This window comes from Danio aesculapii, chromosome 14, assembly GCF_903798145.1.
Source record: "Danio aesculapii chromosome 14, fDanAes4.1, whole genome shotgun sequence".
Lineage (NCBI taxonomy): Eukaryota > Metazoa > Chordata > Actinopteri > Cypriniformes > Danionidae > Danio > Danio aesculapii.
In genome coordinates, this window is record NC_079448.1 from 46,881,186 (window position 1) to 46,953,274 (window position 72,089).

Here is a 72,089-nt window from a genome sequence, read left to right on the forward strand (position 1 = left end):
TATATATATATATATAGTAAATGTGTACATAGTTTTTTTGAATTTACTTTGGTTATTGTTTAGTACAAGTTCAAACTAAAGAAAAATAAATATGTTTTGTTGACAAATTATCTTCTTCATTATCTTTTCTTTACAATTATTTTTCAGTTGACTTTTATTTAATTTAAGTACCAGAAATAGTTTTATATTTAGTTCTTATTATCTATAAAAACCCACACAAATCTCTTACAGTTTTTATTCATTTTTTTAAATAATAAAAAGTAGGTTTATTTATTTTCATGCAAATCTTTATTTATTTTTATTGCAATAACAACAGCCAATTACAATGTAAATACAACAGATAAAAGTATAGTACAAACAATACAGATTTAACTTTTTGCACCAAGAGGCAATTTTAAAGTATACGTAGGTTTCTCTGCGTGTGTGTGATTTATTTATTTAGCAATTATTAATGTATTATTGGTGACGCAGTGGCGCAGTAGGTAGTGCTGTCGCCTCACAGTAAGGTGGTCACTGGTTCGAGCCTCGGCTGGGTCAGTTGGCATTTCTGTTCGTGTGGGTTTCCTCCGGGTGCTCCAGTTTCTCCCACAGTCCAAAGATATGTGGTACAGGTGAATTGGGTTGGCTAAATTATCCATACTGCATGAGTGTGAGTAAGTGAGTATGGATGTTTCCCAGGTTGCAGCTGGAAGGGCATCCGCTGCGTAGAACAAATGCTGGATAAGTTGACGGTTCTTTCCGCTGTGGCGACCCCATATTAATAAAGGGACTAAGCCGAAAAGAAAATGAATGAATAAATTGTGTTTTTTTTTTCAGAAAAATTAGGAACGTTAACTATTTTTAAATCATGAGCATCTCTAGTGAGGGGCTCCTCCACTATCAGGCTGTTTAGCGTGTCTGCAGACGGTGACGCGCTCTCGTTCGTTGACTCGCAATCTCGCGAGCTGTTCATCTAAACTACTTTTTGTTGGTGCTACTCGATATCGACTGTTGAGTTAGCTGTCCACCACTCATAAACAATGGACTGAGCTTCATGAAGGTAAAGAATTACTAAGCTTCATTTATTTCATTCTTTGTATATACCGTTTATGTAAATACTCCTTCAACTGTAGCATCTTGCTAAGCTGTAGCTTGTCAGGCTAGGCTAAGTTAACTGAAAGACACCGGCTGCAGTCAGATTCAGTTAGCTGTGTGTGTTGTTTACGGAGAGGCAGTTTTCGCTTAATCTGATTTTAAATTAAAAATAAAACAGTCCCTCGTTTAGACATATCCTGCCTGACACATGGACGAAATGTAGAGATTTGTAGCCTGATAATGATCATTGAATGCTAATTCTAAGCTCATCATGGTCTAAAAAACAAACAAGTGTTTATATTGTCATAACCGGGTTTGCCTGTTGTCGTAAAAATACGTTAATTGAGATTAAATGTGTGTTGTTATAAAGATGATTGTTTTACAGTACAGATATGTTTCATTAGTTTGCTTATTAGCTGACCATCATGATGTTATTGGTGCATTAGATAGATAGATAGATAGATAGATAGACAGATAGATAGATAGATAGATAGATAGATAGATAGATAGATAGATAGATAGATAGATAGATAGATAGATAGATAGATAGATAGACAATAAATTGTTACATCGATTCATAGATAGATAGATAGGATAAATTAATTGTTACATAGATAGATAGATAGATAGTTACATTGATTCACAGATAGATAGATGTAAAGACAATAAATTGTTACATCGATGGATGGATGGATGGATGGATGGATGGATGGATGGATAGATAGATGTAAAGACAATAAATTGTTACATCGATTCATAGATGGATAGATAGATAAGATAAATTAATTTATAGATAGATAGATAGATAGATAGATAGATACTGTAGATGAATTAATAGAATGATGGATTGATAGAACAATGTAACGATTGATTGAAGTTTAATTGTGGCTTATTTCAGCAGAGTAGAAGATGTATTTTTGTACTTGGACAAAACGTGATTAGTCACCCGACAGCGTGGACAGTCACATGATCAGTTAACGTTTCTCCTGTAATAAGCTTCAGTGCTGTTTGATTTTCCTAACACAGTGTATTGTAAATGTTCAGCAGGATTCAGTGTGTCTCTCCTGGACTTGACACAGAGAGGATGTTCCCCTGTCTGGCCCACAGACCATGGCAAGTCCTCTGCCGGGTCTACCTGCAACAACGAGCCCCTCTGTCTCAGAGATCCTCCAAAATTGCAAAGCCCTGTTTTGGTAAGCACTTCACGCATTATGATTTCCATCTGTCCTGTGAAAAGAGTTTTAATGCTTCATATCTTGTAGTTCAATACTTCTAAACCAGATCCACAAATGATTCTCTGATTCTTAACAGGTTGGCAAAGTAGAGGAGGTGTGCACAAACTCTGGTTTAGCGTTCCGGATTTCAGGGTCACTTCCTTAACATGGACACAGGTCCAGAATTGCTCGACATCAGGAAGTGGTAAAGATGGATCTCCAGCCAGACCCGAAGAACCAAAAACTACTGAGAAAGCACAAGCTACACAGCCTGCTGCAAAAGGAGCTGGTGATAATGCCTTTATTCACATTGACTTTGCATTAGTGTTGTCACTATAGTGGAATTTTCAACTGCGATACAATACGATATTGAAAAATATCGATATTCAATACCTTTTTCGGTACTGTGGGGAACAAATTCAACATTCAACGTATGCAAATTAAGTAAAGAATTACATTAAAAAAAAACTAAATTAGTGCAATCTTATCTTATTTTCTTATAAAAACAAGTGTGTTAATCTTAATATTATTATTAGTTATTTATCTTCCTTCTAATGAGAAGAGTGTGTCTGTCTGTGTGTCTGTCTGTGTGTCTGTCTGTGTGTCTGTCTGTCTGTCTGTCTGTCTGTCTGTCTGTCTGTCTGTCTGTCTGTCTGTCTGTCTGTCTGTGTGTCTGTCTGTCTGTGTACTGGTTTTGTTGGTTTACATGGACAGAAAATTTTGTATAATCGCATGGGAATGACCAAGTTGTGCTCTATTTAGTTGGTTTACAAGGACATTTCTAGTGTCCTTGTGATTCAAAATGCTTATAAATCACACTTAACAGGGTTTTTTCACATTCAGATTTTGCCACCGGTTTCCTGAAGGTCGGGTTTAGGAGTAGGGCCTTAGAATAAGTGTTTTTTTACTGTATAAAATACATTGTACCTGTGCAGAATCCTTGTAAACCACCAATACCAATGTCTGTGTGTGTACTGGATTAGCTATACTTGTGAGGGCTCAGTTGTTCTTGTATAGTGAAATGTGAAACTGACCCAAGTTGTACTATGTTAAGGTGGTTTACAAGGACATGCCTTGTGTCATACTTTTTTTTTTTTTTAACTCAAATTTGCCACAGGTTTCCTGAAGGTAGGGTTCAGGAGTAGGGCCTTATAATAAATATTTTTTACTGTATAAAATACAGTACACCTATGCAGAGTTCTTGCAAACCACCAATACCAATGTGTGTGTGTTTGTGTGTGTACTGCTGTAACTATATTATTTGAGGGCTTAGTTGTGCTTGTATAGAGAAATATGAAAACAACCCAAGTTGTACTCTGTTAGAGTGGTTTACAAGGACATGCCTTGTGTCCCTGTGATTCAAAATGCATTAAAAATAATTAAAACTCATACTTAATGAGGTCGTTTTACATTTAAATTTTGTCATATGTTTCCTGAAGGTCGGTTTAGGGATAGGGGTATTAGCCTTAATATTAAGTGCTTTTTACAGTATACAAAACATTACAGCTACAGAGAGTACTCATAAATCACCAATACCAACGTGTGTATGTGTGTACTGGTTTAGCTATACTTGTGAGGGCTTAATTGTGCTCCTCTATATAGTGAAATGTGAAAACAATCCACTTATTAGGACATTTTTTTCTAATCCTTACTAATTAAAAATTATCATAAATTGTCTGGAACATATTTTTATTAGTATCTAATGACAGCCACTTGTTCTCTGAGGGTTGGTTTTAGGGCTAGTTAGATAAAAGTACCATTAACCTGATATAAATACAATGTAAGTCTATAAGATAAGAAAACAAACTTTCTCTGCTACATTAATGATGTGTATATGTGGTAATTTCTTACTTACTTTCCTAAAAAAAAAAAAATGTAAATGTTGTTTTTTCGCATTTGAGGTTCCAAACTTCAAGGTCTGACGAAAGCAGAGAGCATTCAAGTGAAAGGTAGTGCATTCTTGATTATCACACATACAGTTACAATGTATATTGTGATTCTGTTTAACTAGTACTTCATGTTTTGTTTTCAGTACGGGCCGTCCTGAAAAAAAGAGAATATGGCCTCAAATATACCCAGAATAATTTCATCACCGCGGTTAGAGCTATGAATGAGTTCTGCCTCAAACCCAGGTATAAGAAAGCTGAGACTTGTAGTTCACTGTAGCTTAGTTTGTAGGTCTTCCAACATGATGCAAATCTGTGTATTCTTGTGTTTTTAAAGTGACCTAGAGCATCTTAGGAAAATCCGTCGGCGTAGTCCCCATGATGACACTGAAGCGTTCACCGTGTTTCTGCGATCGGATGTGGAAGCGAAGTATATACAACTATCTTTACACACTGAAATGATCAAAAGTGACATTCAGTACAGAATTGTACTGCAAAAAATGCTGTTCTTCTGACCTTTATCTTAAAAACAAGCTCGTAAAAAACATTAAATCGCTAATAAAAAGTGGTTTTGATTACCAAACCTGAATAATTTCTAACTGATCATGTGATCATAATATTTCAGCTTGCCACAGGAATAGTTATATTTTAAATTCTAATAAAATGTCATAAAATTACTGTAATAGTAACTATAATATTAACTGTATTTTTCTATATAACTGTATTTATAATCATAAACGACTAAACAAATTAACACCAACTTTTTGATCATTTATGGCATCACAAAAAAGCACTTAAAATGAATTATTAAGCATGGTTTCTGTATGTTTATTGTTTAGAGCACTGGAGGTATGGGGAAGTCAGGAGGCACTTGCTCGAGAGAGAGATCAGAGGAAAGAAGTGGAAAGGGAGTACCAAGAAAGTATGAAATTCCCTCCTCATTTACTGCATTGTCTGTTTATTCTGCAGTCTTCATGTCGACTCAATAAGTAACATTTTGTCTTTACACTCAAAAGACATATTCAGAAATCAGAAGCTGTTGAAGGAGTACAAAGACTTTTGGGGAAACACAAAGGTAAGGGCAAGTGTAAGCTTGTCAACATGATTACTTTGTTCTGTTACCGGCTGATGGGTGTAACCGGTCCTCATAGTTCTTTCTCTCTTTTTTAATATTCTTAAAATTTGTCTTGCATGATTGTCTTGCTTTTATTTTACCTCAAAGCTGAAAATGTGTACACTAAGTGTGTTTCTAATATTGTGTGTCCCCTGTAGCCTCGGTCTAGAAAGAGGGCGACATTTCTACAAGGACCAGGAAAGGTGGTGATGGTAGCTATATGCATGTAAGGTTCAAGTTTGCTACATTTGCATCAATTAAAGACTTTAAATAGGAACTGTATGACTTCTATGCAGAAAAGAAAACTCAACCCCATGTTATCCCTCTATTAAATTAAAGATATTGAGTTATAAGGCATGTGGTCTCACATGACTTCTAGCCTTTGACTGACTGTTAGACTTTAAACAATCAGATCTGTGTCTAGTACATTAGACCAGTGCTTCCCAACCCTGTTCCTGAAGGCACACCAACAGTACACATTTTCAACCTCTCCCTAATCAAACACATAACATAACATTAGAGAGACTCCAACACCTGAAGTTAATGGGTCAGAAAAGGGAGACATCCAAAATATGTACTGTTGGTGTGCCTCCAGGAACAGGGTTGGGAAACACTGCATTAGACAATATAATGTGTGCACTACCAAAATTTGAGGTTGGAAAGTTTTTTAGATGTTTCTGTTACTCTTCAAAGCTGTTTATTGGATCAAAAGTATAGTGATATTGTGAAAATATTATTACAACGTAGATTTGCTTTTGTTTAAATATTAAAAAAACATAAATACAATTTTCAGAATCGTTCAGGAATCATTCTGATATGATGATTAGGAGCTCAAAACTTTTTTTGATTATTTATCGTGAATATTTTTTAGCAGTCTATGCATAACAAAAAGATTATAACAAAAGGATTATCTGAATAGAACAGTAAAACATCTAAATTATTGCATCCTTTTTGGATAAATGCATTCATTTTTTTAAGTAAATGTAACTAACTGACCACAATTTCTGAACAATAATTTGTGTATATATCAATTTAAAATGTAATTATATAATTCAAACTTTGTCATCTCCAGAAATGGACTTAATTTTTTCTTCAAGCTGTTGGCGTGGGTTTATACAGGATCTGCCAGTATGTTTTCAGAAGCCATCCACTCGCTGGCTGATACCTGCAATCAGGTGAGGTGACATTTTTAAAGTCTGCATGAAACCAGAATTTACAATCTTTATTTTGCTAACTCACGTTGTTGTTCTTAAGATTAATAATGAATCTATACAAGTTAATCCACTAAAAAATTTTGTTTTGATAATCTTTAATCAAACTTGCCTCCGCGTTTGGAGTGGCGGTCACTCTGACGGCTTCCATAGCAGCTGCATATTAATACCCCATCTTACTGTTATTTTGCTATGAGGGAATGATGTGCATAAAGAAGGCCCCGCCCTTATTCAGTATTTTGGTTTCAGTCGGAATGCATTAGCATAATGAAATAAAAGTCTTAGCAACTTCCGGTTCACTCTGACTTTAAAATTATTTCATCTCTTACAATGACTACATTTACATGGCCATCAGTAATCTAATTATTTGCCTTAATCTGAATAAGACAATAATATGATTGAGGTGTTTACATGCGACGACAGATGAAGATACAAATGGCAAAAGAGGCTATCTACTTGAAAGTGACAGAATGTTTAATTCCTCCTGAGGACTTGAAACCTACAATTAATTTGTACATAAACAAAACATAGAAAAGAAAATGGAACATCTGCATAAATAAAAAAATTGCATGAAATTAACCCAAAAATAAATGAAAGACACGTAGGAAATTATAATTTTGAGACCAGGCATGATCAAACTGTCTAAACTAGATGTCAATTTTACATTCTAGGTTGACACATTTGTATTTACTGAATAACGAAGCACCACCTAAATGTAATTACTGCCAGGCTGCTCTTACCATAAAACATATTTTGTTGGAATGTGGAAGCTTGATTACCATTAGACAAAATGTTTTTAAGGAGAGTACTTTGATGGACATTTTTACAAAGGTACCACCATAAAAGAATCTTAAATTATTAATCAAAAATTGAACTGAAAAAGCATATTTACTTTGAATATATTTTTGTGTGAATTTTATCTATTTCTATCCAATATAGTTGTCTAAGTAACTTTTTATTGTTATACAAATTAGTTTTTATCATGTAATATTTTATGTATATTCATTTTGCTACGAAATTGCCATAAGTTGCTGATATGGCAATAAATAAATAATAAATAAATAAAGATACAAATTCTCAAGCAGCAGGCTAGGCTACCTCTGTCATTTCATTCACCTAACTTTTCATTCATGCCCCCACGACAAACTCGATGATACAGGATGAGAGAATAGTCATCCTTTCCCACTCTTGCGTGAAGCCATTCTCAATTGTTTGTTGTCAAACTCCTGACACCTGCCGTGAAAACATGTCTGTACATATCTGTACTGCACTTCAATACTGCGGCTAAAATAGAAGTAGTCCCCATGTCTTAATTCGGTTTCTGTTTAGTTCCATTATGACTTTAGTCAGATTAAGGCCATCAAAAGTCAATGTTTACATGGTAGACTATTAATCAGAGTATTGTTTTAATTGTATTAAAATCAGAGTATCGCTGTCTGTGTAAACATAACACACGTCTCTCTCCTCTACAGGCTCTTCTTGCACTTGGCATCAGTCAGTCTGTCCGCAACCCTGACGCCATCCATCCGTACGTGCAGCTCATATAGATTAATCCTTTTTACAGACTGAACCCTCCATCCCTGCCTAAACCTACCATCCTCTCTTATGATAGGTATGGCTTCTCCAACATGCGCTACATTGCCTCTCTCATCAGTGGAGTCGGCATCTTCATGATGGGTGCTGGCTTGTCCTGGTATCATGGTATTATGGGACTCCTGCATCCTCAGCCAATCGAATCACTGCTCTGGGTTAGTAGTTTTCAGTTAGAACTTGCAAAATCCTGTGAAATGTGATGGTACACTGCTCAAATATTTGGTGATTGATAAGTTATTTTTAATAATAATAATATTAATAATAATAAGTTTTATTTGTAACGCGCTTTTCTTAGGCCCCGTTTACACTGCCAGTTAAATGTGATGCAATTCTGGTCTTTGCTCATATGTGACACAGATCAGATCTGTTCTATGACCATGTAAACAAAAAAACTAATGTGTTTGGATATTCAGAGATCGGTTTCAGGCCTCCTTCATATGTGGAAATAAATCAGATATAAATCGGATATGTAACAATGCGACCATCATGTAAACGGGCAGATCGGTGATATTGAGGCTTTCCATTTTGTACGTCATTAAACGACAATGTGGTACTTCTCCGTGATTTAATGATGTAGAAGGAATAGCATGTGTGGAGACGCCATTGTGGTAAACAACAATAACAGAGGAAACATGGAGAAGGAAAGTGGTCAGTCCACAATTTGCTCTGAATGGTGGAGGACACCATATATAAACTATAGGCACAAGCTGCAATGACGGCCCTTTCCCTCCTCCTCCTCCTCCTCCTCAAAATAATTTTAAAGTTGGGCGAACTTCGCATATTTCACAGAGCTAAAAGCAAGGCAATTTCTTCCATCATGCCTAGTGTGGCACATATGCTAGAACCCGTCTTTACGCATGTGCGACATCGTAAATTGTATGGCAAGTGTACCCATGAATCGGATATAGGTCACAATTAAAAGAACTTGTAAATGGACAGGCAAAAAAAAATAGATATAGGCAACAAATCAAGACCTGACAGTGTAAACGGGGCATTAGACTCAAAGCACTACAGGGCAAACTACTAACAATAGCAGAAACAGCACAACAATAAAAATATGAACCACAAGATAGAATAATAAGATTAACAAAAATTATCATCCAGAGTTAAAAGCAATGCTAAAATGGTGAGCCTCAAGGAGTTTCTTAAAACAGTCCAGCAAAACAGGATTCCTAATGCTGATAGGTAGTGCATTCCACAGCTTAGGCACACTGTATGAAAAAGCCCTACCACCCATGGTCTTGAGTTTACTGCGCGGCTGATACAGGGTAAGTCCCGATGCCGGACGAAGACCGCGTGCTGAAGTGGTGAGAGTCACCAGGTCACAAATGTAACCAGGTGCTAGCCCATGCACTGCTTTGAAGGTTAACAGTCTTAAAATCAACCCGTGACTTAATAGGAAGCCAGTGTGGTTGTTAAAGTACAGGAGTAATATGGTGGCGTGATGATGTGTGTGTCAGAACCCATACAGCGAAATGTTAAATATACTGTAATCTTCTGAGAGAACTTGTAGGTAAACTCCCAAAAAGTGAATTACAGTAATCAAGATGTGATGTGATAAAGGCATGACTAAGCGTCTCCGCATTAATTAATTCTGCTGCTTTTATTTGATTTGAAAATAAAAACTGCAATATTCTGAAATATTTATATTTTTAATATAATTTAATATAATTTTATTTTTATATATAATATTATTACTCTTGCAGAATGTCTCTTTTAAATAGTTTTTTTTTCCTGTCATTGCTTTAGTCTTCAGTGTCTCGGGATTCTCCATAAAATATTCTAATATACTGATTTAGTGCTCAAGAAATATTTGTTTTTATAATCACTGTGTTGTTGCTGTGAATGTATATTTTTATAACTTATTGTACTTTTTTTTAGGTTTCTTTGTTCGTTAGAAATTTCAAAAGACAGCAACGTTTCATACTATAGCTCTTTTATAATTATAAATAAATTTACTGTCACTTTTGACCAATTTAATACATTACTTCTGAATTAAAGTTACAACCTCTTAAAAAAAACAATCCTTGTGTATTTATTAAATGTGTTTATATTTTTCAGGCATACTGTATTTTAGCAGGATCTCTGGTATCTGAAGGAGGTGAGATGTGTTTTTTTCTTCCGAATTGTCATTAGCATTCACAAATGTGTCTGACACTGTCACTAACATCATCTGTCTGCTGATTTCCATAAAGCTACACTGTTAGTGGCCATAAATGAGATCAAGAAGAGTGCACATAAACAGGGCTTGTCCTTTTACGAGTACGGTATGTACCTTCTATTAGCCTTGAGTATTGTTTGATTGTTTTTATAGCTCGGAGATGACCAGTTTGATCACTCTTGTTTGTACACGGCAGTAATGCAAAGTCGAGACCCCAGCACTAATGTGGTCCTGTTGGAGGATGCTGCTGCTGTGATTGGGGTGGTGTTGGCAGCTGGATGTATGGGACTTACATCTCTTACAGGTATTATATTTTTATTATACCATGTTCGCTTTTAAAGGAACGCACCACTTTTGTTTTGGAAATAGACTCGTTTTATAACTCTCCAGGGCTTGACATTAACTTTGATCACCAGCCACTGTGGCTAGTAGTTTTCCAATGTCACTAGCCAATTTTGTTGTCGGGAAAATATATTTTATATGCATAAATTTGACTTTGACATGCTAAAATTACTTTTTTGTGTTATTTTGTGTTATTTTCACATGCCGCCTCATTCATTTCACTGTTTTGTGTGTTGTGACCTTGCTCATGAGCATGAGAAAATGTGGTTTCATAGTGTCGCATTGCAATTAGTTTTATTTGACTGTTCAGGGCTCAACACTAAGGATTTACCTTTTTTTCTGTGGCCACACCATACTAATTATTTCCTTGCCACAAATTTTAAATAATGGTTAAAACAAGTAACTGCTTTCTTTTGCTCGTGCGAACACTTATTAGTCGTGATGCTTCTCGATTTTAAGAGCACATTTGCACATTGACAAATGGTCTTAAACTAAAATTCTAGTTTTAATTCTAAAATTCAGCATTGGTAATTTAAAAATTATTTTCAACCAGCCAAAGTGGCTAGTGAGGATGCCTGTTTAGCAAGCCACAGGTGAAATTTGGCGAGTTGGCGGGTGCAGGGGCATAGCGGACAAATTAAAAGTGGGGGGGACAGCTGTATGAGATCGTATGTTCATTAAATTATTAATCACCTGTTTCTAAATGGTCTGTCTCTAAAGCTACAGTCACACTGGGCTTTGTGTGTGCGAAATTCTGTCGTACGGCGCTGCGAAAAGGGGCGGGATTAAACAAGATGTTTAGACATTAAAAAGCCAGCGATTTGCTCCATGTTTTAAATTTCTGTCCAGAGAGGTGCTGTTTTCTCGATTGGTCTCACGCAGTCAAATGATGCGATTTCGCAGGTCAGAGTTCAAGCTTGAACTTTGCACCGCAGCGTCATGCGAAACTTGACGCATGACCTTACGTTTCCGGTCTGACGCATTCGCGTGCGTATGAATGGAAGTCTATGGGAAGAAAAGTCAAGTGTGACCGCAGCTTAAAAGTGAGGGGGACGGATCCCCCCGTCCCCCCCCGGTTGCTACGCCCCTGGGCGGGTGTTAATGTCTAGCCCTTCACCTCCCTTAGATTTAGACATTTAAGTTTTACCATTTTTAAATTCATTAAGCCGATCTCTAGGCCTTGCAAGTAGCACTTTTAGCTTAGCTTAGCATAAATCATTGAAATGGATTTGACCATTAGCAATTAAAAAAAGAGCTTTGATAATATTCCTGTTTAAAACATGACTCTTCTGTAGTTACATTGTGACCTTTTCTAGGTCAATAAGGCCAGGAACTATACTCTCATTTTGGCGTAATAATCAATGAACTACTTCCGTACCATTGCTGCAGCAGGCCCAATGATATTACACAGCACCTGAAAATAGTCCCCAGCTATAACAGCACTGTGTAATATCATTGCACCTGCTATAGCCATTTATCAAAACTGATTTTTTTGAGCAAGATGCTACCGGTCTAACCCCATTCAATGGTTTGTGCTATGCTAAAAGTACTCCCACCAGATTTGGAGATTCAAAAATGCTAAAAATCTTCGTTTATATTTTAAAAACATACTGCTTTTGTTTGTGTCTTTAACATGCAAATTAGCTGCTTTTCTCTTTCCAGAAGAGGGCAAAGCCTTTAGAGCTTCTGCCTCAGTTACTTTGACAACAAGCAAAACATCTGCATGGGTTTTAAAGTCTTGTCAGTTTAAACTCCTGATCAGGGATCCAATGATTAACTGTGCTTTAATTCGTCATGGGTAATTAATCGTGAAGGTTTCTCAACAAAGCATTTCTGCACGGAACAAAACTGCTGCAACTAAACAAAGTTATGCCAATTGTGCGCTAGTTTAAAGGTCCAAGCTTGTACACCGTGGCTAATACGCACTCACACTGGATTAACTATGGCTGTGGCTATTAACTAAGGGCCATTCACATGTCATGTCTTTTCCTTTCTTGCGTGCATATTGGACCACTCACGCTTTCCAGGCGCACATAGTTGAAAGAATAGCGCGAATACTATTTTTATTAATTTATATATTTTTTTTATTTATTCATTGTTCTGTCATTTTTTTTGTGTAAAACTATTACTTATGTTTAAATGCCAAAAACTTTTTTTCCACTTATTTTTTAAGTCCAGAGAGAAATGGACTATTGTTACTGAGCAGCAATAAATAACCCTTTAAAATGTTAGGAGTTTTCATGTTTGTTTGTTTGTTTTTTAAGTAGTACTGTTTTGAAATTAATGATATTTTGAAATTAATGCATAATAATCATGATAACCATGATCATTCCTCAGACTATAATCGTACAACTAAAATCTATAATCATTGCATCCCTAATTTTGATTTATGGTTTTCTGAGACAAAGCTTTAACTGGGCTTCTATCTTTCTGTGTGAATAAAATAAATCTTAAAAAAGATTATTACATCATACTAATGATGTCAGTAAATTAAGTGTCATCATACCTGCACACCCCGTTTAATGTCATTCCTCATTTTCTTTTTATTTAATCAGGGTGTAGGACTGAGATTTATCAGTTGATGTTCTTTTCACATATTGTAAATGGATACACAGAAAGTCAAAACCTTCGCCGGTCCAGAAGATACTTTTTTATTGTGTGTGTTTTTCATGGCTCCAGGGAAATCTGTGTAAAGATCTGGATTACGCTCTATTCAGTGAACCTCCTTTCATGCTTGAGAACAACCCTGATGGCCGTTTCAGCTCAGTTTATTATCTGGCACTTGCTACAGTTGTGTGCTATTGAAGTGTAGTCAGCCATGAAACAAACTGCAGTGTTATTTTACATAGGAGGACTAGAATATACAAAAGTGGAACTTTCTGTCTGTACCACTAGAGGTCTGTGTTGTGCTTTTAAAGATTACTTCATTTCAGTTTGGGGTCAGCTATATGCATTTGCTTCTCAATCAAGTGTCTTCTCATCAGGGTTTTATTTATTTGATAGGAAAATGGTGAATAAAGTGCAATATAATTGTATCGTAAAAAACTAATCTTCTGTTTTAATTCACTTTAACTGCCCCACCTAGAAAAACATTTCCTAACTCTTAATGTCGCTAGTTAACACACTCAAATGCATTTCTTTCAACACATCTCATAATTCCTAAAATATCAACTTCTACCAAATGGTTGATATGTCGGTTTATGGTAAAAGTACCGTAATTAATACATATTCTATGAAAATTATAAAATATGAAGTGTAAGACCAATTTGTTTAAAAACATAATCAAAAATATAATAATTTTAAATACTAAATCCTCTTTGTTTTTTGAAATATTTCAGATTCTCATTTAACATGCTGTTTGTTTGTTGTTTTTTGTTTGTTTGTTTTTTGTTAACCAACAATGCTGTGTGTGTAAACAATCATTTAAAACCGTCATTCTTTAAATAACTTCAACAGTCATTATTTAAAACGGTCAAAATATGTTAAATATCTGATAAAAGGAGTAAACTGTAATTTCAGCAACTGTTACTCTTCAATGTCACATAAAAATTCAAAAAATATTTGAATGTGCTTATTTTCTGTTAATGAATCCCTTTTTTATTGTTTTGCTGCGTAATTTTTTTGTGAAAACTGATACATTTTTCAGGACTTATCTGGAGAAATATTACATTATAAATGTTTGACTTTTGAACAATTGAAAGTTTTGAAATTTATTTAAAATGTCCTAAGTTAAATTGTCCTATAATGTTTCCTATAATATTTTATAGGAATCTAATCTTTATAAAATCTTTTTTCTTTTTTTTTTTTCTTTTTTATTTATTTTTTTATACAGGGACAATGTATAACATGACATATTGTGCCAGAGCTATAAAACTAATTTACATCTGTAGTCCCTGGGCAGGAAGTCGTAAAAAATTTAACAGTAAAAAATAATACATTATACACGTACAATACAATACATACAATACATCATTATTAATAATATGAAATCAAATCAGTGGCTGCATCTTTGATTTTGTTTAAGGCAAATTTTAAGAACTGTTTTAAAATGATTAAAAGTGGTACTCTCTCTCTCTGATCTGCTCTGGTATTTTATTCCATCTTTCTGCTGCTCTGACTGAAACAACTGATTGTCCAAAAGCAGTTCTCTTAAGTTTAACTGAACAATCACCTCTAACCGATAACCTAGCCTGTCTTATATTGTCCTTGCTGACAATCACACATTGTTTAAGGGGTGGTGGTGCAAGATTATTAAATATTTTATACATTAAGCATACAGCATAAAATAAGAAACTGGAATGTTAGTAATTTATGTTATGCAATACAGTTACAATAATGATAGCTCCTTGGCTTTTTAGCTAAAATTAGTTTGTTTATATATAATATACAATGGCTTTAATGTTGTAATGTTCGTGTGGGACCAGCATGTAGCACAATAAGATAAGTGAAGGAGAATCATTGTATTTATAAAAAGTTTATCAGCAGCCATAGGTAACTGATGCCTAATGTTTCTATAAATCCTCAGGCTTGCTCCAGCACTTTTGGAAACCTTCTTAATGTGTTTTTTTTAAATTTAAATTAGAGTCAATAATTATTCCTAAATATTTAAAATGAATAACAATATTTTTTACTTCTCCATTAACTAAAATATCTGAGCAATGCTTCTCATTTTTCTTAATTGAAAAACATTCCTACAGTTTTACTTACATTGATGGTAAGACATAAACAATATAACCAGTCTGAAATTTTGAGTGCAACAGTAAGTTTGTTAGCAGCTTGTTCTTTGGTTTTTGCGTGACTATATACTAGTGTCATCTGCATACATTTGAACCTGAACTTCTGGACACACTGTAGGCAAATCATTAATGTATAAACTTAACAGAATTGGTCCAAGAATGGATGCTTGTGGAACTCCAAAATTACAATTGATGAATGGTGAACATGCGCCATTAATTCTTGTACAATGCTTTCTCGATATTTAAATATCACTGCATCCATGATAATGCATTAACAGAAAAATTAAACCTTGGTAATTTAGATTAAAGGACATTGTGGTTAACATTGTCAAAGGCCTTTTTAAAATCAAGAAAGACCGCACCAGCAACTCCACCCCTATCTTGACTGGATATAATTTGTTCAATAAAGTAACAGTTTGCGGTCTCTGTAGAATGATGTGCTCTAAATCCAAACTGCATAGAATGTAATGAAAATTTAAAAGTTAAATGAAAAGTTAAATGCTCTACCAGTTGATTACAGACAACCTTTTCAATTACTTTATAGGCAATTGGTAAAATACTGATAGGCCTATGGTTAACGAGATTAGCAGGATCACCAGTCTTAAATATGGGTTTTATTACTGCTGACTTCCAGGCACTTGGAACATAAGATTGTCTTATTGATAAATTAACAAGGTGAGTTAAAGGTGTACTAAGAACATTTGCATACTTAAGTCATGTAGTGACTTAACTATTTCTGTTATGCCTAGTTCAGACTGCACAATTTTTAAAAAGTAGTCGTGTCAGATGTTTTCACACTACATAACTATCTGGGTTAGCGTTTTGTCGCTGCTGTGTTTAAATTACAAGATGTATCTGCGACAGGGGGCTTCACACTACATGACTTTACAAAAGGAAGAATCAAAGATAACTTTGTCTCAGTCCGTAAATATGTTTCACAACCAAACACACGCAAGTAGTGACATGGAAACAACACGAGGTCACGTATCTTTTGTTATTAACTACATAATAAAAAAGAAGTTTTTAGTGGGGTAGAAAATGTAATTACTTTGCTCACCTGGCTTTTGAAGGGAATCAAAAATTTTTGATTTTGTGCTCTACAACGTTTTTTTTTTTTTTTTTGAGCTGGTTGTGGGATTGCTCCGACGACACGTCAAACAGACACTGGTGCTCCTGCCAAATTTACACTAGAATTTCCTTAATTTCGTGGGTCCAAATAGACCAAATAGAAGCCCTTTTAACTTCTCCCCCAACCTCCTGCTGGCCTGCAGAAACCCACACTATTGGATGCTGCTCTCTCATTGGCTGTAGGTCAGAGTTTCTCAACCACATTCCTGGAGGACCACCAGCTCTGCACATTTTGCATGTCTCCTTAACCAAACACACCTGATTCAGATCATCAGCTTATTAGCAGAGACTGAAAGACCTGTAATGGATGTGACAGACAAAGGAGACATCCAAAACATGCAGTATGCTGGTGGTCCTCCAGGAACATGGTTAAGAAACACTGCTGTATGTAATCACTGATGTTATTTTCAATCAGAACACATTATGCCAAATATCTCACTGCTGTCGGCGACTCGTCTGCAATTCTCTCAGATTGCGTCTTTGATGGTTCACACTGTGTGATTGTTACTCACATGAACGAGCACCGATTTGCCTGGGATTTCAGGCATGTGTCAGCGATTTATCAACCTGTTGTCTAGTCAAAATCGGGGCTAAAATCATGCATTCTCAACTCTGCATAAGTTTGGTAAGAATAATAGCAATTTATTTTATAGTTAAGGCTTTAAAATGAACTTTTAGCTGAATACTAGTATCTTGAAAAATAACTAATAATATGTTAATTACTGTGATTATAGAAAAGATTTCCCAGTGATAGGTTGTGAAGAAGATTTTTATTTACTAAACCTATATGAAGACACATTTAATTGGGTGAGTGGAGGGCCCTACGTATCTGCCATTATGTATCTTTGAAAACAGGTGATAGGTTAAGGCAAAGGGGTCATAAAAGAGCATGAGAGAGGACTTGGGGATGCATTGAGAACCATCTGTGTCAGAAAGGCATGAAATGTATAAAACACGTGTTGAAACTGTCATGTATATTTGAAAAGACACATACTGTGTGGGAGAGACGAGTCCAGTTTAGATGTTTGAAACATGGATACTAGTCATGATTACCAAATGTGAACTGTATGTGGAAAAACGGTGATTATATTAGATCTGTACATTATAAGGGCCAACAAAAAGAGGGGTCTGTAAATAGGGGTCGTAAAGGAGTAGGAGCTGGGAGAGGCCTGTTGAACCAGTAAACAGCTGTGAAAACACAAAGGTGGGAGGAAGCAAGGATAAAGGGGATAGCAAATTTGAGGGACACTGGATTTGTCCTGGGGAGAGACTGAGATGGATCTGCTCCAGGCTGTCTTTGCTTTTTTGGGAAATATTCCAATAAAGTATATTCTTCTGATATTCATAACCCCAGTCTGAGCTTAATTCATTAAGAGGAAAGCCAGAAACCACATCAGTTGCAGCTGGAAGGGCATCCGCTGCGTAAAACTTGCTGGATAAGTTGGTGGTTCATTCCGCTGTGGCATCCCTTGATTAATAAAGGAACTAAGCCGAAAAAGAAAGTGAATGAATGAATTATAGAAAAGACAAAAGAAATTAGCTATTAGAAATTAGTCAAGTCTATAGAGGGACTTTTAAATTAGATATTTAAACTATTATGTTATAAATATGTTGAAAATATGTTCTCTCTGTTAAACAGCACCTGGGAAATAATTTTAAGAGAAATACAATTTTACAGAAGGGGTAATAATTTTGCGTTTATCAGGTATATTTTCTAAACTGAAGCATAAAATTTACAGTAGTCCACATTCAAAGTAAATCAAATGTTTTTCAAAATAGTCCTAGGACAAGAAGGGGTGTTCAATAGTTTTAGGACCACTTTGATGAAAGGTGATGATCCACTTCAAAGGTTGACTACTGTATATGGTCTATGATAAAGAAATTCTAGTAACAATGAGAGAGCTGATATTATTGCGCACCCCCTCCCCTACTATGTCCATGTTAGTTTTATCATTACCTAAATCTCATCTGCACTGATCCACTCTCTCTTTCTCTTTCTAGGTAACCCCTATTATGACAGTCTGGGCTCTCTCGGTGTAGGTACACTGTTAGGAACGGTTTCTGCGTTTCTCATCTACACCAACACTGAGGCTCTGCTGGGACGCTCCATCCAGGCCGAGCACATGCAGAAGCTCACAGAGTTTCTGGAAAACGACCCTGCTGTCAGGTCAGTCCTGCACGTGTCCTCCACTGTCCGCATAATAAAAGCTTAATCAGCAAACAAGCTGCCTTCCTGATCATAACAGGAAAGCAGAAGCACCCTGTACAAATGCTTGTCAAATTCAGGCAAGCGACACATTCTCGAAATAAAACCTGGCTTGGACGTTACATCACTGAATGTTTTCCTTTTCTTGATGAAATCAGATCTGTTGTCCTCACCGCAGGTCATTTTGTCTCCAGGGCGATTCATGATGTAAAAGCCACTGATATGGGGCTGAGCAAAGTGCGCTTCAAGGCTGAGGTGGACTTTGATGGACGGGTGGTGACGCGCTCATACCTGGAGAAGCAGGACATTGAACAGATCCTCAATGTACGTGCTCAGAGACGAGGCTTCAGATCTGATGTAGATCATCTGATATTAATCTAATGTTGGTTTCATAAAACGTCTGAGCTGACATCACTCACTTTATGAAAAACATTTCCTAAAGTTGAAGTCCGAATTATTAGCCCCCCTTTTCTTTTGATTTATTTATTTATTTTAAATATTTCCCAAATGATGTTTAACAGAGCAAGGACATTTTCACAGTATTTCCTATAATATTTTTTCTTCTAGAGAATATCTTATTTGTTTTATTTCAGCTAGAATAAAAAAAAGTTTTTAATTTTTTTTTAAAACATTTTAGGGGCAAAATTATTAGCCCCTTTTAGCTATTTTTTTCGATAGTCTACAGAACAAACCATCATTATACAATAACTTGCCTAATTACCTTATCCTGCCTAGTTTACCTAATTAACCTAGTTAAGCCTTTAAATGTCAATTTAAGCTGTATAAAAGTGTTCTGAGAAATATCTAGTAAAATATTATTTAATATTAATAATTCTGACTTCATCATCATCATCATCTAGTTCAGTTGAAGTATTGTAATGTCACAAAACTGCAAAGCACATATGAAGTGTGCAATTCGGAACAATGCCACAGTCACTTGTTTTTTTCTGAATGAGTCAGCTATTTTGAACAAATAGATTGAATGAATGATTCAGTCAGACATTCAATGTATTAGTCATTTTAGGCTTGATTTTAAAGCAAGAAGGTGGTTTTCACTGGCACAAACTTCTAATTATTTGCCCCTAAAATAATAAAGAACAAAATCGTCTTCTTGTGCTTACAATAGGTGCTAAATAGTTTTAGTTTCTCCAATGTACACTTGCAATCCAGTTGTAAAAAAAAAAAAATCATGTGTTTGAATTGCTTTGTATGCTTATATCTGAATGTTTGGCCTGTAGGACATTCAGCAGGTGAAGACACCAGAGGAGCTGGAGAACTTTATGCTGAAGCATGGAGAGAACATCATTGACACCTTAGGAGCTGAAGTGGACCGACTTGAGAAAGAACTCAAGGTATCAGATAAGACTGTGATTCTAAATCTCCTTTGATACAACTGATTACTATGACTCTCTTCAGAGTCAGACATGTGTGATGTTCGGTTAGCTCTCAGAATAACTTCAACATTATGTTCAGCAAACACCACACTCATTGTGCACCACAAGTTCAAACCACAACATTGTTTTTATTATAAACACTAAAAATAGTTTCATATTTGTATATAAACTGTTTCATTTTTGAGATTTTTTGATAAATAGACATTTCAGAACAGTATAGAAGCCATTGTTTTTTTGGGGGGGTTTGTATGTAAACACGCTTGATGGATGTGTGTGACCATTGTGCTTACATCTTTTGCAGCACCTCACTCTTTTAAAGAAACACTCCACCTTTTAGCAATAGGCTTTTTTTTTTAAAAGTCCCCTAATTTAAAGAGATGAGTTTTACCACTTACCATAAACATTTTTTGATCCATTCAGCCAATCCAGGTCTGGAGGACCATTTTTAGATTATCTGGATCATTGAATCACATTACCGTTCATTTATTCATTTTCTTTTTGGCTTAGTCCCTTGATTAATCTGTGGTCGCCACAGCGGAATGAACTGCCAACTTATCCAACATATGTTTTTACGCAGTGGATGCCCTTTCAGCTACAACACATCACTGGGAAACATCCATACACACTCATTCACACACATACACTACGGACAATTTAGCTTACCCAATTCACCTGTGCCACGTGTCTTTGGACTGGGGGGGAAACCGAAGCACCTGGAGGAAACACACGCAAACACAGGGAGAACATGCAAACTCCACACAGAAATGCCAACTGACCCAGCCGAGGCTCGAACCAGCATCCTTCTTGCTGTGAGGCGACAGCACTACCTACTGCGCCAACACATCGCCAATCATATTACCATCTAGCTTAAAAAAAATTTTTTGATCATTTTCCTATTTAAAGGCTAACCCTGCTGTTGTTACTTCATGCACAAAGACCAATGGAAAATGAAAAGCTGCAATTTTCTAAGCCAATATGGCTAGGAACTGTACTTCCATTCTGGCGTAACAATCAAAGAACTTTGCTGCTGTACCAAAGTTATGCCTTAGCAAAGTTCAGCTTTTTATTTTCTTCTTTGTTTTTAAAGCTATTTCCAAAAAAAATGTTTAACTCTGTCAAACTTTTACACACAGTCAATTTCAGTTTCAAAGCAGTGGACCAATCAGAAGAGCTGTATTATTTAACAACAAGATGGCAGAGGATACACTTTAAGAGGAAAAAACATTTCTGAGCACTGCATCTAGCATTCCTAGACCTGTTTTGTCTGAATGCGCCCTTTGAGTCTTTAATGTCACTTTTGCCCAGAAAATGCCATATGTTCAGAATACATTTTTTTTTTCCATTTGTTGTGATTGAAAATCAGATGTTTGGGGAAGTAAGCCTATTTCTCTTCTCTTCTAAATTTACAACAATGAATTTGTGCTCTTTAAAAATGCATAAAATGCATAAAATGTAGTTTAGTATGTATTAGTAGTGGGCAGCACAGTGGCTCAGTGGTTAGCACTGTTGTCTCACAGCAAGAAGGTCACTGGTTCGAGTCCTGGCTGGGCCAGTTGGTATTTCTTTGTGGAGTTTGCATGTTCTTCGGGTGCTCCGGTTTCCCCCACAGTCTAAAGACATGCGCTATAATTGAATTTAATAAACTAAATTGAGTTTAGTGTATGATTGTGTGAGTGAATAAGTGTGTATGGGTGTTTTCCCAGTACTGGGTTACGACTGGAAGGGCATCTGCTGCATAAAACATATGCAAGAATAGTTGGCGCTTTATTCCATTGTGGTGACTTCTGAAATAGAGGCTAAGCCGAAGGAAAATGAATGAATGAATGTATTAGCAGTTTTGGCTTAAATTTCTCTTTGCTTACTCTTGCTCTTAATCTTTCCAACAGCAACGTAATCCTGAGGTGCGGCATGTGGACCTGGAGATTTTATAATGTCATTGAAGAGTGAGAATCAGAATGGAGCTGAAGGAGAAGTAATCAAACCTTCCTGTCCCATTCTCTCTATACGGCCAATCAGCTGAGGTCTTACATCACACCTACCCCACGCTCCAGCACTGTCCTGTACATGGTTTCAGCACATATGACAACAAAACCTTAAAAGCCAGTACAGATAAAACTCCATATACATGGAGGACAGTTGTATTTTACAGTCATTGGATATTTGGTTCAGTGGTAGTCTGTAACATCAGCGCTTTAAAATCAGGTCCATGCTCTGTAAAAGGACCGGTCTTATTTCATTTGGCTCTTTGCAAGCAGAGCAGCATAAACACTCACATTTCACAAGAGTTCTTGCATAACACCAGACTATTTCTGAAGAGGATGTCTGGAAATAGTTCACTTGAAGGGTAAAGGTTTCATTCTGCTACGTGAAAGCACAGGTTTAGATGATATTAGAACTTTTCCCATATTACTAGGATGTCTTTCAGATGCTAAGACATGATGGCATGTTTAAATGATGCCGTTATCACTGAATGATATAAGCTGATTTGATAATTATTTATTGAAATTATGAAAACATTGAACAGTAATTGTAATCTACTGCAAATAATTAAGTTTTTGTAATAATATTTGAGCTTTTTCTGATCGATTTATAATTTACACTTCGATAAAGTAGTGCTACTATCATATATTCTAAACTCTGTTGATAAATTATATCCAATTGTATAGATAAAAAGAGAAATTTAGCCCTAAAGATTCACATGGTGTGGAGTGCAAGTCTCAAAAACCCTTCCTCCTGCTGCTTCTCATCTGGTTGTGTTGTATTTTTGTGTGACTGAATGAATGTTGAAGGCATTTGTAGATCTCCAAAAACCCTTTTGTGTTTGTATAAAGTCACTAAAAACACATTCTGGGCTGGCATTGTTGAGTTACAGGTCAGTTTGTGAACACTAGCCCTTATTTTTCCATTGTAAATAATTCCTGACTGTGAAGATACAACACTCAGATTTTGATATCTGAAAAAAAGCAGCGTTCATCCTTTTGAAAAGCTCTGTGTAAACATGCGGACAGTTCATTGTGTAGTTTTGTGCTCGCCTGTGCTGGGATCTAGTCTGTTTAAGGTTTTTAAACTAACATTGTAATGTGATCAGAGCTTTGAAACTCACTCAGTTCCTCTCAGACGTTTCTTATGCAGGTTGGATGAAACACATTCAAGGTCAAAAATGAAGTTGATAAGAGTTTTGGAAAAGGCTTATATATTTTAAATATGTTTATTGCCAGATTGCTATTTGGAGAGATCTCTGGAGATACCGAAGAAGATGGATGAATAAATTGATATTAATTTATTACACCATTGAATATTTGTCTTTTTTATTGTTTTATTATTTATTTTTTGCTTATGTTATAAAGAAATGTACAGTGCATCCGAAATATATTCACAGCGCTTCACTTTTTACACTGTTTCCAAATGTTACAGCTTTATTGCAAAACGAATTAAATTCATTTATTTCCTCAAAATTCTACACACAATACCCTATAATAACAATGTGAAAAAAGATTTTATTAAAAATAAAAAAAACTGAAAAATCACATGTACATAAGTATCCACAGGTTTGCTGTGAAGCACTAAATTGAGCTCAGGTACATTCTGTTTCCACTGATCATTCTTGAGATGTTTCAGCAGCTTAACTGGAGTTTGGACTGACATCATGATTGGACATGATTTGAAAAGGCGTACACCTGTCTATATAAGGTCTCAGGGTTGACAGTGCATGTCAAACCACAAACCAAGCATGAAGACAAAGGAATTGTCTGTAGACCTCAGAGACAGGATTGTCTCGAGGCACAAGGCTGGGGAAGCTTACAGAAAATTTCTGCTGCTCTGAAAGTTCCACTGAGCACAGTGGCCTCCATAATCCATAAGTGGAAGATGTTTGTAACCACCAGGACTCTTCCTAGAGCTGGCCGGTCATCTAAGCTGAGTGATCGGGGAAGAAGGGCCTTAGTCAGGGAGGTGATCAATAACCCGATTGTCACTGTCTGAGCACCAGAGTTCTTCTGTGGAGAGAGGAGAACCTTACAGAAGGACAACCATCTGTGCAGCAATCCACCAATCAGGCCTGTATGGTAGAGTGGCCGGACGGAAGCCACTCCCCGCCTGGAATTTGCCAAAAGGCATCTGAAGGACTCTCAGACCATAAGAATCAAAATTCTCTGGTCTGATGAGACTCAAATTGAACTCTTTGGAGTGAATGCCCGGCGTTATGTTTGGAGAAAGCCAGGCACCGCTCATCACCAGGCTAATGCCAATCCTTACAGTGAAGCATGGTGGTGGCAGCATCATGCTGTGGTGATGTTTTTCAACAGCAGGAACTGGAAGACTAGTCAGGATAGAGGGAAAGATGAATGCAGCAATGTACAGAGACATCCTGAATGAAAATCGGCTTTACTGTGCTTTTGACCCCAGACTGGGGTCATGGTTCATCTTCCAGCAGGACAATGACCCAAAGCACGCTGCCAAAATATCAATGGAGTGGCTTCACAACAACTCGTGAATGTCCTTGAGTGGCTCAGCCAGAGCTCAGACCTAAATCCTATTGAACATCTCTGGAGAGATCTGAAAATGGCTATACTGTACACTGTCGCTTCCTATCCAACCTGATAGAGCTTGAGAGGCACTGCAAAGAGGAATGGGCAACAATTCCTAAAGACAGATGTGCCAAGCTTGTGGCATCATATTCAAAAAGACTTGAGGCTGTCATTGCTGCCAAAGGTGCATCAACAAAGTATTGAGCAAAGGCTGTGAATGCTGTACTTACATGAACTAAATCTTACATGTACTTAAAAATATCTATCAAATTAAATGTGATCATGCTACATAATTTCATATTTTATACCTAAATATAGTCTTTTACTGTATCCTCAAATGATTTGTATTGTATATGCAATATTTTTGGTGTGTTATACATTCAAGTGGACAAACGTATTCCAATTATGTAATGTGCATCTCTTCAAATAAAAAATAATTGCCATATTCTTAAAAACTATCATTAAATCTGTCTTTTTAATGTTGATTGGCTCATGAACTTCAACCTAAAACGGTAAAAGGCTTTTTCAAATACTAACACAACCGTATTTATTGCGTCTCTAAAATATAGCATCATATAGGATTCTATACGGTCAATGGCAGCCGTGATTTCAGTGTACAGGATGAATCTAAAGCAGCGGGGACATTGTACATAAGTCGCGTCTCAAAATCTAGTGACCGTCCTGTCTAGACAACATCTGTACGCATTTGACTCCGTTTCCGCTCATGCTGTCTATGTAGGGTGCACACTGCGGATTGAGTCACCGCCGCTGAGGGACATGAGGAACGTGTGGCGCATCTGTGATGGTGATCATGAAGAAAAGGTAGAGACACCGCGGATCCACAGCGCTTTTCTCTCTCACGTTTCATCCGAAGAGGTACAGTGTTTTTACTTTTATTCATGTAGATTATATTTACTCGATAAATTGAGGAGAAAACGGACATTGTCGATGAGATTCTTCCTAAATATAGCCGTTGAATAAACCACCGAGTCCACTGAGGTGTTGTGATATCTGACTTTGTATATTTCGCGCGGTTTTTAATTAGCTTGTTTTTGGTTTGTTAAACCACAAACACGACAAATTGACGTTTTTATTTCGGTATTTCAGATATTTGCTATATATATTGTTTAATATATATCAATATATTAATCTAAATATTGTTTTATTCGAGTTTTATCTTGATAAATCATGATATATATCTCGTATCAGCATGTTTGAATTGTTTATCGACTGTCGATAGCTATTTGATATTCGTGTGAATTTTTTTTCTATTGTTATCGACGTTTTGTCACAACAAACACGCCAATAGGTGGCGCTATCAGCATTTTCTTAATGACCACATCATCTTCTTTATTAATTCAGTAAGGTTACTTCAATTTTACGTATATGTTAATTTACCTGTCAGTATTGTCATTTGGCTAACCTTAATGTGACATTGGCTGTGTCTGGAAAACCTAGACATCATCATCATGAGGCTGCGCCTGATGTTCACTAGATTTTGAGACGCAGCCAATGGGTTTTGTGCCCTCAGTAGTCATCATGCACAGATGATTTACTCTTGGCTTTGAGCCTCTTTACAATGCTGCCTTGTAGACCCAGAATCAAGCAGCATTGTACAGGGCTATGAAAGCACAGAGACACACTTCCATATCAGACCGGCTCTCATGAAGGATTTCTGACCACCTCAAGCACATTATTTTTCTCTCATTGAGACGCTCTATATTTACATGCTTTCAATTATTAATAGATGTGAAGCTTTGTTAATCAGGCCTGTAATTGAACTGGAAAACGATATTGTATACAGACATTAGGTCATGTTTTGATGTCAGGCTATCTGATTCCTGCATATGTTTGAATAATTAAATACTATAACGAGAAATCCCTGATTGGTTGGAATGGAATGAATCGAACGTAAGTGTTTGAAATATTTATCTATCTATCTATCTATCTATCTATCTATCTATCTATCTATCTATCTATCTATCTATCTATCTATCTATCTATCTATCTATTTATCTATCTATCTTATCGTCTGTCAGTTTATCTGTCTGTCTGTTTGTCTATCTATCGTCTGTCTGTCTGTTTATCCGTCTGTCTATCTATCTATCTGTCTATCATTTGTTTTTTGTTATAATATTTTTTTAATAAAACATATTTTATAAATATACATGTATATACATATATTATTTGAACACACAAACATATTTACTTTGATTTATTATACATTATTTAATTTAATATATATTGCGGTAGTTTATGTATGTATATATATTAACAACAACATAAGCAACATTACTATAAAACTTATGACATATTTTGAATAAAACTAATATTTATATTCTTATTGTTCTTAAAATTACTACATATTTGGAATATAATTATATCCACATCTGATTATTTACAAATAAATTGTGTAGATATAGATAAATGTTTATTTTAATATTTTATTTCAACATATTTGTTTTGTAAAATTATTTTTGTAAAAAATGTTGACATTTGGAATGAGTCGAATATTTATTTTTAAATGATATTTGTTTAAATTAGGAAGTAATTTACGCATTTTAAAACAATTATAGTATTCTTAATATTGAAGTTTTGACATTTAGAGAGAATTTTTATTTAAAAAGGTAGAAATTATTCATTAATTTTTGATTGAATTGAGTTTGTATGATTGATATTTGTATGATATTATGTATTAATTTAATACTGTACATAACGAGAAATACCTGATTAGTTGGAAATGAATGAATCTATTTTTCATTTGTTGTTTGTTATTATAATAATATTTTAATTGTTATACCTCATTTAATTAAATATAAATATATTGTGGTTTTGTATGTATACACATTAACAACAACATTACTATAAAAAGTATTGGATATTTTGCATAAAACTAATATTTATATTCTTATCGTTCTTGAAGTTATTACATATTTGGAATGTAATTATATATTTGCAGAAATAATTTTGTAGATTTAAATGTTTATTTAAATAATTTATTTGAGCATATTTGTTTTGTGAAATTATTTTTGTTAAAAATTGTCACACTTGGAATTAATTTAATATTTCTTTTTTTAATGATGTTTGTTTAAATTAGGGCATAATTCTTTACATATTTTAAAACAATTATAGATAAATAAATATTTTTAGTATTTGAAGTTTTGGTAAATAAATAAGTTTTGACATTTAGAGTGAGAATTCTTATTTGAAATTATGAATAAATTTTTTATTGAATTAAGTTTTTTATAATATTTGTATGATATTGTGTATTAATTAAATACTATACAGGCAACGCAGTGGCGCAGTAGGTAGCGCTGTTGCCTCACAGATTCACTGGGTCACTGATTTGAGCCTCGGCTGGGTCAGTTGGCGTTTCTGTGTGGAGTTTGCATGTTCTCCTGTTCGCGTGAGTTTCCTCCGGGTGCTCCGGTTACCCCCACAGTTCATAGACATGCACTATAGGTGAATTGGGTAGTCTAAATTGTCTAAAGTGTATGAGTGTGAATGAGGGTGTGTGGATGTTTCCCAGAGATGGGTTGCAGCTGGAAGGGCATCCGCTGCGTAAAAACATGCTGGATAAGTTGGCGGTTCATTCCGCTGTGGCGACCCCGGATTAATAAAGGCACTTAGCTGAAAAGAAAATGAATGAATAAATACTATACATATTGAGAAATCCCTGATTGGTTGGAAATGAATGGATAAATCTATCTATCTTTCATTTGTTTTTTTTTTTGTTATTATATAATTATATTTAGTTTAATTATTATACATTAAATTAAATATAAATGTATTGTGGTTGTATATGTATGTATATACATTAACAACATTACTATAACATTTATTGCATATTTTGTGTAAAACTAATATTTATATTATTTTCGTTCTTATTATAAGTTCTTTGTTTAAAAAGGTTAGTTTTTCCCCCAATATTTGTATGATATTATGTATTTTTTTTTTTAAATGCACATATTTGTCCTTTATTTATTTATTTATTTATTTTCCAGGCACTCCTGAGCTTTTCTCCATCGGGAACAGCTCTGCTCGCTCTGATGTTCACCAGATAACAATTTGAATTTTGGCTCATGCTGAGATCGTAGGGCTCAGAAAGATGATATGTCTCTCTGAACCACTAGTTCATTTAATTAATTGCTGTATTTATTTACAGTGACAGACAGTGTCCATGCTGTCGGACTGAGCAATGTTGCCAGACATCTGTTGGCATGTGACAAAAACCCTGCGCTGTAATAATTAATCATAACAAATACGATACAAACTACATCTGTAGACACGCAATTGAGTTTTCTAAATTAAAAAAAAAGGTTTATTCACAAATCGCAGTTCTTTGTTTTCTACATGGCTTATGGGGTGCTGACAAGGAGTTTGCAGGCACTTGAAGAGGACCTTAGTGAGAACAGCTGGAGCAGGGCTGGAGTCCGTTCTCGTTGCATGCTGTGCACTTCAGCGCTTTGAAGGAGTCGGTGAAGCAGTTGCGAAACACAGACATTTTGCTGCCATGGCACATTGGACACGGGACGAAGGCGAAGCCTCCACACGTCTGGCATGTGTCGAGGTGCTGAACCCTCTGCCAACACACACACAGATACAGAGAATAAAACACTGACCTGAACATTCTGCTTCTGCATATTTATAATGTAGTTGGTCAAAATGGTTAGCCCTCGTGTGAATTTTTCATATATTTCCCAAATGATGTTTAACAGAGCAAGGAATTTTTTCACAGTATTTCCTATAATATTTTTTCTTCTGGAGAAGGTCTTACTTGTTTTGTTTCGGCTAGAATAAAAGCAGTTTTTATTTTTCTTAAAATTATTTAAGGTCAACATTATCAGCCCCCTTAAGCAATATTTTTTTCGATTATCTATAGAACAAACCACTGTTATACAATGATTTGCCTAATTACCTTAACTTGGCTAGTTAACCTAGTTAAGTCTTTAAACGTCACTTTAATCTGAATACTAGCATCTTGAAAAATATCTAGTAATATATTATTTACTGTCATCATGGCAAAGATAAAATAAATCAGTTATTACAAATAAGTTATTAAAACTATTATGTTTAGAAACGTGCTGAAAAAAATCTTTCCGTTAAACAGAAATTGGGGGGAAAATATGCAGGGGGGCTAATAATTCTGACTTCAACTGCATAATGCAATCTTATTTGTGCTGTTCTGCATGCTGTTTATGTAAATACACAATGACAAATTGGGCTTTAATCATTAATATTATTTGAATTTAATTCTGTTTACTATGTTAATATTTATTAATTACTACTATTTACTATTACAATTACTGGTTTTCTGATATTTTCAAAGCATTTGTAATTATTTAATTACTGGGATCTTATTAGGCATATAGGACGATAACCAGTTTCAAGGTTTACCGTGGTTTAAAATAGTCAAGGTTTTAAAAGCGCCAAAGTTTTCTGTAATACCATTCCTAAGGTATATGTGAGGGGTTTTTTGTTGTTGTTGTTTGTTTTTTATGTTTTTCATAACTATTTTATTAAGGTTTTTACTGCAACAGTATCTTCAGCAGAAAAGGAACCTCTACATCAAAAGCTGCTGGTCCAAAATATTTGAAATGTTTCCTAACATAAGATATATTGTGTTCAAAGGGGAAAAAATGATTTTAACCCACATATTTAAAAAGAACTGATTTTGGAGCAGTAATCACAATACCGTGAATCTGTGATATTTTTGTTCAAGGTTATCATACCGTCAAAATCTTATACTGACCCATGCCTAGACCTTATATGTAAAATGTGTGTATGCAACTTGTATTGTAAAATGTATTTTATGTAAACACCATTTAAATATATGTAAATATGCACTAATCATTTTTATTATTTGTTGATTTTATTTCTTAGACTTTTATGTTTCTTTTATTCTTGTTTATGCAAAGCCATTTTGTATTACCAATGTATATGAAATGTGCTGTATAAATAAAATTGCCTTGCATAAATTATCAACCCAGTGTTGTACTAAAATCATTTTTATTATATTATTATTATTATTAAAATTATTCTTTTAAAAAATATATTTTTTATATTTTTGGACTTTCTATTATTTTTTTTATTTGTTATTAAGCATTTGTAATTATTCATAGGACCATATGTGTAAATTATCAACCAAGTTTCTGGAAACTATCCACACAGTGGTGATTTATACAGTGTGAATGGTAAGAAAATGGTGAAAAGTAGTTTAAATAAATATGCATGGAGGTTTACCTTCGACTTTAATTTCTAGTTTAATTAAATTTGTATGTATATTTTTATGGGAATCTATGTGTAAACTATCAACCCAATGCTACAGGAAAATGTAAGTGGGTGATTTACTATGGATTTATACAGTTTAGAAAAATAATAAGAAAATGTTTGACAAAATATTATAATAATAAGTTAGCATGAAGCTTCACCTCCAACTTGATTGAGATTTTACCAATTCATATGAATTAGCAACTTATTATAGATATTAGATATTACTATAGGTTATTACTAACTTTACTACATGTTTGAGAAACCAGGAAATTGTGTCTATCAAATTCAGAAATGTAATGTAAATAATAATAATAGCTGACATGTTTATGTGTGTGGTGTAGTGTGGTGTTAAGGTGCTGTAATGATAGACCTTTATAATCACTGGTTCTGTTTTCCTTTACAGAAAAAAAACTGACAATATACCAGTCCAGATTTGATCTTTTTTTTTTTTTTTTTATCTTTTCATGAGACAACCTTTTCATGAGTCTTTCTAAGGTAAAAAAAACAAAAAAACATTTATGTTGGCTATTGGTTTACACTGATGTAAAATGTTCAATATTTACCTCAATTTTGGTGAGGAGATCCTGAAGCTCCCCTAATTCATTCATAGCGAGTATTTTCTCTGCACCCTGAATGTGCAAAACATGCAAATCAGATTATTCAGATTTGACTATTAGGTGAATCTTGAAATGGTTATGCAGCAATCCTTTATTAAATCTGATGTCACACGTTTCTGAGTCCAAACGCTTTATCAGATGCAGCAAAGGGTACTTATGGGTAATTGTAGTATTGCTGGTACATTTTGAGTCTCCCAAGATAAACCGATTATTTTTCAAAAACAAGAACTTTAATGAAACTATTTTGAATAATAAAACAAAAGAAATTAAAAAAAATGTTTTGTCATGAAAAAGACTCCCATTATACAGTACCTATATTTGACTGTCTCAGCCTACTAAATCATGCATTCAGCTTCAATCGTCATAAAATATCTGCACCTTATTTTCATCTTTTTGGTGTCTTTAGTCAAACATTTCCATGAAACATCTATTTTCTCTGTTATTTGTAGTTCCTGTAGTAAAATACATTTTGTCTCTGTCAATTTGTGCTGGTCAACTCTGTTACATAGGTTTTAAAAAGACATAACAATCTGTAATGTGCTGATTGAAAAAGCATGTGACTGGCTCCAAGTGCTGTCACTTCCTCTAGCGGGAAATTTGTACAAAATGTTTAGGATACAGCAGATTATAGTAAATTATTTACGTCAACTCTGTTATTGTGATTTATCAGTGAATTTCTCAATTACTTATTAAAACAATACTATAATATGATGAACATGCATAAAATACTTTAGACAATGGCGTGTTGTAGCTATCTGGTTAGCATTTTGAGCTAAAGTACAAAATGGTGGAAAATGTCAACTCTGTTATGGTTTTAAATTTTAACAATAAGTTAACCAACAATTATTAACATAATTAAATGTTGCCTATCACATTTTATATTATTTTACATTAACAATTGTTTCAGTTCAGCGTAAATTATACATTTGGTGTATGTCATTCCAGTATAAGGAAAATTTGTGTAAAGTGCTTGAAATTTACCCAGTATTTTAGGAGTCTTATATACCCTACACTCACAGTGTGCTGTAATGTTTGTGTAACCCTGTCGGTCCTACACCACCCAACCTGCTGCTAGCTGGGGTCCTTCCGCATGGGAGTCGATTGCTCTAACAAGGAGGCTAAAGACAATGACCTCTAGAGTCTGTTGCTAGAGCACCTTTAGAGGTCAGAGGAGTGAGGTTTACCTGCATAGCGCTTCACTGTGAAAGTGATTCATCTTTTAAAAATCTCTCAATTATCACTGTCTGGGATGCAGCAAGTCCAGAGATTGTAATGAGACCATGATTTTTTTTACAGGGTGTCCGCAGGGTCTTAAACTGTACTAACAATTGATAAATCAATTTAGAGTAATGTAAAGCCCTTAAAAAGTAATAAAAATAGTAATAAAAAATGCAATTGTGTATCATTTTTATTGTACAATGAATAGTTGTATGATGTAGTTTTTGAAATAGAATATTGAGGTGCAGTGTCGTTTTTAACATCAATAAATATCCTGCTGGATTTGACATCAAGCTGCTTTGTTTACTGCAGTAACCCAGGCAAAACCGTTACATCTGCAAATCTATTGGCGCCCTCTACTGGATTAGCATTTTTATTCAGTATATAAATAATGTAGTTTAGGATTTATGGTTTCCACTACATTCATTCTTCCATGGTGGTGCGCCACACCTAAATTCATTCCCGCCACGGCTACATTACAGCTTCTCATTCAAAACCTTCAGTTTGTGCTGTTTTTTTAATAGCAGGTGATAATTGCACCAAAATGTATTAAAAGGTAATTGACTTATAATAGAGCGAACTTTTCTGTGATTGTAGTAGTGCTGTGCATTATTTGTTTAACCCTTTAAGGTTACAGACTGACTGACTGACTGACTGACTGACTGACTGACAGGGCTGCGCGATGTGTTAGGCCAGCAAACATGACGTAGCTTTCAGTTATGATGAACAGTTTCCATTATTATACTTTACAGATAACAGTGTTTCCTCTAGGATTTTTTCCAGCTGTGGCGGCAGGCCTTTTTTACACAGATCTACCAACTACCTGTGGCGTTATTTCAATGACAAATGTCGTGAGCGCAGTATTAGAAGTCGAGATCGCATTTATGTAATAGCCTACGAGCATTCGGATCTCTTTGCTTGGGCGCCGATTTCCTCTGCTCATGCACAAAACTTCTTGCACGCCCCCTCAAATATAAGCCGCTTCAAGAGCGCGCAGATCTTCTTGTGCGCTCTCAAATAAACACTGCTGAAGTACGATTTAGTGCGTTTATGTAATGGGTATGTCTCCAGCATTTATTAGATTTGCTAGGAATATTTATGAATGCCTCTGGTCTTAATGCGTTCTGAAGTAAAGTAAAACGGCTATACGTCGGGTTTGCTTGCCTCACGCACCTGGTACAGCACTACTATGGTTACAGAAAAGTTTGTGCTGTTATAATTCACTTCCCTTTAATGTGTTTTGGTGCGATTATCACCCGCTATTAAAAAAATTGAATGTTTTGAATGAGAAGCTGTAATGTAGCCGTGGCGGGATGAATCTTGGCGTGGCGCCCCGCCATGGAAGAATGAATGTAGCGCGGAAACCATGGATAAAGGTCTATGGCTCTGCATACAATGACTTTATCTTGCTGGAGTTTATAGCCATTTCACTTTAATTCAGGATCCATTAATGCCACTCTGTAGGTCTATTGGAGACATTCATAAATATTCCTAGCAAATCTAATAAATGGTGGAGATCACACTTCAGCAGCGTTTATTTGAGAGTGCACAAGAAAATCTGCAATTGAGCAGCGTATTATTGAGGTTGTGAAAGTTCTGTGCACGGACAGAGGAAATCGGTGCGCAAGCAAAGAGATTCGCATGCTTGTATTATATAAATGGAGCCTCGACTTTTAATACTGCGCTCACATTTGTCATTGAAAAATCTGTGTAAAAGACCTGCCACCACAGCTGGAAAAAAATCCTAGAGCAAACACTGGGATTAGTTTCTTACTATCAGTTTTCAAATATCTACTAATATCTAATATCTAAGTTTAAAAATCAGCAATGTTACCTGTTGAAACCTAAAGTTTCAAACTTATGAGGTCTTAAAATGTATGGAAAGTGTCTTAAAAGTTCTTAAAAGGTATTGAATTTTACTTTTTGATTCCTGCCATGTTTTAGAAGACTCCGTAATGTGTGTTATGACTAAACAGTGATCATAAATGACTATTAAGCCTTTTCTATTCAAATCAATAGAGGCTTGGACCCAGAAACAATAATGCATAGGTCACGACAAGTGCGTAGTTTGCGCACTGACCCCTAGGTAGTGTCCATCAATGAAGACCACAGGCAGCGAGGGAGGTTCACCCACTCGTTTGCAGCGAGTCTCCAGCTCCTTCCCATATTCACTGTCCAAAGCAATGTTCTTCTCCATGAACTTCACCCTGTGGTTCTGGAAGATCTTGCGCACTAACTCGCACCGCTCGAATGTAGTCCTGACCACTCGAAAACTGGTGGTGTAGATGACGATTCGGCCGAACTCTAGAGTCAATTCTGGCTGAGAGACAAGAAATGAAAACACTTGTGTTAGACAAACGATAATAAAACATTCTGATTTTTAATAATGCTGTTTCAACTGCAAGCGAAAAGCAAAACGATTAGTCTTCAAAGTGTGTATTTGTCCAGGGTTTGCAGCAGGTAATATGAGGCAGCAGCTGAACAGCATGTATTGATTTTGTGAGTCAGTGTTCTTGAGATTGACCTTCAGTGTGCTTTCTTAGAAAAGCAGCTCTCATGAAGTGTGAAAATGGGCTTTTTTTTCTTTCTTTGAAAAGAACAGAAATAGACTCAACCTTCACACTTGTAGAAGTGAGATGAGAGGATGGACCTGGAACTGTCTTATGCAACTGTAGCATTAACAGTTTGGTTTATGTGATTTTACATGCAACTCAAATGTTTCTAGTTGAGGTATAAATGTACTACTAATAATAATAATAATTGCCCACATTAGATTCAATTTGATTTCAAGAACCATATATAAAGGTACACTGTTAACAAATTTTCTAAACTACACAGTATTTAACTGTAACTGTATTTTGCTGTAGGACAGTGATGCAGTATGTCACTGTATTTTAAAGTTGCATTGTGACAATTACTGTACATTTTACAGTAAAGATAAAATAGACACTGAAAATACAAATAAAGCAAGATAAACAGTGCTGTTAATGTAAATACAGTATTTTTGCTGTAATTGAGTTACAGTACAATAAGTTACTGGCAAACTGCTGCCAGTAATTTACTGTTAAAATTACTGTATATTTTACAGTAAAGATAGTATAGATATTTAAAAACAATTCAATCCAGACAAACGTCTCTGTAAATGTAAATACAGTATTTTTGCTGTAATTGAGTTACAGTACAATAAGTTACTGGCAAACTGCTGCCAGTAATTTACTGTTAAAATTACTGTATATTTTACAGTAAAGATAAAATAGATACTAAAAAACATATAAATCCAGATAAACGGTGCTGTAAATGTAAATACAGAATTTTTGCCGTAATTGATTTACAGTAAGTTGCTGGCGAATTGCTGCCAGTAAGTTACTGTGAAAATTACTGTATGTTTTACAGTAAAGATAAAATATCTACTGAAAACACATATAAAGCAAGATAAATGGTGTTGTAAATGTTAATATAGTATCTTTGCTGTAATTGATTTGCAGTAAGTTACTGTAGATTCCACAGGAAATTGTTAACTGTGTAACTTACATTACATTGATTATATAATCTAATTATTCATAAAAGTTAAAAAGTCTTGTAATAACCCCTAGTAACATTCCAGGTTTTTTTTCATTGGGTATTTCAGTGAGTGCCCTAGAAATGGTTAAAAGTAACTTTATATACTTACAAAGCATTTTCAATCCAATATTTGCTCCTACATTAATGTTTCTAATAATTTGTGAATAATATTCAGCATAATATGACTGAATTATTTCCAATCTTCATTTAGTGTAACAGATATGTTTATGCAAAAATGAAACAACACTTATTCTGACATGGATTAGAAATATAAAAGAATAAGCAGTCATACCAAATATTAAAATATTTTAAATGTTTAAAACAGATAATAAATTAATGTCTTAATAATTTATCAACTGATCACTGTTCCTAATAATATGACTGACAATGTTTATATACATTATTGACATTTTAGTAGTGGTCTTCTGTAAATCATGATGAAATGTGTGATATAAAATATTATTTTATGGCACAATTTCAAAAGTAACCAAAATTAATTAAAGCTGGTCACATTTTAATGCTTTTAACTTTTAATCCTTGAAAATGCCCTTTCATCAAATACACTAAAAGTTAATGATGTACTGTACACGTGTCAAATGGTAAATTTGTATAAGTATAAATTTAAGTATAAAGCAGATTACTGATATCAAAATATAGAGATTTGAATACCAATCTGACAACTTTTCAATCTGCATTGCCTGTTAAACAATCATTAATAAACTAATATTTCAATGTCATGCATTTGGAAAGGCACTTTGAACTGAACTGAATTGAATTTGATCTGATATTGAATTATATTGAGGACTTTAGGACTGTCTGAGTGTCTGAATTAAATATGTGATTTTCAAACTACTAGAAAAAAATGTTATCCCCAAACAGATAATGCTAAAACTGTTCTCAGAACTGATGAACTTGACCCCAGCTGATGCCAAGGTCAAGTCAAGTTCTCAAGTAATTACAGGTGTTTTTACCCTCACTGCCATTAATAATTTAATACAAGTTGTGTTTTTGTATATATAATGAATGACTATCATGCATTTTTATCATAAATTACACAAGACTAAAACATCTTTCAGTGTAACAACAGTAAATTGTCTGTGTATATAAACCTCTTTTTTAAATTGAGTTTGAGGACGTTTATTTTTGTATATATATACATATATATATATAAACACACACACACACATACGTATAAATATGTATATATACAGTGCTCAGCATTTATGAGTACAGCCCCACAAGTCTCTCATTTAAAATAATATTTTCTATAGGATGCTTTACAAATATTTGTGCATATACATTAGTTTGTTTAGTAAGTACTGAAGCCAAAGCTGGAGCTAAACTAACAAAATAACTTACAATAATGGTTTAAAAATTAGTAGCCCAAATTTATGTGTTAGGGTAAAAAATATTAAATCAAATTTTCAAAAACAGCAAAAATCAGGAGAAGCAAACAAACAAAAAATTTGTTGAAACTCATTTAGGTGTACATATTTATGCTGAGCACTGTACGCCATATATATTGTCATTATGCAATAAAAACAATTGTGTCTTTGCTCAGGCTGCTTATGTAGCCTAAGGGTACATATGGTAATGAAAAACTATATTAAAATATTTTTGTGTCTATTCATGAATATTTTTGTGGTCCTCTAAAAAACATTGCATTATCCAAAAACCTGTGAAAATGTGTGATGGAAATAATGAAATTGAGGGGAAAACAATATTTCACAATATTATTTCACAATATTTCGACAATAAAATTTACAGCAAGAAACTGGTTACTTTAGTTTAGTTTCTTTAGTGGACCACAAAAATTGTTTGTTTGTTTTTTATTTTGCATCCCCATGTCCTTTTTGTGCTCGATGGTTGTCTAACAAACATTGTCATTAACATTTAATCTCTTAATATTTAAATATATAAGGAAGCAGTTTTCATTGGCTATCTTAAAGTCCACTCATTACTATTTATCCTCGGTTAAAAAAAAAAGTAGGCCTATAGAGTTACATCTGATATCAGACATAAGCTTTCAGCAACTGTTTTAGTCCTGAACTACAAAACAGAGGTCCTGAGAATACATTAAGATGATTAGCTCAGCCTAAACACTTAAAGAAATGCACCATTAATCTTTAATTGTTCAGTGATCTCACTCAGTGGGACTTCTCGATTGTCTGGCCAAAGCCTGAGAGAAGAGAACAGACTCTGTAAAAAGAGACTCTGACCCTCCTGAGGACATGAGAAACATCTCAAAGCTTTTGACTGACTGATTGTTGATTAAAAGTACATTTTTCATAGTGTTAACATGCACTGATGGCACAATTAAAAAAATTATGGATTCATGTAATCCAGTGTTGGGTCAAATGGACAAACCCAATGTTGTTCGTTTTGTTTTGTTTTTTTGTTTTTTTTGTACTCTTTTTGGTTTGGTTTTCTTTACATATTTGGCCTAATGTTGGGTTACAACATGCCAGTGCACGTATTAGATTTTCACGATGCTTGAAAAACCCTAAAGTGATCTACCCCATTGTTTTTAGCCAAGTTAACAAAGAGTATTTGGCCTGTGCTGACTTTGTGCTAAACTCCTCGAACCGTCCGCTTTTTACTGAAGATTGGGACAAACCCAATGTTGGGTTAATTTGTTTTTACTCTTTTTATCCCACTGACTGGTTTTCTCCATATATTTAACCCAGCATTGGGTTACAACATGCCAGTGCAAATATTAAAGGTTTTGAGGATGCTTGAAAACCCTGACTTACTGTTTTTGGCCAAGTTATCAAAGAGTATTTGGCCTGCGCTGACTTTGTGCTTGACTCCTCAAAATCCTTCTTACTGAGGATTGGGAAAAAACCCATTGTTGGGTTCATTTTTTTTGTTGTTGTTGTTTTTAATACTCTTTTTAACTCCATGATTCTTAATATATTTTACCAAACTGTTCATTTTTTTCGCCAAACTGTCCCCTTTTTTACTAAAGATTGGCACAAACTCAATGTTGAGTTTGCTTTTTGTTTGTTTTTTACTCTTTTTAATGCAACAATTGTTTTTCTCCATATATTTGACCCAACATTGGGTTAAAACATGCCAGTGCAAATATTGAATATTGTTATGATGCTTGGAAACTCTTAAAGTGACTTACACCAAGTTTTCAAAGAATATTTGTCCTGTGCTGACTTTGTGCTTTCCTCACACCATCCCATTTTTACTGAGGATTGGGGCAAACACAATGTCTTTTTTTAACCCAACAATTGGTTTTCTCCATATATTTGACCCAACGTTTGGATACAACATGTCAGTGCAAATATTAAAGATATTCACAATGCTTTGTGACTTACCCCATTGTTTTTAGCCAAGTTATTAAAGAATGGCCTGCGCTGACTTTGTGCTTGACTTCTGGTACTGTCCTGTTTTTACTGAGGATTGGGACAAACCCAATGTTGGGTTAGTTTTTTTGGGGGTTGGTTTTTTGTTTTATACCCTTTTAACCAACGATTAAAGCATATAATTGACCCAGTGTTGGGTAACAACATGCCAGTGCAAATATTCAAGATTTTCACAATTGATGTGACTTACCCCATTGTTTTTAGCCAAGTTATCAAAGAGTATTTGGCCTGCGCTGACTTTGTGTTTGACTCCTCGAACCGTCCCATTTTTACTGAGGATATTGACTCGTTTGGTGCTCAACACTTTGTCTCTTCCTCCAGCAAACATGAGTAAATCATCAGGTTCACTCCCACTGTCATCCAGCTCCGAGCCCAGGAGTCCGCACAGGTGTCCGTTGAGCTCCCCGCTGGTGGATGGAGTGCTGGCCCGGTCAGCCTCAGAGCTGCTGGTGCAGTCTGAATCCAGAGAGTCAGTCGGGCCTTCATCCTTAAAGATCTCCTTCAAAACCCGCCCGCTGTTTCCTGAGGCCACCCGGAATCTCACCCGCTTCTGCCTCTTCCCATCCTCCGGTGTCAGCAAAGCCTCCTCCATTGCGTTGACTTACATGGTCCAAATAGAAAAGGTGATTTGTTTTTTTTAATCTCTCTGTTTGTTGTCATTAGGCATGATTAGCCCCAGGATTGCTCCATAATTCCCTTGAACTCCAGAGCCGGATAGAGGCTGATCTGTGCAGTACCGTCAGCTTCGCCACCACTGTTCCTGCACATGTTAATAATGCATGTGGTCTTGCCATGGCTACCGAGAACACCGACCATGAAGAAACTGATAGTGTTTTTAAATAATTTATCTTGCCATAGATTTTTTTCTAGCCTTGACTCATAGACTGGAAGTTCTTTGCAAGTTTTAGGTGTTAAAGGACAAACTTCTGTCATTTACTTACACCGATGACATTCCAAACCTGGTGTACGAAACAAACAATATGCAACCCATTGGTCTCCATTGTATAGATAAACACACACACACTTGTTTTAGTGGTTTATGAGGGCTCTCCATTGGCATTATGTATTATTATATCACCTTACCCTAACCCTACCCCTAAATCCAATCCTTGTAGGAAACAAATTTTGAATATAAAAAATGCCTGTTAAGTAGGATTTTAACAGTTTTTAATATGAGAAAACGTCATGTCTTAAAAACCACCTCAACATTGTAATAGGTTATACCTAGGGCCAGACGGAATCTGCATTAAAATATATAAATTTCATTTTATTTAATGTTTAAAATGCGAAGTAGATTCACTTTATTTGGTAAACAAATCAAGTCTCTCATATAATATCTCTACTAAAAGAAAGATAATATTACTTAACAAACTGCATTGTACATAAATCAGATAAACATTTTCGCATTAGTCAATAATATTACTGTAATTAATAAAAAAAAATATATATATATAAATATAAAAATAAATATAGATTTACACACATTTACTCAAGTAAATAAACAGAATTAATGCTGGGCTAAAATCTGCCGAATTCAGCGGAAATCTGCGGAAAATCTGCGGAATTCTGCGCGCGCAGATTCCGTGTGGGCCTACCCATGCCATTATACAACATGTGTATACTTATACAATACCAGAACTACACACACAGTAAGTTTCACAGTAGAAAGAAATACAGATTTTAAAATGTGTCCTGTTAATCCTGTTTTGTATTATTCATTTTGATTTAATCTTTATTGACGTATTTATTTAGGCCAAAAAAAATTTACTATCATACATTTATTAATTTAGAAGTCATGCACTCAAATATCATTCATAAAAATTGGTTATAGACTATTTTGAGGGATATTAACAAAAACAATGGTCCCAACGTATTTCCTGTTTTACATTTTTAATTTCTATAGCTTCCGAGAACCCCCCCCCCCCCCCCCCCCCAAACAAACACACTTATTGATAAATAATGTTATGATTGAATTGCCTCCTGTTACAGTTATGAAATAGTTTACTTAGAAGCAGGAAATGTTCATGGGCCAGTGACATGACCACATTGAAATAGCCAATATAGGCTACCAAGAATCAGTTCATGACATAGATTGTTATCACAGTGCAGCCCCAAAATATACAATAATTTGTCATATTTACACTTCTCCACTGGACGATTCAAATTTAATGTTATAAAATTTGGTATGATGCCTTATTCTTTTAACATGTGCTGGTCAGAATAAGTATATGTTTGGTTTTGCATACACTTTTAAACTCAATGGCAACTGAATATTTTTTCACCCATACCTTTAACATTTTATTTTCACTAGTTATTTGAAACATTAAATTAAACACTGAATGCTTCTAAAATCAGTTTTGTAGATAGTTTTATGCAGTCTGATTGATTAAATGTTTTTTACCAGTATATATGTTATTGCAATGACACTCAGGCAAAGAAATATAATCAGCTCCTTCACTTCAGAAGTCATGCTTGTCATTTATCAAATTCTAAATTGTTTTATTGGCGCGACTGTACAATATTTACATCGCCAAAATAATTATTTTTGCCGCTTCTTAAAACTACTTATTTAAAATGAGCTGAATCAACACAATTCTCAAGGGTTTTTTAAGGACAACATAATTAATTTATGTTCAGTCCACTTAAATTAGTAAAAACAATATTAATCTAACTTAATATATTTGTGTTGGGACAACATGAATGAATTGTGTGGAACTGTGCACTGTAAAAAGCTAATAGTTGACCTAAAGTGAGTTAACTCATTGCTTTTAACATTTATTTACATTAAAAAAAGAGTAAACCATAATTATAAAAATAATAAGTCATCAACTCAATAGTTCCAAGTTATAAAGGGTTTACTCACTTTTTAAAGTAAATATGTCGCACATAAGGCAACACATTCACTCACTTTTAAAGTAAAGTAACTAATTGCTTTTTACAGTTTATAATCTGAGCACTTGTTTTATTTGATTTAACATCTAAAGCTGGAAGGTGTTAGAGTTAGAATCTTTCATGGTTTCTTTTCAGCAAGACAAGGACTTTTCCTAGCTATTTTTGGCACTTCTGATTCCCTATTCATCTTTCTCAATGTTCTGCCGTTTGAAGCCACTTAGAACATTACATTAGATCTGCATGCACACACCTGCTGTGCTCCAGCATGAGCGGAAATGGAGCTCAGCTGTCGTTTGATGCCATTTGCACCCAATCGCCCTCCAGTGGGGCTGCAGGTAACATCAGCTGCTCTGTGCCTGCAACACTGCAGAATTGTAAGCCCGTAAGACTGCAAGTACTCACATAAAATTATTTGGCAATGTACTTACAGTGTCGAGTTTATGCAAAAAATGTCCCTTTGCTGCTTCAGATGAACTAATTCTGCATTTAAAAGATTAGTATTTTGCTGTTTAATGTCTGTTTGCTGTAGATTGGATCATTATGTAAATTTGGAAAAATAAAGACCCTAATTGGCTCATAATTCCCATTTTGAAAACTCAGGGCATAAAGAAAATCCATAATTAGGACTCATTTGTGTTCAGTCGCTTCTGACATCACTTGAACACATCTTATTTCACAGCTAAGAGAAATGTGCTAAATATCTATAAAAGAGCTGTTTATAGACTATCACTTTCTCTGTCTGTATTCAGAGTGTTCTAGTACAGGAAAGACCTCTTTATATTTTTCAGCCCTGTCAGTTAGCTTTGAAGTCATCTATTTGACCCAGTTGCTCACTATACAGATTTGTGTCTAATCAAATGTTGCCAAATATGTCTTACAGAAGCAACTCTTTAAACAGTGTGTGCAGTCAGAAAATAATTAGTGCCTGTAGACCTGAGATGCCCAAGGTAGGGCCCATGGGTTTTTGGTCCTTCATAAGAAAAAGGTTGGGCACCCCTGCTGTAGACCATCAAGGACAAAATGTCCCACCCAAACCTTTTAGCATAAAATGTATCAACACATGGTAAAAAAGTGTTTTCACGAATGTGATAATTTGACAATTTTTAAAATATCTTATTCATTCTGAAGCATCCCTGCTCACAAAGATCATAAAGAAGATTCATTGACAGATTAATCCAAACAAACATTAAAGGGGATTGTACGGTGCCTCTTTTTACAAGATGTAAAATAAGTCTCTGATGCCCCTAGAGTGTGTAAGTGAAGTTTCAGCTCAAAATACCACACAGATAATGTTTTATAACTTTTTGAAACTGACCCTTTTAGGCTTTGATCCTGATTGTGCTGTTTTTGGTGACTGTTGCTTTAAATTTAAATGAGATTGTGCTCTTTTCAAAAGAGGGCAGGGCCACAAATGCATCTGTGTAAGCATAGTGGCAGATTCAAAAACAAGACTGACATCCTATGCTAACGAGGGAGAGATCGTCACTAATGGTCGGGGCTTTCCCTCTCTGATGACACTACAAAGGGAAAATGCCAGTCAAAGGCCCAATCCCAATTCTAGCCCTTCCCCTTGCCCAATTCTCTTTAGCTAGTAGGCGTAGGGCTAAGGGGAGGGGCTAGATAGCCCTTGAAATTGAGATTTTCCAGAACCACACTCAAAATCAAACGGTACGGAAATTTCCCCGAATACACCATCTACAACGGCAGCATATGGCTGCACACGTGAGTCAGGAGATGCACAAATTAGTATTTTTTGTCATTATTAAGAATTTTTACAACAAACAAGCACATATTTGAATACATTCATAACCGCGTTTGTGTTTCACCGTCATGTTTTTTAAAGGTGCAGTATGTAAGTTTGACACCCAGTGGTTGAACTAGGTATTGCACTCTTGAATCAAAACAAATGCAAGCATAGGTTGCCAGATTGAGGACAGGAGCCAGTGGTTTAAATCGTGTTCTAAATAAAAGCAACGGCACCCGATATAAGGAATATTTCCTGTATTAAATTTAGTTTTTGTCCTAATCAATAGCTTGAATTGATATATTAGAAACGGTTTCTATTTCTCACAGCTGAACAACAGAAAACTGACAATGATCACCTCAGGTACACCTCATGTGCTTTATTCAGTGTTAAATGCTAATGATGTGAGTTTGAATGCCATTTGACATGACATTTATTGCCATACTACTGAACGCAGCAGCAGATAGTTCACCTCAGATCTTGACAATAAAATAAACCGTCTGAAATTGAACTTTAGAACTAAACAGTAATCAGTGATTCAGCATGTACATTTAATAATGTTAAAGAGGGTTCATATGCATTAAATAGATTATTATGGAGAGAGATTAGACTCAATAATAATTCACGCAAAAGACACGATGTACACATGCGTAGCCAAATTCACGTACGTAAAATATTTATTTATACTTACAAAAACAATTCACATGCACAAAATAAAAATACATTTTCATAAAATACGTTTCACAAATGCAAAACACCATTTGCAAATATATAAGAGTGTACAAAAAGTTTTAAATGTTTAAAATTCACGAGTTCATCCTGAATGAGAATGTGCAAATCCTCTCTCACGTACGACTCACCCTGAATACGAGTGTGTGCATTTTTGAGACTTTCCTGTCAGCACACACCTCCCACGTGAGTCACTCGTGCCCTGTAGCCAATAAGATGCGAGCGTACTGTTCAACCAATCACAACCAATCACAACTCACCATTTGCGCAGTCTGACTTAATTAACGGAGATGATCTTAATTTACGTTATAAAGTTTACATTATAAACAACAGCAGCCATTGCTTTAACAAACGTTTGATACTTAATCTTTGCATACATAAACCACTATAGAAATCAAGTAACCACTTACCCGCGCATCCCGCTCTTCACCTGCCATGCTAAATAGAGGAGTATTCTTCTTCTTAGAGGATCATCTCCGTTAATTAAGTCAGACTGCGCAAATGGTGAGTTGTGATTGGTTGTGATTGGTTGAAAAGTAAGCTCGCATCTTATTGGCTACAGGGCACGAGTGACTCACGTGGGAGGTGTGTGCTGACAGGAAAGTCTCAAAAATGCACACACTCGTATTCAGGGTGAGTCGTACGTGAGAGAGGATTTGCACATTCTCATTCAGGATGAACTCGTGAATTTTAAACATTCAAAACTTTTTGTACGCTCTTATATATTTGCAAATGGTGTTTTGCATTTGTGAAACGTATTTTATGAAAATGTATTTTTATTTTGTGCATGTGAATTGTTTTTGTAAGTATAAATAAATATTTTACGTACGTGAATTTGGCTACGCATGTGTACATCGTGTCTTTTGCGTGAATTAATATTGAGTCTAATCTCTCTCCATAGATTATAAACCTTACCATTTCGTGTGTGAGTGAGTGCATATTCTGTGCTTCCGAATGGCAATATTTAATTTCCTGTCATGTTTCGTCTGCTGCAAACAGCCACTGCGTATCTCTTCACGTAGTGTGTTGACACACGGTTACAATGTAACCTGCTCACCTAATGTTTATGTTTGTAATATTTATATTATTTGCTAATTAATAACCTCATGTGGAACTCTGAATCTGCGAATCATTTCGGAGTCTGCTACTGTCCACCGGAGGTCGCATTTCAGTCACGGATGCGTGCTTTAAAAGCCTTTCTGAATGAATGGATGGAATAAGCGGTTTTCCAACAAGGCAACCCGGGCTGCTGAAATATAATTGGCTAAAGTGGCAGTGGGCAGGTTAAAAGAACCAAAACAAAGACAGGCGTTCAGTGACGGAAAACACATTTTCAAAGCAGAATATCTGACTTTAGCATTGTTTTTCAGATAAACAAGAACGTTTCACTTGGCATGTTCCTTAAATCTTTGGAAAAATCAAAAGACTGTTGCCAGACAACTGTTTATACACCTTATAAAAGTGATTTTTGCATAACAGGTCCCCTTTAAGGGCTTTTTTTGTGCTCTGTCAGTTATTAAAGCTCCATCTGTGTGTCCGTCAGTCACTGCTCAGAGGACTTATCAGAGCTAAACACACCATCACATGTGACGCTTTCGGCATCTTTAAACACAAGAATTAAATGCATAATTCAAAATAAGTCTCAGCATAATTCAGAGGCTGCTGCTAAATCATCTGAGTCACTGCTGTGTGTTCGTCCACTGATTTGTTGGCGTCTGGTGAATATTGGGCTGCGTTTCACTTTAGAGATTAATCATTCATCTGTTCTGGCCATACAGGCGTCTCTTATTCTGACATTTGTTTATTGATTTCCTCAAGATCACGAGACAGTGGTGATGCAGGTCTGTGATCAGTGAAATCTGCCCTCATCAATGCTGAAGCGCTCCTGTGCCTCATCTGTAATTCAGATCACACCGCTGCGTGTGTGTGTGTGTGTGTGTGTGTGCGTGTGTGTGTGTGCGTGTGTGTGTGTGCGTGTGTGTGTGCGTGTGTGCGTGTGTGTCTTCTCTCCAGCAGGCTGATCGTTCTCTAAATGCTGTCACGTCAGAGTGTGTGATTGTCAGTGTCAGTGATCAGAGCTCAAGGGTGAGCGCGTCTGTTCTTAAAGAGACAGTTCATTCAATAGAGGTAAACACACTCGTTCTTTACTTACACTCTGCATGTTTCATACCTGTTGCTTTCTACTGGTGAGCACACTCTCTCTCACACACACATACACACTTTCACACTCTCATACACAGACACACACACATTCTCTCTCTCTCTCTCTCTCTCTCTCTCTCTCTCTCTCTCTCTCTCTCTCTCTCTCTCTCTCGCACACATACTCTCTTTCCACACACACACACAAACACACACACACATTCTCTCTCTCTAGCATGCACACACACTCACACATTCATTTTCTTTTCGGCTTAGTCCCTTTATTAATCTGGGGTCACCACAGCGGACTGAACCGCCAACTTATCCAGCATGTTTTTATGCAGCGGATGCAGTTCCAGTCGCAACCCAACATCGGGAAACACCCATACACACTCATTCACACACACTATAGCCAATTTAGCTTACTCAATTCACCTGTAGGGCATGTCTTTGGACTGTGGGGGAACCCGGAGCACCCGGAGGAAACCCACGCCAACACGGGGAGAACATGCAAACTCCACACAGAAATGCCGGGGGAGGGGGCCTCGAACCAGTGGCCTACTTGCTGTTAGGCGATTGTGCTACCCACTGCACCACCATGACGCCCACAGAATAAACAATTGAGGTATTTTTTTTATGTTACTGGATCAACATCCTTGTTTGCTATGGAAGAACACCAACCAGTTAGACTGGTTATTATGGTTAACGGCTGGGTTTGGCATATAGTTATTTAATATTGTTGCTTCTGAATGAACACATTTGATTATATAATGCCTCTTTTTATACATTTATTCATTTATTTTCCTTCGGCGTAGTCCCTTTATTTATCAGGGGTCGCCACAGCGGGATGAACCGCCAACTATTCCAGCATATATTTCATACAGCGGATGCCCTTCCAGCTACAACCCAGTACTGGGCAACATCCATACACACTAATTCAAACTGGGCATGGGCCGGTATGATAGTTTCTGATGGTATGATAACCTTGGATAAAAACGGTTTCACGGTATTGTTATCACTGCTCTAAAATAAGTTCTTTTTTTTAATGTTTGGGTAAAATAAACAAACAAACAGAAACATTTTCCCCATTGAACACAATATATTTTATTTTAAGAAGCATTTATAATATTTTGCCACAGTATACATGTCAGGCAAAATAGTTACAATAAATCATTGTGCTCTCTTACTTGGTTTCAAAAACACAGATTTACATATTCCTTGGGAACAGTATAACAGAACATTTTAGCGGTATTAAAACCTTAAAACCAGTTATCATCCTATACCTAACACCAGTGTTGGGAGTAATGCGTTACAAAAGTAATGTATTACAGTAATGTATTACATTTTCCAGTAACGCAGTAGTGTAAGGCATTACTTATACATTTTCAGTAATATTTTACTCGGTACATGTTCAGTAACGCGTGCGTTACAACAAACTTTTCGCCCGCAAGACATTACCAAATAAAAAATACCGCAAGTAAGTTCTATTTTCTGTTCGTGGTTAGTGAATATATGCGCGTGTTGTCATCAATATCCCTCTGGCTATTGGAACTTTTTACTTTGAACGCGGAATGATTTCAGCCTCTGAGCTCGAGGTCCGAGGCTATTGGCTCAGCCCGGTTCACAGTAAGGTCAAGCCCTGACGTGCAGCGGAAGAGCGGCAAAATAGGTGAGCAGAAGACAGTACATTCGCGAGATGGACGTATGTGCATATGGCGTTATTTCACTGACAACAGTCGTAAGAACAGTTTTACAAGAGCGCATTCATGTAATTCTCTGTTCGTGGACAACTCGACCGCAATTTTTTTTTTCGCAGTCGCATGCACTCAAAACACGGCTGCTCACGTGCGAATTATCTGCTCTGGCTCCGTCAGATGATGCAGAGCAGACTCACATTTTGTGCCTCATGTTTCCTCTTCTTTTCGTGCTTTTGCTCTCCAGAGATCCTCCTGTTCAATTGGTTATCCCAAGAATGTTGATATGGTTTATATATTGCTACAGTATTTCTTAGCAATACACGAAACACTAAAAGGTTATGATAAATTCTATAATAAATACTTGTGTTTTTGAGTGTTAGATATACTGCCTATGTTTAGGCTAGTATTATTTACAATTTGTTAATGAATGCTTCAGCATACTGTAGTATTAAGAATAGTGAACTGATAAAATGAAATACAAAGTGTAGTTTTACTACAGTAAAGTGTGGTGAATTGTAGTATAGTATACCCTATATTGTAAAAAAAAAAAAAACTACAGCACTGGGTAATTTGTTTATATTACGCTTGTGTTACCATAGCAACTAGTATTAGGGATTGATAGTGAGATTTATTTGAGGAGTGAATAGTTCAGTAGGCTATAATACCTCATCAAGTTTTCCCCTATTTTTATCGGTTACATTTCTGCTTGCATTCATTATATTTTTGTTTAAATGTTGTTTTATTTGATTAGTATGGTGCACCTTTTGGATGTTTAATAAATGTTTTTTAAAAATGTATTCTTTGCATTCAACTTCTTTTCTCTGTGTCTTAAGTGTTTGAAATTGGAAATATTTCATCATATAACAAACAACAAAAAAGGTTATAGTGGATTAGATTAAAAATTTTATATGTAAGTCTATTTTAGTATTTTGGTTATTGTTTATAAATAGTGTACAAATATAAATTATATCAAAAAGCATGAAAGGAAGAGGGAACACAAGACACAAATTGTGAGTCTGCATATAATCTCACTGAGCGAGTAGTGTACTGTGAGCGCACAAGAAATTGTGCGTGAGCAGTGCATATTTGAGAGAGCATGAGAAAATTTGCACGTGAGCAGCGTATATTTGAGAGCTCACAAGCAGTTTTGTGGAAATCGGTGCACGAGCATTATATTGAGAAAGCAATGTTCATCATGCTCACTTTGTGCATGACAGTTTGGTGTTGTGAACCTGAATTTAAAGTGAATAGAATAATGGCAAGATTAAGAAAAAAAATGCATCTCGTCATGGCATTGGAGTTTACATATAGGCCTGTTGTGTCTAATATGAAAATAGCCAAGCTATTCACAAATATTGCCAGATAATCAATTTACCTTTACCATACTTTCAACAGACTTTGATCATTTGAGATTCTGGCTCTTATCCTTTCTTGCATTGTCTTGAGCCTTCACGTTGCCAAATATATACTATATTGTTAGTAGCCTGGATAGGTCACCGTCATTCTGCTACATCATATCGCTTTCTACTGGATGTAAAATGCTCTGCAGTACATTTAGTCATTTTAGAATGTTAAGTTCTAATTCTGCAGTTATTTTGGTGAAAGTAACTAAAAAGTAATATAAGAGTAATGTAACATTACAATTTTGAGACAGTAATATTGTAAGGTAAGGGATTACTTTTAAATCACAGTAATAAGTAATCTGTAATGTATTACAGTTTGGAAGTAACTTGCACAACACTGCCTAACACACACACACACGTCTTTGGACTGTGGGGGGAAGTGGAGCACCCGGCGGAAACCCACGCCAACACGAATATCCACACAGAAACGCCAACTGGCCCAGCCAGGACTCGAACCAGCGACCTTCTTGCTGTGAGGTGACAGTGCTAACCACTGAGCCACTGTGTCACCATGCCTCTTTAGTTTCAGCTAAAAATATACAACAAAACCTGTTGCGTATTCTAAGCATTAAGCACACATAAGCTGTTTTTATTATTAATGTCTCTGCAATGAAGTCAACCATTAGAAACAACATTCATTTTGATGCATTGTTTTGTGCAGTGTCACAAAATAAAATAAATAAACTAAATAATTGCTCAGTAAATACGTCCACAACACTCAGAAACCAGTTAGTTGCATATTTATAATCACATTATTTTAAATAATTTGGCCTCCAGTGTCTAAAAGCAAAAAACTGTGTAGCTTTTATTTATTTATTATTTTTGATGTTTAGTTTCACGTTTTTATGAGAATGTGGACATGTTCAAGGTTTTCTCCATACTGTAAATGCATCAGCAGTGTTTAAATCATTTAAAAAATCACATTAGTTCATTTGCTAATTCTGAATTTGTCGCCTCACAGCAAGAAGGTCGCTGGTTTGTGCCTCAGCTGGCCCAGTTGGCATTTCTGTGTGGAGTTTGCATGTTCTCACTGTGTTCGCGAGGGTGTCCTCCGTGTGTACCGGTTTCCTCCACAATCCAAAGACTTGTGCTATAGGTGACTAGGGTACGCTAAAATTGTCCATAGTGTATGTGTGTGAATGAGTGTGTATGGATATTTCCCCCTGATGGGTTGCAGCTGGAAGGGCAGCTGCTGTTTAAAACATATGCTGGATAAGTTGGTGGTTCATTCTGTTTTGGCAACCCCAGATTAATAAAGAGACTAAGCCGAAAAGAAAATGAATGAATGAATGTTTACAGGAATTCATTTGTCTTAAATCCAGAGATTAAATGGAGTCTTTCAGGCGATTCATGCATGTATATGCTCCAATCAACTAAATGAATGAACTTCACCGTAATTCATAACCTGTGATCCACTATTTTATAAGAGGATTACCAAAGTATATGACTGATAAATAAGTGGTAAAGATGGTTTAGTAATTCTTGTGTAATTAAAAATGTGTTGTTTCACTGAAGGTCCAGCGCCAGCAGAGGGCAGAGTCTCATCTCACTCGTCCCTGAATAACAGCAGTCCTCAAGTAATAACAGACTGTTTCGTCATTACTTTTTTATCATAAAATACGTTTTCATACAAATCCATATCCTCTTTTATAAACCTAAATACATAATTATTGATTAATTGACCTATAAGTGTCTTAAAACAAGCCAAATAAACGTGTATTTCAATGACGCTGGATTGTTCACGTGATCACGTTGAAGGGATACAGTTGCGGCCGGAAGTTATTTATGAAGTTACTTATTAATTGGATTTTATTAACGTATACCCTAAACCCAACCATCACAGTAACGTAAAAGCTGTAATTGTACTCGGTATTATTCATGTTGTTTATTAAATTAACCCTTAAATTGCAATATATCACATAAAATATTAATTATTGTTGCAGTGTCACATAAACAGTGCTGGATGTGTTGGATCCGCAGCTGTATCCCATCTAGACTTTACCCAAAGCTTTTCTGAAAAAGATTGTAACACGATGGAAGCTGCTAGCTTAGTCAAAAATATGATTTGTATCACATATATTAACCAAAATGTATACCAAGTTCATAATTGTATGGATTCAATCGAGTTGAATGAGTTTTTTATATTACAGTTAAGGGTATTATCAGGGAAATCTTTTGAGATTTTTGGATTATAGATCTAAATGTTCATCCAGTAATGCTAACCCTTGTGTGTCAGCTCAAATAAATCATACAAATACTGTACTGTAGCCTTATTGAGGACAGCAAAATGGTCTATATTAAACAACCGGGCAAGTAATATGTATTAATATTTTATTCTGCTTTCAAAGTTAAATATACTGTAGTTCTTTACCAGCATCAGTCCTAATGATGACTACATGACTTATGAAGTCAGAATTATTACCCCCCCTAACCCAAAATTAAAAACTGCTTTTATTCTAGCCAAAATAAAACAAATAAGACTTAAAAGAAAAGAAAAAAAATATTATCAGACATACTGTGAAAATTTCCTTGCTCTGTTACATCATTTGGGAAATATTTAAAAAAAGAAAAAATAATTCAAAGGGGGGCTAATAATTCTGACTTCAACTGTATGTTTATATATATATATATATATATATATATATATATATATATATGTGTGTGTGTGTGTGTGTGTGTGTGTGTGTGTGTGTGTGTGTGTGTGTGTGTGTGTGCGTGTGTGCGTGTGTGTGTGTTCTGAAGGTTGTGAGCAGTGTTGGGAAAAGTTACTTGTGAAAGTAATGCATTATAATATTGAGTTACTCGCCAAAAAAATAACTAGTAACTTAAGCGTTAGTAAACCTTACTTAGTTAATTTTTATGGTAATGCTTTACGTTTCTTTTGAGTTACTTTTGCTTTATATTTTTTACCTGGCTGAGGATTGATCTCTTTCAGAACTTGTTTTTTTTACTCAGTTTTTTAATAGAGGAGCTCTGCAATCAACAACACACTGTATAGCTGTATACTCTACATCTACATTTATCTTTGAAACCAAATAAAAAAATATATGTTTTAGGATAATGTTATCTGAGAACATCCTGACCCCAGAGCTCTACATTCTGTATATACAGATTACTGAACATTTAAAGCAATGTGTTTGCTACATTTGTACTATTTGTCTTAAGTAAACTCACTGTACATTAAATCTGTAATGTGTTCAAAGTAATAAACACATTCTCTAATTAATTAACTCTAAAAACTCTAACTCTAAAAGCTAATTAATTAAAACAAAAAGTAACTCGCATTACATTTTCAAAGAAGTAATGTAAATATTATTACTTATTTTTTTATGCGTTACTTTACTGGTTAATTACGATAGTAATATTGTTATGTAACATGTGATATCTGTAATGCGTTACCCCCAACACTGTTTATGGAGAGGTGAGAGCATAAGACTGATTCCTGTAAGAACCCAGTGACAGACGACTCCTCGCATTGATCCTGAAGGGCCAGCCTGTACACCAGCCGGTGACCTCTCCCACATACAGCTTCACCGTGATGGACGTCCAGCGTTCTCCAGCCCCTGGCGCCAAGACTGCAGCTCTGCACAAGACGTTTGGCCAGAGGAGAAGTGGTCATGCCCGACTGTGCCTGGTTTCTCTCAAGGCTTTTTTGTTCCTTCACTACTTTCAGTTGGTGAAGTTTGTTCCTCGCCGCTCTCACCACTGGCTTCCTTGGTTTGGGACTTGTGGAGCTGCGCATCGATGGATTTGCTCCTTAGTGTTTGAACTCTCAGCAGTGAATTTTCAACCACGCTCAACTGAAATTCAACTCTGAAAACTGGATTGACACTGTTTCAATTTAGTATAACTTTTATATTCAGCTGCTTTGACACAATCTACATTATAAAAGCGCTACAGAAATAAAGATGAATTGAATTAAACTGGTTGTGAGTATTGTACTTTTTTCCTAAGTTTATTCATTGGTTTTCTTAAAACAACATACAGATCAGTACAACATACATCCTTACAGTATCGAAAATGGTATCGAGTATCAATATTTTTCTTGGTATGGTATTGAAGTTAGGAATTCCAGTATCGTGACACAGTATGTACCAACTTTTTGTTTACATTTCCAACATTTGTTATCCTTCATACAGCCCATTCTGAAAAGTCAGGCTAGTGGGTAATAATACACCTCATATGGAATAAATGTACAAGTCATATTTTCATATATACCTTTACTATGTATTGCGACTTCCTGATTTGACCTTAAGTCGCTAGAGAGGCAGTGAGGGTCCTTTTAATTTGTGACGCGCTGATGGCTGATACAGACACGCTGAGCCCAAGATGTTTTAGCAAAACTTTATATATATAGTTGAAACATGATAAACAAAACATCAATTTGTGGGTTAAATACCTGTTGTCTATGGAACTGATTATTGCCTTGTATAGAGTTGTTGCGGTTGCTGTGGCTTGTGCTGTGGCGGTCAACAAAAAGTACAGCTACCCCACTCTCCTTCTCTCCTCCTAACACCTGTGTGATTGTGCATGAGCTTTATTTGGTCTAGCAGGTGCGAGGTTGGCCCACGTGACTAAAAACATTAAACGTCACAGTGAAACCCAGACTAATACAAATAAACATTAGAATTAAGTCAAAGGTAATATGGCTCCTATACTATGTAATACCTCAAATTTACCACTTGCTTTTTTTGTTTAATAATTTGTATTAATTTTATACAAAAGACACATTTAGGTAGAGGATGACGGCAAGGCATTTTTCAATATCGCAATAATAACTCCTTTTCTGTCATTGTCTGGAATTTTTAAAAAAGGAGGATGTTTTATTTGTAACTGGAACATCTGTTTTTGTAATATTTTAAATGCTACTGCTAGCTGTTATAACATGAATTGTAACATTTGAAAGTAACGTTGCCATAATGATATATTTTTGAACATGTTTTATTAGCAGCGCTAGCACTTTTTTACAGTGTACCTCATTGCTAATCTGTGCACATCCAAGACTGCAGCAGCTCAGCACAACAGAAGCAATTTCATGAGTGGATCTTTATTAAATAAGATCAATTTATTAGCTTTTTTATATTAAAAAAACACCCTTTAGTGCCCATCGCCCTGCATAATTATGTTAAGATGAGCATCATTTCTCATGGAGGCCATTTTAATATTTTAATTCAGTTCCTCAATCTGTAAAGCCCACAGTCTTATTTCATCCCACAATCCTCAGATCCGTCAGTTCTAATGGTCTCAAGCATTTCAACCGTTGACTGACAGGTGCTGATTCTGGAACAGTTACTGATCCTACTGATCTCTTTTTTCACTTTTATTATAACAGGACAGTAGAGATTTCAGACAGGAAAGCATTGGGAGCAGACAGAGGGGATGGATCGGCAAAAGACCTCAAGCCGGGAATCGAACTCGGGTCACCGTGAGCACATTGGTACTATATGTCAGCACACAGTACCACTAGGTTACTGGCACCAACCTGGTCTCCTATTTTACTGTAGTCCAGAACTCAAATGTTGATGCCATCCATGCAGCCACATAATACTATAAGCATTCTTCCTGCACTGTAAAATAATTAACTCTACAGTTTAACAAATGACTTTTATTGACATTTTAGTGGTTTGAAATAATATAAGTCATAATATAGAAAGAAATAATCAGTATCAAAGGATTTGTAGTGTGTATACAACACCAACCCAGACAATATATCACTTTAAACTATTAAAGATGTCAATAAATGTCACTTTTTCAAGGTTGTTGGACGAAAAATCAAGCTCCCATAATGCAATTCAAAAGCATAAATAAACATGAATAACAGATGGAAAACTGCTGATTTGCTGATATTTTTACAGTAAGTCAGTAAAAGTTCATATCATTTCAGAACAGCTTTACCCAGAACATCTGTCAATATCACACCCAGATACTGTCTGTGGTCTGATAGGAGCAGAGCGTACAGGCTCTTAATCTCAGAAATGGCCTTTGACCACTTATTCCAGAACAGTGGCGTCTAGACCCTGTTTAACAGAAAGTAAGGTGTCACTGTGCAGATTTATGGCAAACAGGACTGAACTTTTGTACATAAGAGAGAGGAATGAGTCATGATGTATGAATGCAGACACTGTTTTGCTACACTGTGGAAAAAAAAATCCAAATGTACTGGTAAGTTCACGCCGAAATTCTTGATTACACAATGCTATGCGTAACTGAAAACACACCCGTAAAATTAAAATACGGAAAGGTCTTTCAAAATGACAGTAGGCTAGTTTTACCTGTATTTCTTTCAGCCTGATCTCACTAGGAAACGTAACTATTTTACGTTTTGTCAGTTAAGTGGCTAATAGAGCTCAGGAACACGTTGTAAGCAACGCAATGCATTCTGGGTGCCTGAATCCCATTGATCTCTATTGATTTTTTGTATCACTCATCAGCAATAAACTGTAAGTGCTCATGCTCGTATATGGAGATGTTTTCTTGCAGCTCGTTGATGCCCTGTCAGTTACGGATAAGCTTGTACATTTCGGCCCATTGCCAATTCTATTTTTGTACCCCTACCCCTTCCCCTTGGCCCTTAAAACAGAGTGTGAAGGGGAAGGCCTTCAAAATTTACCCCTAAAAAATATGACCGCACTACAGCACCTGCACACGTCATCATATCTCATCATGATCTCTTGCTTCATGTAAGATCAGACGATCACGACTGCTGTAGTTATTCCAGTTACGTTATTTTTTGGTATTTATCTTCAGGAAATCACTGAAGGCAACGATATCATGTTATCATAACAATATAATGTGGCAATAAGATCGTCACTATACTGTGCATTTACACCCTGGCCATATTCATCTATGTAAACACATGAAAACAACATTAACATTACAGCAGACGCTGTAAAACTTTCCAGCCACTAGACTTTTCTGACAGGGGATTCCAGTGTCATCCAGTGTCAGAATGTTGTGGAACTGCTATACAAGGGTTATTAATATGAATTATAGATAGCGAAATCTAGCGGTTTTTATTTTAGCTTATTTTTTTAAAGCATGACTGTAAAACACGAATGCGGATATGAATATATTGAATTGGTTTGTTGTCAAAATTCTTAATAATGACAAAAAATACTAATTTGTGGATCTCCTTACTTCCAGGTGCAGCTATGCTGACGTTGTGGCTGGTGTATTCTGGGAAATTTTCTAACCCCTTGGTTTCGAGTGAAAAATCTCCGTTCATAGGGCTATCTACCCCTTCCCCTTAGCCCTACGCCTCCAAGCTAAAGAGAATTGGGTCACCCCTACCCCTTCACATGAACGAGCAAAACGAGGGGCAAGGGTAAGGGAAAGGGCTAAGGGGTAGAATTGGGATTGGGCCTTATTTGATCCGATTCGGATCCGCTTAGGCTGGTTGGCTGGTTTTAGCTGGTCGACCAGCCTGGTTTTAGAGGGGTTTTGGCCATTCTAGGCTGTTTTCCAGCCATTTCTAGCCAGGCTTGGAGCCCAACCAAAACCAGCTATATCCAGCTTAAACCAGTCTGGTCGAGCTGGTTTTAGCTGGTCATTTTCCAGCCTGACCAGCTAAGGCCAGGCTGGAAATGGCTGGAAAACAGCCTAGAATGGCCAAAACCCCTCTAAAACCAGGTTGATTGACCAGCTAAAAACAGCCAATCAGCTTAGGCTGGTTTAAGCAGTTTTTTTTCATCAGGGTCTGCATCTGTGCTTGGCTTCTCAAGTTACACCACCACTGGACACAGAATGTTATGGAATGCATATTATCAGCTGCACAGACACACAAAGAGCGTTTATAAAGGTATAAACACACGTCACACCATTTTATTCTGGGTGTTTGTCAGATGTTTTTCAAAAGAAATTACTATGAAACAGTCATTTTTCTGTTGTGATTTGCATCTGTTTAAATTGAGCACTCCTGCATTTGTACACAAACATCATCAACCGCAACTTGCCATGATGAACCCCACCCCTAATCCCAACCGTCAAGTGGGAGATGAGCAAATCATACTAGATTGTACAAGTGAAATCAAGCGAATTTATTCGAATTAGCAACTAAATCAAAACATCACAAATTGCAACATAGGCTCATTGTGAAAATGCAGCCCTATATACATTTTGGGAGATCGCGAATTATGTAGCCCGAAGTACATTTGGCTACATTTCGTATTTAAAACGAATGCTATGGGCGGTATGAGGCCGTTCCTTTTCGCACTTACCAGCTGACCCCTTACCTTGCTTTTGAAAACACTGTCGGTTGGGTTTAGGGAAGGAGGAGGGTCAGTCAGTCAGTCAGTCAGTCTGTCGACAGCGGCCTCTGGTGGATTTACACGAGATGGGCAAGTGTGAATGGCACTCGCAAGAGAAATTTGAGATGTCAAAAAAACCTACACAGTGACCTCTGGTGGATTCAGAATGAGCCTGGGTTGACAAAATATTGGGTTGATTTTTTTTTACAGATATATGTGATAATAATTAACAAATCCTCAAGAATAAGTGTTAGTAGAACAGTTTATTGTATTTAAAACTATTAAAAACAGACAGCGGTTTAAAGGATAGTAGTAAAGTATAAAGGTTTTAAATAAAAATTCCTCAAGATTTTTCGCTATATAGGCTAAACCATTCTTACACTGACTGTATGTCATTTTAGTGCTGCAAACAAAGGTAAATGATTTTTGTAAAAAAAAAAAAAAAGGCTTGCATCTTCTCCCCGTGTTCACGTGGGTTTCCTCTGGGTGCTCCGGTTTCCCTCACAGTCCAAAGACATGAGGTATTGGTGAATTAAATAAACTAAATTGGTAGTGTATGTGTGTGAATAGGAGTGTATGGATGTTTCCCAGTGATGGGTTGCAGCTGTGTAAAACATATGCTGGATAAGTTGGCGGTTCATTCTGTTGTGGCGACCCCTGATTAATAAAATGACTAAGCCGAAAAGAATATATGAATGAAAGCTGTATTACAATCTCATTGTTTTGATGCTTGAAAACTTACATTTAACTTTGTCCCTTACATAAATGTATAGTGTTAATGCAGTTTATGTATTTTAAACACAATAATTATTCATATGACATGAAATATTATCTTTAATTGATGTAACAAATTATGTATAGTTGAAATATTCCATATTTCAAATGCATTGTTTATGCAGTTTTATCCCCCAAATATGTGTCTGATGATTTTGATCAGCACAGACGGAGGGTTGGACATTGATGCGTGCTCATGTTCAGAAGGCTGATCTATTAATATCTGTCTGTGAATGAGGAGCGCGTGTCTGTGTGTCTATCGAGAGCATGAGTCATTATTTCGACTGATATGTGCTCAAAGATAAAGCTACGGCACACATAATCAAAGAGGCAGGCATCCTGTCACTGTTGCCTAGCAACCGCAGGAGCAATAGAGCCAAATCCCTGTGCAGACGGGAGGATGCTGGAGAGAAAAGCCGAAAACCGATGGAGATGACTTATTATTGTGGGTTATAATTTTATAGCTCACATATTGACATAATGCAATATAACGGCTGCAATAAAATTAAATCTGTAATGCTTGGGTCTCCATATAGAATGTTTTCGACTTGACCATTTTGGCTGTGTTGATGCAAAAATTATAATTTGTGGCATAATATTTACTGAAATTTTAATATTCTGAAAACGTAGCCCTATATACATTTCTGGAAACCATAAATGATGTAGCCAGAGGTACGTATGGCTGCATTTCGTCTTTAAAACGAATGCTACGGGGCGGTATGGTGCCGTTCCTGTTTGCGCTAAGTGGAGTTGACCGCGATGATGGGGTTTGAGTTGAAAGGACGGTTCCAGAAAGCAGGTTAGACAGGTAAGACAAAAACAAAAGGCAAAAAATAAAGAAAACAAGTAAATAACAGGGTGAGAATGTGGTAAAATTTGAAAACGTGGTAAAAATCAGTCAGTTGACAGCAGCCTCTGCTGGATTTAAGAGAGAAGAGCAGGCATGCACTCATGGCACTCGTGAGAGAAATTTAAGATCTCAAAAAGGGTACACAGCGGCGTCTAGCGGATTTAGGCAAGAAGAGCAGGTGCAAATGGCACTCCCGAGAGAAATTTGAGATCTAAAAAAAGCGTACAGAGCAGCCTCTGGTGGATTTACGCGAGAAGAGCAGGCCTGAATGGCACTCGCTAGAAAAATTTGACATCTCTAAAACGTACACAGCGGCCTCTGGTGCATTTACACGAGAAGAGCAGGCCTGAATGGCACTCGCTAGAGAAATTTGCCATCTCAAAAAACGTACACAGCGGCCTCTGGTGCATTTACGCGCGAAGAGCAGGCTTGAATGGCAGGCTTGAATGGCAATCGCGAGAGAAATTTGACATCTCAAAAAGCGTACAGAGCAGCCTCTGGTGGATTTATGCGAGAAGAGCAGGCCTTAATGGCACTCGCTAGAGAAATTTGACATCTCAAAAAACGTACACAGTGGCCTCTGGTGCATTTACGCGCGAAGAGCAGGCTTGAATGGCAATCGCGAGAGAAATTTGACATCTCAAAAAGTGTACACAGCGGTCTCTGGTGGATTTATACGAGAAGGGCAGGCACGAATGGCAATCGCGAGAGAAATTTGACATCTCAAAAAGCGTACACAGCGGCCTCTGGTAGATTTACGCGAGAAGAGCAAGCGCGAAAGGCACTCGCGAGAGAAATTTGGCATCTCAAAAAGTGTACACAGCAGCCTCTGGTGGATTTACGCGAGAAGAGCAGGCCCGAATGGCACTCGCGAGAGAAATTTGACATCTCAAAAAGTGTACACAGTGGACTCTGGTGCATTTACGCAAGAAGAGCAGGCCCCAATGACACTGGCGAGAGAAATTTGATTTCTCAAAAAGCGTACACATCGGCCCCTGGTGGATTTGCAAAAAAAAAACTGTAAAAAAAAATGTAGCTCCTGGGACGTATTTGGCGTTCTTAGGAAATGTATATAGGGGCACGTCTTCAGAATGAGCCTGGGTTGAACATTTCCAACCTAATATTTCACAAACATTTCCTTTTATGAATCTGTTTTACAAGCAATAGTCACACTCAATTAGGACCCTTAGTACACAAAGTTTTGGGTGAACTGTTCTTTTAAGGTATCACAAAATGGATGTGAGACTTCTGAGTTTAATGACAGCTACTAAAATGCATATTTATAACAAGACTGCAATTTTAGCCAACTAGAGAATAGCTGGAAAAACCCCCAATGGAAATAACATATGAAATATTGTTAATTGTGGGTTAAAATTTTATTAGTTCTCATACTGTTACAATATAGTACAATACAGCAAAATGAAAAATGGATGTGAGGTAGTTTTTCAGTTTGAGGTAGTTAAATAATATGCGTTAATTTTTATGATAAAATATTGCAACCATTTGAATGATCTTTAGAATTTTTACGCCATTCGTTTATCTAATTATAGCAACAGCTATAATATTAATATCAGCAGGCCTGAAGCAAAGGAGGAACATGAAGAAACCGCAGCGGAGCCTTCGGTCCATCAACATGTGGCTTGAGGAGAGCAAACCCTCAGCACATAAGCGAAGCCATAATGTTTTCCGGCTGAAGGGAAATACGAGAGGCAATTGCAGAGTCGTGATCGCTCCTGGGCCTAAAATAAAGAAACAGTGGGCTGTCATTGTCTCTGCAATCCCGCTTCGAAACAATGCGAGTAACTGCAGCAGGGAATCTCCAGACGGCCTTTCCACGCTCACATCTAATTAGGGGATTTCATTTTATTACAGTTCCTGTTCAGAATATTATGAACCATACTCTTTATATACGGAAATATGTATTTAATTAAAATGTATCAAATGGTGTGTATTAAAGAGCTTTGTGGTTTTGAGAATTTAAACCACTAGTATATGTGCGTAATTTAGACTCGCTCCCCCTCTGCGCTCTTAGTTGGTACGGTCCAATTTGTGAAGCGGCAGAGCTCGCGCACATTCAGTGTTCAAGCGCTTATCGATTTCTACGCGCGCTGGAGAGATTTGGCGTTCAGTTCCCCGAACGGATGCTGGATCGGGTTATTGAGGGCGGAACTACTGCTATTCATGAACAACAGAATGAATCCGTACTCTAAGTAAATGGTTACCGGTGACGGGAGTTGTGGGAAAGCTACTTTGGTGACGGTCACCGGCGCTTAAGATCTCTAGGCTGCCGAAGAGAGAAACGCGACGCGGAGTTTGAGCGTTCAGCTGACAGGTGGACCGATGCCGCCCGTTCAGAGAACTATGTCGGATCTCCGGACCCGAGCAGATGGTAAAAAATGCTGTTTTTTTATGTCGGATGTGTGTCAATCTGTAACCTGTCATCCTGAGTTTCGTGACATGTTTCTTTCTCGTTCTCGACAACTGTTGCGAGAGCACTTGCAGCAGCTTTGGGCTTCACTGCGTTGCTAATAAGTTGTTTCCCAATTGCTTTCTAGGCAGTGGCAACATTTGGTGTTTGTATGTGGGTGTTTGTAAACGTGAGATGCAAAATGGGACATTTTATGAGATCGTTTTCTATTTGGACTGTCATCAGCTTTCACTTTTAGTTGTCATCCTCCCTTCCTTGACTCAAGGATGCAATAATGGCTCAGGTTCAAGCAGATCAGGATGGTTTGTGTAATTATTAAGGTCTTTGTGGTTCTAAAAAGTAGGCCAGGACTCATTGTAACAAACGTTGTGTTTCATATCAGATTAGTTTTCTCTTGTTTTGATGAGCCGTTTTCTTCCTGGTCATTACTTGTTATGTTGTTTATGCTCCGCAATGAAGATGATGCTCTTTTTGTTGTATGTACACACATCTACAATATCAAGTGCTAACAGGGCAGCTGTTTTTAAAAATATGATTCTCTCTGTATACTTAAATGGATTTTTTTTTTTTTGTTCGGGCCATCTAAGATGTCAGTGTGCCTTTTTTCTTCTTCTGACACTATATATATTAGGCAAAACATTGGTGCTTGGTGATTCAGAAAATCCAAGTCAATAGCCACAGGTGTTCTGACAGTGAAAAGCATACAGACAAAGCCACATTAGTATCTGTGACTCTTGAGATCTTATCAGTTTGATAAAGAAAGCAAATGTGCGAGCTTTCTGTTGCATAATGACATTTTTATGAAACCGTTTTGATTTTGCGATGAATTATCCAGAGAAAGGTCAGTGATTCAGACCTTCTGATATTGATACTCAAACATTCACTCAGCTGATTTGTTGTAAAAGAGGAACCTGTACAAAGATTCATGATACAGTACTACATAAATGTACCAAAGTCTTTGTGTCATAAATATTTGACAGAAAATCATGTGATATATCATGTGTTGCAGGGATTTTCCTGACTCAAAATGAGGTGGTGTTGGTTGAAATTTGTTACTAGAAACAAACACATTTTGCATCATTCTTGTAATGTTATCAAGTAAAACATGAGCTTATTCAACAAGGCTTACATTTAAATTCTAATTTAATACATGACAGGTGCTTGAGGATCAATTGTGGTCTGTTCGTGTCCCTATACATTTGTCAAAATTTGATGGTGGTGGGCTACCTTGTAATTCTTTATGCAGGAAAAACCTTGTGTTGTGTTTATCAGTTCATTAATTCTCATTTATGTCTCATTAAAGGGGACCTATTGTGCAAAAACACTTTTATAAGGGGTTTAAACACAGTTGTCTGGCAACAGTCTGCAAATATAACCAGCTTCTAATAGTAAAAAATATGAATTTTATTATTTATCACATGTGATAAAGTCTGCAGTCTGCAGAAACACTTTGATTGACATTCTCCATTTGTGCGTGTCATCAGAGTGTAAAAGCCCCGCCCATTAGTGATGATCTCTCCCTCGTTAGCATAGGATGTTAGTCTTGTTTTTTAATCTGCCACTATGCTCACACATAGGCATTTGTAGCTTCGCCCCTTTGAAAAATTTGACCATTTTATTTGAATTTAAAGCTACAGTCACCTAAAATGTTATCAAGTAAAACATGATCTTATTTAAAAAGGCCAAGGTTAAATTTTAATTAAATACATGACAGGTGCATCAATTGTGTTCTGTTGGTATCCCTATGTGCATCGCCGATTTTTGTCAAAAGGTACAAAATTTGATTTAGGTGTGCTACCTTGTAATTCTCTATACAGGAAAAACCTTGTGTTGTGTGTATTCATTCTCATTTATGTCTCATTAAATTTTCTCATAAAATCACTTTTATAAGGGGTTTAAGCACAGTTGTCTGGCAACAGTCTGCAAATATAACCAGCTTCCAATAGTGAAAAATATACATTTTATTTCTTTTGCTAACACTTGATAAAAACTGCAGAAACACTTTGATCAACTTTGTCCCTTTGTGTGTGTCATCAGAGCAGGAAAGCCCCGCCCATTAGTGATGATATCTCCCTCATTAGCATAGGATGTTAGGCCTGTTTCGGACACATTGGCATTTGTAGCTCCGCCCTGTTTTGAAAAAGAGCACAATCTCATTTAAAGTGACAGTCACCAGAAATGGCACAATTAGGATCAAAGCCTAATAGGGGCAGTTTCAAAGAGTTCTAAAACATTATTTTATAGTATTTTTCTGGTGAAACTTCACATTAGGGCAGCCCTATATTGTAAAAATCTAATACAGTGGTCCCTCGCCAGAATGCGGTTCACCTTTCAATTTCCCAGTTTTTTTTTTTTTTTAGTGCAAAGTTTTTTTTAACAGCGCATTGTGTTCTGCGCCCTGATTGGCTGTGGACCACTTTCAGTCAATCTCCATCTCCATGCCGTGATACCTACAGTACAGAATGCGTTCAGCTTGCCTAATTGACATAAATCTTTGATCGCTAACAGTGTGACTCTGAAGTGCTGTACTGTATGTTTGCACGTTTTCTCACCAAAAAACCTCAATGTCGATGAAACATTCTGCACCGTTAAAGGCATCTGTGGTAGCACCCAAAAGGCAGAGGAAGATGCCAACCATTGCACAGAAAGTTGGACTTCTGGACATGCTAAAAGAAGGTAGAAGTTACACAAGTGTTTAAACAAAAGGGAACGGTGTGAAAATAATGCCTGTTTGAGAAAAGTGTATAAATTATGAAGTGAGGAGTTTTATAGCCTTAAAACATCTATAATAATTAAAAATAAAGCTGACTACTTGGAAGATTTTACCTATTGCAGGCTATTTTTAGAACGTAACTACTGCATTTAATCAGGGACCGCTGTAATGCGATATTTTAGTTTTCTGTGATTTAAATATAGCAACATGAATACAGTTTCAGTAAGTTTGAATAGCACTATTTGACAGTTTTCTTCTTTCTGGGAGCACTATTTAACAGTATTCAGGTATAGAAATGAAATAATCACAATGCAAAAAATGCATTTCTTACTTTGTCTTGTTTGATGTCCAAATATTTAAATTGTTAGATCAAGTATAAATGGTGTTTTTTGTATTCAACTTAAGAAGGCAAAATTAAGAGTTTTTCACTTAAAACAAGCTAAATGATCTGTCAGTGGGGGATGTCAAATTATCTTGTTTTTTGCTTTGAAATGTTTATATTTGGATTACAAAACTATTTTTTTTTTTGAGGTAAGAAAAGCTTTTTTAAAAATTGTATAAATTCCATAGAAATACAGTAATTAAATACAATTTTGTAGTTCCTGGTCAACTGTAATTCAGACTCGACTAGGCATGGGCTGATATATGATAACCTTGGAGAAAAATATCACGATTTTGCAGTATTGTGATTACTGCTGTAAAATATATATATATTTAAATGTCTGGATAAAAAAACAAACACTTTTTTTTTCCCCTTTGAACACAATATATTTTATTTTGAGAAACATTTAAGATATTTTGGAACAGCAAACATGTCAGGCTGAATAATTAAAATAAATCATTGACTTCTGCTCTCTTCATTAATTTCAAAAACACAGATTTCTTTACAATTTATATTGGCATATTTGCATATCTTTTCTGCTGCTGGAGATAATGTTTCCCTAAAAAAAAGTGAGAAAAAAAAATAGACATATACCATAGGAACTAGGGCTTGACCTATAAACAATATTATATTGAATCGTGATAATTTGTCAAAAACAATAAACTTTATATTGATTTAAGAGCCAATCACATAACCGAAATGCACAACAATGGGCATCTTGTGATATTAGAGGTGTGAACCTACATTGGTCTCACGGTTCGGTTACGATTATCATGCCATCCATTCGGTTCAGTTTGATATCACGGTGCATTGACAATACTTTACATACAGAGTTTTATATTTTACTTCACAGCACAAGAATTCTTATATTAAAATGTATACATATATTTATACACTATTTTTGTCCTTTAATACAAACAGTCAGAAAAATAAACTACCTTTTAAACAACACGAGCATTTATAGCAAATAAACAAATATAAATATCCCGCTCTCTTTCTGAGCCTTGTCCATGTTCTTACACCCTTTTGATTGGTCACGCGCTCTGAAAGGGCTGCGATTGGCTCTCACATACGCGTCGTCGCTCTTCACAGATGAGTGACACTGATAAACGGCAGGGGCAATCACAGCTCGTGTCTCTATCCAGAAGTATCGCTGTAACAGCCGAGAGGAGAGGAAACGTCACGCTAGCAGGTCAAATGGGCTACAGTGAGAGAGAGAGAGACAGAAATGTTTACTCTACATGTTATTTCCCATTTACTTTTATTTTCTCAATGAAATAGGGCCTTCTGCTGTAAGTGTCAGGGAAAGACTGTCCAGCAAACACACACACAGTCAAATTGTGCACAGTTTCTGCGTTAAGTAGTTGGAGCATTGTATGCTCGCGCTCGCCTCCTGACATAGCGCATATGAGATAAATGACATCAGTACATAATAACCGGTGATGATTATTACTGAACTGATACTGATTTGTCAGCATCTGCATCGCGGTGCACAGAAGAAATTATTAATTTTGACTCCCCTATTAGAGATGTACCAAAGTTTCAGCCACCGAAAATTTATTGGGTGAAAATGTCATGCCATTTAATGGACCCTAATTTTGTGGCTTCAGTCATTGTTGGGGTACTCTTTTAAATCTGGAAACATTATTAACATATATCGAAGTATGTATTGGTATCGTTCAATATAGAATTAATCGAGAATGCATTTTTGCCATATCATCCAACCCTAATAGATACGGTATAGCAGGAAATTTTGGCAGTCCTAAATCTTTGACTTTTCCAAACCGCTGTAAACTGTTATCATCCCATGTCTACACTTAACATTACATATCTTGCGATTGTAGCTATTGCAGATGCACGCGTTGCAATATCAATGCTGAAATGATATAGTGTGCATCCCTATTTCACATACACACTTTAGTCACATCAGAGACTTACTTTACATCTTGTAAAACCGGTCCCCTTTAAGTAATGCTCAGAGTCTTGTTCTAATTCAAAGCACTGACTGAGGGGGTGTGTTCATTTAGTAGGTCCAGCCAATGAAACGCTCCTTCACAGCTCGCGCTCGAATTCTGTTGACTCGTGTTTTAGTAGGTTTAGCAGGGCAGGACAGCGGTCTCGCACTTGGAGGGGAAGGGCTGAAGTGAACGGAATATGAATCAGCATCAGCAAGTTGCTGGCTCTGATGTGATCCACCTGCAGTATTTGGGTATGGCAGAGACTTTTACTCGTGCATTTGTTTCATTTGTTTAGATTTGCAAGGGCGGTTGCTTTTAGTCTGATGTGTATTGATCATTTTTTGCTCTCTATGTGCGTCTGTCTGCATTCTGGATATCATGTCAGGCATCCAGTGACCTTCCTTGTCAGGAACCTGCCGGCTCGCATGTGTTTGAGTTTGATTTGCAGTCAAAGCAGACTGACAAGAAACTGTGTGCGCTTATTGACATGTCAGGATATTTAAACAGTTGTACTTCCTCATGTCATTGACTTGTTGATACCGGGGAAAATTTAGTTGGGAAAAGTAGCGCAGGCTGTTGTCTGGATTTGATCTCTGCAGATTAAATGGAGGTTGTGCACTTTACATTAATTTAATTTAAGGCTCTGGATTATTGCCTTTTTTTCCTCCTAAGTGCTTCTGAACATGCAATTTAAGTGACCGAAATCAATTCTTTTTGGACCAAAACCGAGCTGCTCATTTATTTATTTAGTTCTTTTTATTTATTTGTTTATTTCATCCTTTTAATTATTATTTTTATGTTATTTTATTTGTGTTTATTTATTAATTTATAGACAATAATTTTTTTTAAATATATTTTTAGATTTATTTGCTTTTTATTAAATTTTTTGTTTGTTTTTATTTATTCTTTTATTTATTCTATTATTTATTTTTATTTAATAAATTTTTTATATATTTTTTTGTTTATTTATGCTTTAATTTATTTAATTATCATTATTTTTATTTATTCTTATTTAAATTATTTATTCATTCTTTTTTTAGTTATTGATTTGATTTAATCTATTTTAATTTTTTTCGATTCTTTAATTTATTAATTTACAATTTTTTTTTCATTTAAGTTTTTTTTACTTTTTTTGTTTAATTTATTTTACATTTTATTATTTATTTTTATAATTTTTATTTATTTTATTATTTTAATTAATTTATTTTACTTTATTTAATTCTTAATTTAATTTATTTAAAAAAAACACTTGTCTGTAAAAAAAAAAGTGACATTTAAACTAAATTAAAAACTGAATTTGTTAGTTTAGCTCCAGCTCCAGCATTACCACCATCTCCTGCCTGCCTGATTTGCTGAAATATTGTTATGGCTATGTTCATCTAAGTTGAGCTACATTGGCACAATCTTTTAACCTTGATGTTGGAGTACGCTGTGCCTCCTGCTGCCACACTTACCGTGTTAAAAAAAAAAAAGTATCCTGTTCGTCAGTGCAAGCACTTCCCAGCACTGAGCGATCAATATGCCTGCATGTCCCATCAGCCCCGTGACCTACACTGTACCAGTTTGAATGAAAGCAAGAGACCTGTTTTGAACTGCATTATTTATTGGTGCTTGCACTGGTTTCACTTTCTCCACAGACCTTGCACAGTGTGCCTGTGTTGCTTTGTTTTTGTAATCACTGCAGTGCATCAGGCTGGCTTGTGACCGGGCAGGGCAGGGCGGCACCTTGGCAGAACTAGGCCTATAATCCACTCGTACCGTGTCTAACAGTTCCCAGCTTCACCCTTCCACCTACTCCATCTTCACCTCCTCCTCCTCCTCAGTCTCCATGTGTCTCTCTTTGCTTTGGGTACATCAGAGCGCCTGCCAGATCAGGCTGGGGTGGTTGCCAAAGCAGTCTTATCTGTGTAGTGGTCCGTCAGTCGTTAAGCGGAGGTGGCACGATTCTCTGATTTTGGAGGCAAAGATCACAGAGTGAAGCCCACACCGCTGGGAGTGGGCAGGCCTGCTGAGACCTCAGGAAAAAAACTTGTCAAACTCCCTTTCAGAGAACTTTTAGGATCCAGAAAAAGGATCTGCAATGCAGTTGTAGCTCCCCACCCCCAGTTAGACACACTGAAAAAATCAATCATTTGGGTTTACTACGGTAATTTGGGTTTTTATGGTAAGTGGTTGCACATAATTTATATGGGCTGAATTTTAAGTTAACAAAATAAATTTAATACTGTTCAACTTAATTTGATTGTTTAAATTTTGCCACCACTTAAAAAATGGGTAAGACTTTATTTTGATGGTCTCTATTGCACATTTTGTTGACTAAAAGTTGCATTACAATTACATGCCAATTAATATTCATCTGAGTATTAGTAGACTGTCTGCTTAATATCGGCTGATACTGCTCCTTTAACAGACATTTAACTGACTATAAGAAACTTTGCAAGTACATGTTAACTAACACTAACCCTAACCCCAACGTAACTCTACTTATCTAATAAGAATTAGTTGGCATGTAGATGCAGTGAAACTTAAATTCAACAAAATGCGTTAAAGGGACCATCAAAATAAAGTGATACCAAAAAATGTAATTGAATCCAATAGTGAAACCGCCCACTCCTGTTTAAATTACACCAGAGTTACCGACCGCTGCCGCGCTTAATTAGGAGATTTATTCCCGCGCCGCATGAAATCTGGTACACAGGTACAGCCGCGGGAATGCATACAGCCAAGAGGAAAAGAGAGGGCAGGAAAAGTCACGCCAGCAGGTGAAATGAGCCACAGTGAAAGAGAGAGAGAAATGGAGTACTTTCATTCCCTCAATGTCAGAGAAATTAGGGGCTTCTGCTGTAAGTGCCAGTGAAAGACTTTCCAGAAAACACACACATAGTGAAATTTTTAAGTAGATGGCGCCTGTAGTGTTGTAAATACCCGCGCTCGCCTTCCTCGCGACAGAGCGCATATGAGATAAATGACGTCAGTACATGTAAATGTGCTTTTAAAGTGGCTTTAATGTTATTCCTGAATCGTTGTTTTTCTGGAAGTAGAGCACAGATTGGGAACCAAACTCATTTGGACACCTTCTAAACCTGTCAATAGTTTTCAGGAAACGGTGAAAATTCACCTCGTCTTCACCTGTTAGTAAGCATTGTTTGTAAGAGTTGAACCCTGAACTCGCTGACGCCTCCAATTGATATAAGATGAGACGACAAGCTGTGCATTCAGCCAGAATGTTGAAGACATTTCATTTTAATGTAAATATGATGGACGATAAATATTGCGTCACCAAAAATGTCATGTCATGTCCATGTATTGCACGATAAGTCAATATATTGATTATTGTGACGGGTCGATCATACATGTCCTTTTTTAAAAACTTAACACCGTTTCTTCTGAATACATTTTAATTAATAATAAGAAATAAATTCGAAATATAATTAATAATATCAATGCTACAAGTGGATAATATTTTGACATTGACTGTTATTTTATTTATTCATTATTATTGGGTTAGGGTTGGGTTCAAATGTATTGAATTCATGCCTGAATATCAAACATTGATTTTAATTTTTTGATTTACTCTTAAATATTGAACATTACATTTGTATTTTATAAATTTTTTTTGAGACACCTCTGAAATTCATGTGCACCACATCTGCAGTTTATAATACTACTAATACTAATACTTTTATAATACTTAATTTTTGTCCAATAATCAAAGTCTGGGCAACTGCTATGTCTCAGTATACTGTGCTAGACGTCTATCATGAGTCTACTGTATTTCTGCTTGTGTGAATGTTGGGGTCGAGGCACTCTGTTTTTCTTTGCGTTTTATTGCCATGGTGCTGCTAAACCATGTTAAATCTACTGTCTAGTGTAGAGCGAGTGTCCCATCTAACCTCCTGAATGTATCTGTGTCTCTCAGTGGAGTGTGTGTGATTCACAGTATTGTTATTGAATATCCACACTGATATACTCATTCACACACACTCAACCTGTTCAGGTTATTAAAGCACCTGGGATTGCTCTGATGATCATTGACCTCACTTTATATGGTTTAGCAGTCACGCATCCCACTCTTATGAAATAGTGAAGTGTGTTTTAGGATGCAGTTACCTATTTAGTTACTTTGACAGCACTTCTTTTTCTACTGATTATAGCATCTTTCCTTTAAAGTAATATATGTGATTTTATGGTTTGGATGATTGGTTTGAAACGTATAATAAAGACACCTTAAAATAAAGTGTTACTTGTATATATTTAAGATATGTTTCATATTATTTGAGGGAAAGCGGTGCTACAATTTCTAAAACAGCAATGTTTTACTCTTTACTAAATCATTGCAGTGCATTGACTTTTTATAGGGTGTGCTAATGATGGTGTACACAAAAATACATCTGTATTAAATTGCTTATTTATTGCAAACTATAGGGCTCCACAAATTTTTGTGGTCATGATATCCATATCGCTTAGAAGTGCAATAAATTACATTTATTTTATGTATTTTATTTT

General features: G+C 36.0%; 3 protein-coding genes across 4 annotated transcripts in view; 2 read left to right on the plus strand and 1 right to left on the minus strand.

The window, feature by feature from the left end:
• Positions 1–930: 930 nt before the first annotated feature.
• slc30a9 (solute carrier family 30 member 9) lies at positions 931–23,355 on the plus strand. Of its 2 annotated transcripts, none has more exons than XM_056472128.1 (19): positions 931–1,039; positions 2,119–2,267; positions 2,386–2,577; positions 4,190–4,237; positions 4,321–4,420; positions 4,512–4,604; positions 5,014–5,096; positions 5,191–5,249; positions 5,447–5,514; positions 6,361–6,463; positions 7,972–8,027; positions 8,112–8,247; positions 10,154–10,193; positions 10,288–10,359; positions 10,450–10,557; positions 18,461–18,626; positions 18,860–18,989; positions 19,904–20,017; positions 21,946–23,355. In XM_056472128.1, exons 2-19 carry the CDS (start codon positions 2,159–2,161, stop codon positions 21,988–21,990), a joined length of 1,722 nt encoding a protein of 573 aa, XP_056328103.1. In that variant the 5' UTR covers positions 931–1,039; positions 2,119–2,158; the 3' UTR covers positions 21,991–23,355. The 2 variants fall into 2 exon arrangements, with proteins under 2 accessions (XP_056328103.1, XP_056328104.1); XM_056472129.1 differs by having other exon boundaries at positions 2,122–2,267.
• Positions 23,356–28,943: 5,588 nt separating this feature from the next.
• Positions 28,944–40,288, minus strand: grxcr1a (glutaredoxin and cysteine rich domain containing 1 a). The gene is made up of 4 exons (XM_056472265.1): positions 39,827–40,288; positions 34,774–35,024; positions 31,422–31,487; positions 28,944–29,167 (listed from the first exon to the last, which is right to left on the minus strand). The coding sequence occupies exons 1-4, from the start codon at positions 40,218–40,220 to the stop codon at positions 28,988–28,990; spliced, it is 891 nt and encodes a 296-aa protein (XP_056328240.1). The 5' UTR covers positions 40,221–40,288; the 3' UTR covers positions 28,944–28,987.
• Positions 40,289–62,200: 21,912 nt separating this feature from the next.
• atp8a1 (ATPase phospholipid transporting 8A1) overlaps positions 62,201–72,089 on the plus strand; it is a 336,556-nt gene continuing 326,667 nt past the window's right edge. Inside the window, exon 1 of the mRNA XM_056471711.1 lies at positions 62,201–62,491. Coding sequence (XP_056327686.1) covers positions 62,443–62,491 — 49 coding nt within the window. The 5' untranslated portion in view covers positions 62,201–62,442. The remainder of the gene's footprint in view (positions 62,492–72,089) is intronic.

Coding starts and splice junctions, on each gene's coding strand:
- slc30a9 (XM_056472128.1), top strand. CDS start 2,159: ATGTTCCCCTGTCTGGCCCACAGACCATGGCAAGTCCTCTGCCGGGTC. Junction 10,558..18,460: donor GGGACTTACATCTCTTACAG/GTATTATATTTT, acceptor TTCTCTTTCTAG/GTAACCCCTATTATGACAGT. Junction 18,627..18,859: donor GAAAACGACCCTGCTGTCAG/GTCAGTCCTGCA, acceptor TTTTGTCTCCAG/GGCGATTCATGATGTAAAAG.
- grxcr1a (XM_056472265.1), bottom strand. CDS start 40,220: ATGGAGGAGGCTTTGCTGACACCGGAGGATGGGAAGAGGCAGAAGCGG. Junction 31,488..34,773: donor TTGATGGACACTACCTAGGG/GTCAGTGCGCAA, acceptor TTGCACATTCAG/GGTGCAGAGAAAATACTCGC. Junction 29,168..31,421: donor ATCTCCTCACCAAAATTGAG/GTAAATATTGAA, acceptor GTGTGTTGGCAG/AGGGTTCAGCACCTCGACAC.